This window comes from Myotis yumanensis, unplaced genomic scaffold (assembly GCF_028538775.1).
Source record: "Myotis yumanensis isolate MYYU_CA2020_CCGP unplaced genomic scaffold, mMyoYum1.0.hap1 SCAF_9, whole genome shotgun sequence".
NCBI classification, from domain to species: Eukaryota; Metazoa; Chordata; class Mammalia; order Chiroptera; family Vespertilionidae; genus Myotis; species Myotis yumanensis.
Genome location: NW_027223760.1, coordinates 59015521 through 59087609, shown reverse-complemented (window position 1 = coordinate 59087609; position 72089 = coordinate 59015521). Strand labels below are relative to the sequence as shown.

The following is a 72089-nucleotide window of genomic DNA, read 5'->3' as shown; positions in this document are numbered from 1 at the left end:
TTACTGCCTCCACTGTCCCCTAATCCTAGGAAATCCAGTCTTCCCCAACCTCTCTTTCAACCCTTCCAAGAGCCCTCCAGTTCTTTCCCTCTACCAGAACAAAACCTCCTGCTCTCTACTAGAGCAAAGGAAGTCTCATGATCAATTTGCTCTCTTGAAAAACGAAAGAGAAATTGCCTCCTATTCTTTCATGAAAAGACTAAGAAGCAACAAGGCAAGATCATTTCTCAGTCTATTTAAACATGAACATCTGTACTGGCTTTATACTCTTAACTGTTCCTTCCTGAGGTGCAGTATTGCAGTATTTCCTGAGCTTCCTGCCCGTCTTCAATTCGTTGCACATAGAGAAAATAATGGGTAATGTCTGGCCCATTGGGGAAAATTAGGGACATCTATGAGGTTTTATTTTTAAAAAATCATTACAGTTTCATTATACAGCATAATTATTTTTAAAAATATATAAAGTACTAGAAAAATATTACCTTTTGAACTTGTATAATATTTCCAAATATAATCTAACGAAATTTTTTATGGAAAATAAGATTATATTAAGTTTATTTTTCCATGAAATGGATACATAATCCCCAATTAAAACTTTGCTAAAATGATATTTCAAATTCTTGACAAGAAACTATATTTGGATCAGCAGTTTATAATAATTTTATATCATTACTATAAATCATCATAAGTGATTACATTTGAAATGTAAAAATTCCAACAGCTCTTTCTTTTCTGTAATTTGCAATTTTGTACTTTTAAAGTTTATAGTAATAAAAATAAGATAAACTTTCTTATAGTAATGTGAATGCTTTTCACATTCAAGTGAATTTTTTTTGATATAGTCTTTTCTAATAACCATCAGGAATCTCAAAACTGCTTGCAACTGGCTTACAGGGCTCTTAAAAGGGCACAAAACCCACAAAAAGCGCTTTCCAATAAACATGAAGACACTGTTACTAAAGCTGCACCCTCCAAAAGTTTCCACCTGGCCACTTATTTCCCTTCCCCTGACTCTGTCACCTTGTACTGCTCCAGTGACCCTTAGGCACCTGAAACAAGGTTTCCTTCATGTTTTCCATGGAGTATGTTTGCACCTGCCACTGAAGTAGATGCCCAAATGATAGAGTACCACATTGGCAAGTACTGGAGGACACTGAACACATGGCTGCCTTTGCGATTGCAGATTGCAGATTCATCTAACAGCAAGAAGTATCCAGCAGTGGGCAGGGGGAGGTGATGAGGGTAAGGAGGAAGGGCCACATCCACCCAACACCACACCCCACCAGCCACTCTAAAGACTCAGAAGACAAATATTTCCTGGCACCTGTGAGAACACGTTTACCATGCTGCAAAGTGGTGGGACACCAGGAGTCACTCCTCCTAATCGTCTCCTCTTCAGTTCCTTGGCCTGGTTTCAGTTTCTCAATCCAGCACTGCAAAATAAGCCTGCAGCTCAATGCTCTACTTTTTTTTTTTAACTCAGATTTCTCTCTTGCATGCAATTGTCAAATTGTTCTTCTCACCGCCTCCAACATTACCCCTCTCGTCCACGCCTTCATTTATAATTAATTGCAATAGACTCCTATTGCTTCTATCTTCACCCCGTCCTTCAGTGGTTTATATTTGGAGTCAGCAGATTGGAAAACTTATTAAAATGTAAAGGATATCATGCCACTTCCATTCTCAAAAACCTTTAACCTATTCACCTAGAATTAAATTTAAAATATTCCCATGGTCAAGAAGCCTTACTTAATCTAGTCCCTGGCTATCTCTGCACCCTCATTTCCAACCACTCTCCCCCTAACTCACTAAGCTCTAGCCATTCTAGAAACATGCAGTGCTCATCTCTGCCCTTCGTCAGCTATGCGTTCTCTTCAGTTCTTCCTCAGGTTCACACACTCACCTCATTCAGGTCTCTCTGATTGTGTGTCGCCTGCCAGACACTGTGTAAAATACCCATTTATCACATCCTTCCCATACCTTGATTTAATTTACTCCACTATCTAAAATTTCATCATATAATTATTTGTTGATTTTATTATTGATGAATCCCTCACAGATGTAAACTGTTTTAAAGAAAATATTCTTTATTATTTATGGGGTGTCTCCAGTGGCTAGAATAGTGTCTTGTACATAGTAAACACTCCATAAATATTAGCTGTTATTAATTTTTAATAGTATCTTATAAATCAGTATTACCCTGTCCCCCTGCTCAGAAAGTGTTCCAGAGTCTGAAACGATACATAGAACCCCAAGTCAAGGTCTGGTGTGTGGGCGAAGGAAAACTAATTAGAAGAAGAAAAGTTAATTTAATCAAACTTTTTAAACATTATGTTATATCTCTCTTCCTAATCCAAGCCCCTCAAAATAAAGTTTGACCAACTTCTTTTCAGACAATGCAACAGTCCAATAAATAAACCCAAAAGTTTTTGTTGCTATTGGCTACATAGAGTTCTGAATGAAGAACCATTCCTAAGTTATCAAAAACTTTAATATGAGAGCAAAACATTGATTGGCTGCCTCCTGCACACCCCCTACTGGGGACTGAGCCTGCAACCCGGACATGTGCCCTGACCTGGAATCGAACCAGCAACCTTTCAGAGCAGAAAACAATGCTCAACCGAGAGCCACACCAGCTAGGGCAAGAACTTCTGATGTTTTTATATTTATTCCCAGCAGTTGGCATTCATGCTAAGAGAATATAGTGTTGGCTGAGCAGAAAGGGTTTCCTTAGAAATCACAGAAACTTTATGCTTATTCAACCCCGGTGGCATTTTATTTGCTCTAGTTATAACCTATCACTGGAGGGATAAATCCTTCCATATTATTGGATTTTCAATGTTTCCTTCATTCCTAAAGGGCAGAAGAATTCATTTTTTTGAAGCTTAAAGATTTCTTATTTTAAAAGTCATTTTAAAACTTGTGATTTATTCCCCTGGCTTCTTCAACTGGGGATAGTCAACATAATACAACTTTAATTTCCAAACATTATCATTATTAAATTAAATTTTAATATAATAGTAGTCTCTGGAGGTATTGAGATTCACAGGCATTTTCCTATGAATACTAATGATCATTTTAAAATAAATATTTGTCAGTCCAATGTGAGAATTAATGACCAATTTCACATTTTGCTATTGAGTCTGAACACCTTTTAACATGTTAGCTAGCCACTTCTAATACTTTGTTTGGGTACGAAAATTGCTTATTCATACAGGGTGACCTTTTCAATCAAGTTGTTTTCTTTTTGGTTTGAAATAGCTATTTATATATGAATAAAGCAACTTTGTCATCTTGTCATAAGTGCTTTATATTTTTCCTCTTTCATTTTATTTTTAAGTGGATCAGTGAGAGTAGTAAGGAGAAGAATCACTATGCTGATTTGATTTTGTTAATAAAATATAAGCAGTTGAATAAGTTGAAGTAGATAAAATCTTGGAAAAATAACACCATATCTTGGTTTTTCATCAATTGTTTTACCTTTTTATGTATTTGTTTGACAGATATTTATTAAGTATTTGTTCAGTGAGTTTATAAGTTAGTGTCGACTCAAAACAGGGAAAACAGCTTTGACACAGTGAGTCACCGAATCCCTAGATCATGGAAGACAAGCGCCTGGCCACATAGTTTAGTTTTAAGGTAGCTGAATTGGATAGAAAATCTCTTGAAACCAAAATTCTGACTATAACTATAAATTCCCCAGCTGAGGGAAAATAAAAAGACAAAAACCATTGAGTCGTCTGCCTGCCCAGGAATGACTTCGGTATTTTGAGGGAAATATGAAAAGCTGAAAGGTGGGGCAGGGACATGATGAAAAACCCTGGAGTGGCAGGAGTCTAAAATAGAGACAGAAATGCAAGAGGCATAAATGAGCAGAGGCTTGTTAAAAATGCCAAAGATGGTAAAAGTGACAAGTTTTAGAAATGTTCAGAACAAAAAGAATGAGGCCAGAATAGGCCCACTGCTTGAGGGCATATGACGTAATTTTGGAAAGAATAGCTAATGCATCAGATGACAGAAAAGGGGTTCAAAATGATCTCTACAGGAAAGAATGAAGGGTCAAACCCAGCAAGATGAAATTAGTGATCAATAAATCAACCTGCCCTTAGGTTAAACAAAAATCAGCTGTTTCCTGCAACTTTACTCTATTTGTTCATTGTTTCTAATCATTTTTTGTAGGAGTCTTTAGGGTTTTCTATATAGAAAATCATCTCATCTGCAAAAAAGTGACACTTTTACTTCTCCTTCCAAATTGGTATCTACCCGAAAAACTCAAAAACATTTATTGGCAGCGATATATGCACCCCTATGTTCATTGCAGCATTATCCATGGTGACCAAGACAGGGAGACAACTAGTGTCCTTTGATAGATATGGCACACATATACTATGGAATACTACTTAGCCATAAGAAAAGATGAAATGCTGCCATTTGTAAAAGCTTAGATGGACCTTGAGAATATTATTCTAAACGAAATAAGTCAGTCAGGAAAAGCTAAGAACCATATGATTTCACTCATATGTAAGAAACTCATAGAAACAGACAACGGTATGGTGGTTACCAGAGGGAAGGAGGTGGAGGGGTGGTAATGAGTAAAGGGGGGCAAATATATGGTGACAGAAGACGGTTTGACTTTGGGTGGTGGGCACACAGTGCAATATACAGATCATGCACATTGAAATGTGCACTTGTAACCTACATGGTCCTATTAACCAATGTCACCCCAATAAATTTAATACAGGGGAAAAATAATCTGTACAAGTACAAGATTGGGGAGCCAGGAAAAATACTCTGGGTTTTCATTGAAAATTCAGCATGAATCGGTGGTTCAGAGTGTGGCCAAAAATGGTCACATCACTACAAGGCACATTTATAAAAACATGTACTTACAGAGGAATTATCCTCCAGTACTTGGTTCTGCTCAGAACAAAGCAGTTGTACTTGACAGTTGTGTTTTTACTTTAGAGCAGTGGTTCTCAACCTTCATAATGCTGCGAACCTTTAATTCAGTTCCTCATGTTGTGGTGACCCCCAACCATAAAATTATTTTTGTTGCTACTTCATAACTGTAATTTTGCTACTGTTATGAATCGTAATGTAAATATCTGATATGCAGGATGTATTTTCATTGTTACAAATTGAACTTAATTAAAGCATAGTGATTAATCACAAAAACAATATGTAATTATATATGTTTTTTTCGATGGTCTTAGGCGACACCTGTGAAAGGGTCGTTCGACCCCCAAAGGGGTCGCAACCCACAGGTTGAGAACCAATGCTTTAGAGAAACAGGGACAAATTAAAACTCACTAGTATCAATGACCTGGACCTGTTGATATGCTCTCTAAGGGGCTGGGAAATTTCTCCTGTCACGTCAGCCTCTACAGAAGGCATGGAAATTATAAAATATTTGAATGACTATGATGATAAAAATAGTTTTTACTTGTTCTCTATTGTTCCAGAAGATAGAACTGAGTGTAGTGGATAGGATTTATAAAAATGTAGGTGTTTGTTTAATGTAGTGTGTTTCTGGTTACTGGAAGAGTTGAGAAAGAGGTCAGGAATGTTGAACTTTAAATATAAATATAGGATGAAATCTAACAAGAGGCATTCTGATGGCCCTATCATTTTTACCATTCTATGCTAATCTACTTTTCAGATTTGTTAATATAACCTAATAGCTTTCTGTCGTTGATTTCTTTGTCGCTGAAATAATTTTGTAAAAGTTTGCTCAGTTAGTTAATACATAACAAAATAATTATTAAATAACTTAGCACTCATTTTTAAAAGTATTCAAGAGAGTATCAGAAATCAGAAATGGTGTGAAACTGTGTCTTTCTGGCAAGAATTTAGGCACAACACTGCATTTCACTGACCCTCAATAGCCAGTCAGCAGATTCTTTTTAACATAGAAAGCAAGTCTCCGTAGGCATTATTATCCCTGGTTAGTAGGGTTGATTATTTCTTCCATACCTTTGCCAATTTTTTCTCTATTTGGTCTATAAGTTGGGTATTAAACATCTCCAAGTATGATTATGAAATTTGCCAGTTCTCTTTTAAATTCTATCACTAGTAATTTTTGCCTCAAGTTTTGACATAGTTGTTGGGAGCTTCCACATTTATGATTGTTATGTCTTTGTATTAATTAGTCCATTGGTCTGTAACATATCATGCCAAAACTTTAATAGCTTGAGACAGCACTTATTATCTCTCTGTTTCTGGGGGTCAAAAACGCAAGTGCAGCTTAAGTGGATCTTCTCTTGTAGTCAGATGTCGGCTAGATTGGCAGTCATCTCAAGGCATGCCTGGTCAAAGACCTACTTCCAAACTCACTTATGTGATGATTGGCAGGATTCAGTTCCTCATCCTGTTGTTGGACAGAGGGTGTCAAGTCCTCATCAACTATTAGTCTGAGGCTGCCCTCAGTTCCTTGTCTTGTGGGCCTTACAACATATCAACATGCTTTCTTAAAACACACAATCAGAGGCGGCAATAGAGAGGAGCTTAAGATGGTAGTCAGTCTTTTGTAACTTAATCAGAGAGGTGATATCCATCGCTTATACCAAAGTCAAGGGGAGGATGTTATTCAAGAATTTGAATACCAGGAGGTAGGAATCATTGTGGTCAGAAGCTAACTACCACAATCTATTTGTTGAATTAACCCTTTTATCCTTTTATGTCCATTTCTTTCTGTTTTGAAGTATATTTTATCCTTTATTAATGTAGCCACTGTTTGCATAAAATACTATTTCCTTCCATTTTTTTATTCTATCTGCATTTTTATGTAAAATGTATATCTTGTATTCAGTATATAGTTGTTAGACTTTATAAGTTACTTGAAGAAAAATTCATACTTAAGGGATCTGTTTTATAGCATTTGAAGGTACGATACAGAGTTGTCTTTACTCCAGATGTGGTTTAGCCCCACTACTTGTGTATGCCCTACCTGTGTTCTCCACTGAAGGCTGAGTGTTCAACAAGGACTCTTAACTCTGTTTATTTAAGTACTAGAGGCCCGGTGCACAAAATTCGTGCATGGGGGGCGGGGTGCCACCTGGCCTGCACCCTCTCCAATCCAGGACCCCTCAGGGGATGTCCGACTGCCTCTCACAATCTGGGACTGCTGGCTCCTAACCACTCGCCTGCCTGCCTGCCTGATCACCCCTAATCCCTCTGCCTGCCTGCTTGCCTGCCTGATCGCCCCTAACTACCTCTGCCTGCCTGCCTGACTGCCCCTAACCACCTCTGCCTCACCCCGCACCTGGGACCTAGGATTCCCTCCTCCAGCCAGTCACAGGCACCTGGGACCTGGGCTTCCCTCCCTTTGGCTGGCCGTAGGCACCCAGGACCCAGGCCAGCTTCACCCAGGCCTACTGCAGCTGCAGGGGATCGTGGATGGGTGCTTCGCCCAGGCCACAGCTGCAGGCACCCGGGACCACGGGGCAGGTGACTTGTCCCTCTCCTGGGCCGCAGCTGCAGGCACTGGTGTCCGGGACCACAGGGCGGGCGGCTTTTCCCTCTCCCAGACTGCAGCTCCAGCCGCTGGCACCTGGGATTGAGGTGCAGGCGGCTTGTCCTTCTCCTGGGTCATAGCCTGGTTGGTCCCCATTCCTCTCTTGTGAGCTCATTTGTGCCTGGCTGGTTCCCATTCCTCTGTTGTGAGTTCATTTGTGCCTGGCTGGTCCCCATGCCTCTCTCCCCAGTGTTGAGTGTCTGAGCAGTTCTGGCATGAGGGTGTGAGGGTGTAAGGGTATGACAACCATTTGCATATTAACTCTTTATTATATAGCACTAGAGGCCCAGTGCATGAAAATCCATGCACTGGAGGGGGGGTCCATCAGCCCGGTCTGCCCCCTCTCACAGTCTGGGAACCTTCAGGGCGGGAGGCGACCCAGTGATCAGGGGAAGATGATGCCCCATCACACCTCTGCTGCTGCCACTGCCAACAGCACAAGCCTTGGCTGGCCCTGGTCACCTGAGCCTCAGGCGGCCCTGGGCGGCTGGGCAGCCACCATCCGAGGCTTGCCTACACCTTGGGCCAGCCCTGGGCAGCTGGGCAGCCACCATCTGAGGCTTGCCTGCACCTCAGGTTGGCCCTGGGCAGCTGAGGGGACTGTGGGTCTCCATAGGCAGACATGCGGAGCACCTGCTGCCCCAGCGGCAGGGAAGTGGGTGCTGCCATCTCGTGGCTGTGGGCACTGCCATCTTTGAGGGCAGGGCAGTCAATTAGCATATTCCCTCCTTATTGGCTGTGGGTGCCACCATCTTTGCAATGGTGTGAGGGTCAATTAGCATATTCCCTCTTTATTAGATAGGATTATATAGGACAGTGGTCGGCAAAGTGCGGCTCGTGAGCCACATGCGGCTCTTTGGCCTCTTGAGTGTGACTCTTCCACAAAATACCACGTGTGGGTGTGCATGTACAGTGCGATTGAAACTTCGTGGCCCATGCGCAGAAGTCGATATTTTGTGGAAGAGCCACACTCAAGGGGCCAAAGAGCTGCATGTGGCTCGCGAGCCGCAGTTTGCCGACCACTGATATAGGATACTAGTATCTACACTAATAAAAGACAAAGATGCTAATTGACCGTACCTTCGCTATGCCCATCAGCCAATCAGAAGAGTATGCAAATTAACCCAACAAAGATGGCTGTTAAATTTGCATACTGCAGGCGGGGCAGGACAGCGCCCAGGGATGTGGGGGGGGGGGGGGCAGCAGCACAATCCACTGCCTGCCCCGTCGCCATCCGGGCCTGCCATCTGCAACCCGGGGAGAGGGGGCAGGCACCGCGGGATCAGGCCTGCCATTTGCCACCCCAGAAGCGGACCTAAGCCAGAAGGTGGTTATCTCCCAAGGGGTCCCAGACTGTGAGAGGGCACAGGTCGGGCTGGGGGACACCCCCCCAGTGCACAAATTTTTGTGCACCAGGCCTCTAGTTGTATATAGTAGGAGAGTAAATCCAATCCCAATTACTCCAGAATGGCCAGGAGTAGAAATATCCACACTCTTTATTAAAGAACAGAAATAATTTTAAAATTATTTGATTTTTCTCCATGTTTAAAATTTATTAATAATAAAAATAGATATTTAGACATAAATGGAAAATTATAATGCCAAGTACTGTACTTTCTCTTATTTTCATAAGTACTGATATTATTATTAGATAATAACTTCTAAACTACATTATTACTATAAGACAAAAAAGGCAGAAGCTAAATTCAGATTTTGTTATCTCTGCTTCTTGATCTTTAATTAAGAAAAAAATCCTAAATATTTTGTTTTCTTTTTTCCCCCTTTTTGGTTGAATCACTTTATTAAAGCATAGATAAGTTTTTGGGTACAATCATTTTTAACCACAGTGACAATCCTATATAATAAGAGAGGAATATGCTAATTAGCCATTATACCCTGAGGCTTAACGACCAAGCTTGTCATGACCAGATCACAGATCAGCAGGAGGGTGGGCCAGTGAGGTACAAGTGGGCTGTGGAGAGCTACAGGAGTGGGCAGGGCAGCAAGCTATGGGGGGGAGGGGGGCTGAGGGAGCTACAGGAGGGCAGGGCAACAGGTGGAGAGCTACAGGAGGGCAGCAGCGACCTACTGGCACATGGATTCATACATAGGGCTACTAGTCTAATCTAATAAAAGAGAAACATGCGAATTGACCGTACCTTCGCTATGCCCAAGCCATGTCCACCAGCCAATCAGAGCGACTATATGCAAATTAACCCAACCAAGATGGAGGCTGGCAGCCACAGAGCTGGAGAAAACAGGAGGCTTGGTTGCCCCGGCATTGGAGGAAGCCAAGCTTCCCGCCTGCCCTGGCTGGCTGTAGCCTCTGCTCAAGGCAACAAAGTTTCAATTATAGAAGATAAATAAATCCCAGATACCTGCTTCCAGCTAGCCTCCACTGGGAGCTTGGGTGGCTGGGGGCTGTGGCCAGCCTGCAAACAGCCATCAGCCACTCACCCAGACTAGAAAGGCACCCCAGCAGGAACCCCCACCCTGAAGGGGCTGGGGCCAGCCTGAAAACAGCCATCAGCCCTTCACCCAGGCTGGCCACACCCTCATGAGGTGAGGGTCTCTGCTGGCGGGCTTGGCCAGCCTGAAAACAGCCATCAGCCCCTCACCAGACTGGCCAGGCACTCCAGCGGGGACCCCTTACCCTGAAGGGGGTGTGGCCAGTCTGAAAATGTCCCTCAGCCTCTCACCCAGGCTGGCCAGGCACCCAAGCGGGACCCCCACCTGATCCAGGACACCCTTCAGGGCAAACCAGCCAGCCCCCCACCCATGCACCAGGCCTCTATCCTATATAATAAAAGGGTAATATGCAAATTGACCCTAATAGCAGAAAGACTGGGAATGGCTGGTCACTATGACACACACTGACCACCAGGGGCAGACTCACAATGCAGGAGCTGCCCCCTGGTGGTCAGTGTGCTCCCACAGGGGGAGCTCTGCTCAGCCACAAGCCAGGCTGACGGCTGCCAGTACAGCGGTGGTGGTGGGAGCCTCTCCCACCTCCTCAGCAGTGCTAAGGATGTCCGACTGCCGCTTAGGCCTGCTTCCCGCTGGCAAGTGGACATACCCTGAGGGCTCCCGGGCTGCCAGAGGGATGTCTGACTGCCAGCTTAGGCCCAACCCCCTGGGGAACGGGCCTAAGCCAGCAGGTGGTCATCCCCCAAGGGGTCCCAGACTGTGAGAGGGCACAGGCTGGGCTTAGGGACCCCCCTGAGTGCACAAATTTTTGTGCACTGGGCCTCTAGTAGTATTATAATATTAAATATATTTGTAGCACTTATAAAGAGCTAAATGGTTTATAACAATTTTGTGATTTTTCTTTTCCTTAATCTTCAATACTACTTCGGTCATTCAGTCCAGTGCTTATGGTCACCATACAAATTTAGTTTATAATAGCTTGAACACTAATTCAGATTTCAAAATTAATCAGTTTCAAATGTTGACCTTCTCAGTCACTAATCCTATATTAGTGATTGAATTATTTCATCAATTTACTTCACTATATTAAGATAGGTGGTATTTGTTTATCAAATCTTAGATTTTCCTTTATTCATATGTTAAAATGTCTATAAATTTTATTTGGATAAAATGGGTACAGAAGGATCTCAGAATTCTTAAATACTTATTGACAGAATTTAGGTCCTTGAAGAGAGCAGTTGTGAAGGATTTTATTCTGGTTAACTGCTATGTTTAATAAGAATTACTTTGAAGTTATCCACACATTTGTATTCATTGTGTCATATATAAGCCAGCAGGTGGCAAACTTGAGATTTTTTGTACTATTGCTCTTGTTGAAGATGTATTAAACAATGTGTCAATGAATCTCAAGAATAGCTCTTTCAGTGCTATTGGCTTGCACCCTCTCCAATCCGGGGTGCAAGCATAAGAAAACTTAAAACCTCTAATTGTAGAGCCACTGGTATTTGGATAGCAATGTACTTATTTAGTTTTTTCTTGAGTTACTATTTTATCCTATAATTCTTTCTCCAACAAATAGTTTTGAGACATGTATGATGCCAGTTTGAACCTATTTTTGCTGTGATTTCCATCATTAAGAGCTAAATTTACTGCTGTTGCATTTACTATGAGAGGGGGAATCTTTACATCATTTAAGAGACCATGCAACATATACTTTGTCTCCCAGAGCAGGCAATGTCATATTCTTTTGAAAGTTTTAACAACATTGATCCTCATGTTTTTAAACACAAAACAGTAATTTCTTTTGTGGGTGATAGTTTTTTATTTTATCCCTACGAATATTTCCATTTTAGTGTCACTTATTGGTAGTAATACATGAAGATGAATTTAATTTCTTTCATGTACATTTGATTTTCAAAAGGTTTACATTTTGTACCAATAATAAAGGATCAATCAAGATTGATTATATTGAAGCATATGACTAGACTTTGGGGTATTTAAGTAAATATATTCCTTCTATCACATTCAGAGACAAAAATTCAACCATAATACATGATTTGCTCATTTCTTTCTCTCTGTGAAATTCATCTATTGTTAACACTACCTCTATGTTCTATACAAAATTCATTTCCCTTTATATGTTATACTAGAGGCCCGGTGCACAAAAATTTGTGCACTGGGGGGGGGGGGGGGGGAGGGGGGTCCCTCAGCCTGGCCTGTGCCCTCTCGCAGTCTGGGACCCCTCGGGAGATAATGACCTGCTGGCTTAGGCCTGCTCCCGGGTGGCAGAGGGCAGGCCCAATCCCTAGGTGCAGCGCCTGGTCGGGCTCAGAGCAGGGCCGATTGGGGAGTTGGGGCGCCGCCCCGTCATGCACAGAGCAGGGCGGATGGGGAGGTTGCGATGCCACCCCTAGTCACGTTCAGGGTAGGGCCGATTGGGGGGTTGGGGCACTGCCCCGTCACACTCAAGGCAGGGTCGATGGGGAGGTTGTGGCGCCACACCCTGCCACACAAAGAGCAGGGCCGATCAGGGGGTTGGGGCGCTGCCCCCTGTCACACACAGAGCAGGGCCCATCAGGGGTTTGGGGAGCTCCCCCCTGTCACACACAGAGCAGGGCCCATCAGGGGTTTGGGGAGCTCCCCCCTGTCACGCACAGAGCAGGGCCGATCAGGGGGTTGAGGAGCTCCCCCCTGTTACGCACAGAGCAGGGCCAATAGGGGAGTTGGGGCACCACCCCCTGTCACACACAGAGCAGGGTCCGTGGGGGGGGGGGCAGTTGGGGCGCCACCCCCTGTCACACACAGAGCAGGGCCGATCAGGAGGTTGGGGCGCCGCCACTGTCACACTCAGGGCAGGGCCGATGGGGAGGTATGGCTCTACGCCGTCTCACATAGAGCAGGGCCCGTGGGGGGGGGGGGGGGGTTGGGGCGCTGCCCCCTGTCACACAGAGCTGCAGGGCAATCAGGGGGTTGGGGCGCTGCCCCCTGTCACGCTGATCCCGGTGCCGGGAGGCCTCGCGGCTCCGCTGATCCCGCCCGGCAGGGTCACAGATCCGGGTCCCAGACCGCAGACAGCCTTGCCTGCTGCCGCCTGCCTTCAGTATGCAAATTAGCCGCCATCTTGTTGCTTCAGGGTGGGGGTCCCCACTGGGGTGCCTGGCCAGTCTGGGTGAGGGGCTGAGGGCCGTTTTCAGGCTGGCGGGCGACTGAAGCTCCAAACCTCTCCTTTTTTTCTTTTTTTTTTATTCTGGCATTTATTTACCTTCTATGGCTGTCACTGGAGCTGAGAGCCGGCTTTCTTTCTGAGGCTCCGCTGAAAGCAGGTTTCTGGCCTTTGTTTTCTGTATTCGAAACAATGTTGCGACTCCAGCTCTGAGATCCCGGGTGACTGACAGGAGTTTTCTGGGGTTTTGTTTATCTTCTATAAATGTTACTATGTTTCCAACTGAAGCTCAGAGGCAGGTGGGGAACGTTGGAGTCCTCTGTCACTGAAGGAAGCAAGCCTCCCTGTTCGCATCAGCTGCCTGGCTGCCGGCCGCCATCTTGGCTGACAGTTACTTTGTATATACTCACTGATTAGCCAATGGGAAGGGTAGCGGTCGTACACCAATTACCATGTTTCTCTTTTATTAGTGTAGATTTCTTTCTGTATGTCTGTGTTCTATTTTAATAATAAGTATAGCTTGTTATTCTCTTCCTAATGGGGAAGACAAAAAAAGAAGAAGAACAGCAATGACTTAAGACAAAGCAAAGTTAGGTAGTGAGATGCTTCATGATTTCCACATCTAAATTGAATCATTTAGATGACTTATATAAGATTTAAATAAAATAATATATGCTTCATTAAAGTCACAAACCACTTGAAGGATTCTAACAATTGACTGCTTGGTGGAATTAGTTGTTAAGAATCCACTAATTAGTCAACATCAATGTATTAGTTGTTCTCCAAATATCACAATAACTGAAGACACTTTAAGGCCTAGTAACATAATTCTTCCATCCTTTCTATTTTATTTGTAAGGGAAGAAAACTCAGTTTTTTAAATGTGGAATGTAAACATCACATAAGAAAAGTAAATTATAGTGTAAAATTGAATTACAATATGAAAGAAGCCCCGATGCATTCAAATTTAAGAGAACAGAAGCTCCTGCTTCTGCTATAGATGGTATATAACTCAGCTTTAGTGTTCTCATCACTGGGGCTTTTAAAAAAGAAGCTCTTAAAGAGAAAGGTGCCCGCACTGCGTTGGTCTGCATGTATTCAGAGGTTAAGTCACCCTGGTCTTGCTAATGTGTCTAAATCAATCCTCCTTTCTACTATTTCCTTCAATCCATTTCCCACTGGGGCACCCACTTTTTGAGAAAGATGATCCACACCCCAAAACACCTTCTCATTCCTCCATTGTCGTAGGTCTCCTTGATGAAATGCCATGTGATTTTCATGGGGGTAAAATCAGAGACATGAAAACAGGTTCCTGACCCAGCGATTTGCAGGCTTCTAGAGTTCCCTATGCATCAGACTATATCATAAAAATACCCAAGTGCAGGTGAGCCCCTGCCCATATGCTTCTCAGGAGGGCAGACAGTCAAACTGTTGTCTGTCATTTAGCCAGATATCTGTTTTTAGCAGCATCCTTTCCAATATAGTTAGTACTTAAATGTACACATGTCTCAAATTCCAATGAGCACACATGGTGCCCGCCCTGCTCCATCAGGGAACGCATCCTAGAAGCAGCAGCAGTGCTCATAGGGGACAGGGGCAGCAAGGGTCTGCGGGCCACATCCCCACCGAAGTGTGGCCGGGCCAATTGCATGTCCCTCACCCCCAGACAAGAAAGGTGACAGGGAGTGGATGCTCCTTGAGTCTAGCTCTTCCAGAGAGAGGAGCTCCATGGTGAGGGTCCTTGAGTCCTACTGAATTTAGGGGTCTGGCCTTTCTCCATCCCCTATGCTCTCTGTTTGTCCGCTGCACCCCCACCCTACCCTCTGTCAGCGTAGGCGCAGAAGGGTTTTACACTGAAGGAGCCCCATTGACGTATGCATCCCCTCCCATCCCATCTGGATAGAAGCCCAGAAGGGAGCGAGTGGGGGAGATGCGAGGTGGGGATCCCTCCTGTCGCTGAGTGTAGGGTCCCAGAATGAGACCAATTCAGGGCCGGTCAAGAGTATTGGTTCTAGACCCACCAAGAGACCAAGCGCTTCCCTCCTGCATCAACCCCTTCACTCCCAATGAGGTCACTGCGATGAAAGAGAAGCAGATCCAGAGCGAGGGGGAAGGAGAGGACGAGGAGGAGGGAGAAGCAGCCCAGACTGGGAAAGGCCATCAGACAAGGTCGCCTTTTCTGGCCGCACAGCCACTGCGAGGCACGTGGTGCTGAATCTCCTCCGCCTGCTCAGCCTGGGGAACCGGGGACTGGCAGGAGCACTTGGTGTTACCGCGAAAACAAAGGCGAGGAGAGGGGCGGGCGGGCAAGGGAGAGAGAGAGGCTCCGAGCAGTTTGGCTCTGCATCTCCGGGAAGCAAAGCTCATCTCCTTGGCCAGGAAGGGAAGGGGAGCCCGGCGTCTGGAGGCGAAGGAGGGAGCAGGCTTCCCTGCGGAGACCAGGACGCGGCAGAACTCTGGACAGCGCCTCGCCAGCGGCACTGGAAGCTCCCGGCTGCTCCTTTTTGGAAACCCTGAGACCTGTTTCCTCTCCCCTCCTGGACTCCGACCACAGCTCCTTTCTTCTGCAATCCCTGTCCGAACGGGCCCGGGAGTGGAGCAGCGGTCTTGCCTCTGGCCGGGTCAAGGAAGCGGGTCTCTGGTCCTGGAAATCCAGTCCTTGTGGATAGTGCTCGGCCGGTGAAGAAGGAAAAGTTTTGGGGTCTGGTAGGGGGAGGAAGGGGGAGGGAGTAGTGGAAGAAAGAAGGTGGATGGTCGGTTTCCCACGCTGAGCTGGAAGGAATGATGACCGAGGAAGGATGTGCACCAGCGGCCAGATTATTGGGAGCCTCTTGGTGCTCTCCGTGCTGGAGATAGGGCTGGGGGTGTCCAGCGTGGCCGTGGGGGCGGTCAGCTTCAGCCTGGCCCTCCGACAGCACAAGCCGCAGCTCGGAGACTCGTCCCCGGTATGGAGCGGGGTGTGTGTACGTTGAGCCATTTCACTCTCTTTACCTCCGTAAGGTGATGGTCAGTGTGCGTGCGTTAGTCGCCTCCTCCCCGGGGAAGGAAATCCTAAAGCTCCCGGGCTTGCATGTAGGTTCATGTTGGCGGGCTATGCCCCTTTACGTTGTCTTTTTATTTAGCCCAGCAATCGTTTTCTTTTTCCTTTCTTCTTCTTCTTTACCTTGGGCTCAAGACCAAATTAAATGCCTTTGTTTAAAGCTAGGGAGGGGGGCCTTGTCACCAGCTGAGTCTGCAGAAGACTGCCAGTAGTGCTGATTTGGGTCACACCTGTCAGGGCAGATTGTTTCGTTGACAAGGGGAATCAAAATGAAGGTGTTACATCATTGTTGTGTGCCAGGAACAGGCAAGGGTAGACTTTGTGCATTTATGTCTGAGTACACTAAAGGCAACACCAGTCTGACAAAAAGAGGAATGTGGTGTGAGTAAAAGGAGCATTTTATTCCCTCTCCCCCCGCCTCAAAGAAAAAGCACTTCTCTGAATTTTCCCATGCTAGCTTTCTGTACTTCATCTCTAACAACTCTCTTGCAAGTTCCAGGCAATAAGTTGAACAACAAATGGTGTGGCACTTAACAGCATTCTAATTGGAGAATAACTTAGCTCAAAGAGTGCCTAAGGCTCAGAGAAAATGTCATCATCTTCTCTAGGTCCGATGGCTGACCCAAAGTGCTGCTTGTTGTTTATTTACTTTGGGTGAGTCTCCAGGAGAGCTTTGGAGACCCATCCCTCCACCAAGAATCAATAAAGTAACTTAGCACTATTCCTAGTATGGGCCTAATTTTGAAAACCAACTTTTCTTCTCCTTTAATGTATAAAGCTGCTCTATTCTTTGGGGTCTCTCGCTCCATCTTACTTTAGATAATTTATGGGATGTTATTCTACCCCTGATAATCCATGGGCATAATTAACAATCATGGCTTAGTTACTTGTGCTTTAAGTTACTGAGAAAAAGATGATCATTTATGAGTTCAAATAAGTTTTTCCAAAGTAATTCATTTTTTTGAGGGAAATGCTAGCATTCTTAAAATTCTAGCATTCGTGAAGCATTCTGCTTTAGAAAATTTGTTTTAATATTGTAATTTTTCAAAGTGAAGTGAATGTTTTTAAATTGCAGGAGTTGAGAAGAATGGTGTTCAATCTAACGGTGAATTCTTCCAAGAATCCTTGGTCTAAATTCAATAATACCTTACTACCAACCTCTGAATAATTACCTTTTTCTTTATTATACAAGTTTATCAATGCATATTTTAAGTTTAAGTATGAAAGTCTAAAGGCAAATCTTAAATCTGACATTATGTCTTATATGTAGTAGTGATTATTTTGAGAGTTGTAGTTACTATAATTAACAGAAATAGTTATACTCTAAAACTTCTATCAGACAATTGTCAAAATGAAATGTAATGTCAACATTTAAAGCAAGAGGAAGAAAATGTGACCTTTTGATGGCTTATAAGGGAGAAGCCTCAACTACTTTCAAATCACTTCCCCTCTGACATGTAAGAGGTTGAGTGAACAGACTTAAGTTGTCTCTAAATAGTATTGAAGTATCCTGTTTGTATTTAAGAATTAAAAAATAGTTACACTTACTTGACATCATGTAAGAAAAATAACTAAATGATTTGTATCCCTCTTCCCAAACTATTTCCTATTACTCAGATGAGTTGATGTATGTGTATATACAGAAAATGAAAATTTGAATCAGATTAGTGAAAAGCAAATAAAACAGTTATATATATAGTCATTATCATAAAGAATTATTTCCATGCTAACTGGTTCTTTAGAGTAGCCAAAATTCACCTATAATCCTAGAACAATAGTTTTGAATTCTATTCTCTCATTCAGTAAAAAATTTTAAAAACTACGTGTGATTGAATGAATGGATTTGAAACTAAAATGCCCAAACAGTTGGTCACTTTTATGAACTCAAGTTAAAAAAGCAAATTTGTGAAGGAATAAATAGCAAGTTGTCATCATTGTTTATCAAACTATAGGCTTGCTAAATTGATTTTCTAAATTATTTTTCAGAGGTCATTTTTGATACAGTCTGAATTATCTCTTCATTCTGCCAATGATGAATTCATATAACCAACATTTATAGAGGGATCGCCGTGTGCAAGGCATTTTACTATATAACACAAAGACTATTGAGATGAATCAGAATACCTAGTAAAGGAAACATGATGGATAGATACATCACTAACTTTATCAGTGACACATTAGAGTTTGGCCTCAGAGAGATGCAGGGGCAGGTAAAGGGAAGAGAGATGGGGACGGCCAATGGAACATCCATGGGAGAATGATTATTTTTTCTCTTGATCTTACCACTTTACTGGGAATTACTGTATCACAGTGTTGAGTAATGTAGCACAGTGTGAAAGCTGGAGTCTACCTGGGTACAGATCCTGGATCTGCCATTTACTATCTGGTTGACTAGCCAAAGTTTCCTCAGACATTGTAAAATCGTGTTGTGAGGAGGCACAAATGAAATAAGGCTCTTAGTTTAAAGCACAGCATTAGTAAGCACTGAATAGATGTGAGCAGCTAATACTGGGTGCACAGACTGGCAGAGAAGAGCCTGAGGAAGGAGAACCTTTCAGGCAGCATGACTGAGGGCAAAAACCTGGGACGGGGTGGGTTATGTCCCAGGAAGAACAGGCTCCGCTATTTTTCTGGGTCGTAGGTTTGTGAGAGAGAGATAGGGTTGGGAAGAGTGGTTGGGGCCAGATCATGGGAGGTTGTTCGCCAGTTCATGGCAATGGATTTATTTCTTAGAATTAAAAATAATAATAATAATAATAATAATAATAATAGCAATTCTTACTTTCTAAAAAGACTCCAGGGGGATGCAAAGGAAAACTAGACAGAAACTTATGAATCCCTCTGGTATTTTATGAATTAAAAGGCTGTATTATTTATGAACACAGGATGATATTTTATAATAACCTGTCAGGATAACCATAGTCTATAATCAGAGTGTGTTTTGATTGGTGCCCTGAAATTTTTTTCACACATTAATATCATTATTACAAGACTTCTGACTTAAGTTTTAGAAGTCAATGAAAATAAAAACTGTACTATGAAAAGATTGCTTCTTATATAGAGAACTCAACATCATAAGCTTTTTGTCTAGGTCAAATGCACTAAAAATCCGGATACCTATTTTGATTATATGCCCCTAAAATGTTAAATAAATAAATAAAATATGGCTTAAAAATAAAATAGTACCTAGATAAAAGACTTAGTAAAATCAATGAAACTGATACTTATACAGACTATTTTTAGTCACTATTTTATAATCAGGCAAAGGGTGCGTCTGAGATCAGTTTAAAAGATGTGGGCATTTAGAAGGGAAAAAAATCATTTAAACTTAGAGAAAGAAAGCTATAAATGCCTTTGTAGTATGTTGCTTCTTCTTGATTCTTTTTTATAGCAGATATACAGTCACCTCATTAAAAGCATAAAAGAAGACATAACTGTTAGATAACAATGAACCATTGAGTAAACTGCTTTGGAAAAGAAGTTGTCATGTGAAATAGAATTGATGTGTAAGATATATTAGTGGGGCCTTGAATAGATAAGGCTATGTTTCCACGTTGCTGTGTGATAGATACTTTTCTCAGTCTCCAGGGCATTATCTATGATGGAAGTGGACTGTATTTACTAGTACACAGATTCATGGGTCCAAGAGAATTTTATTTTGTTGCTCTAGGTTGACATTTGGAAATCTAAAGATTCAGAGGGCAGTGCCCAGACTAACCTGTCAAGATTCTGAGTTGTAGTTGATATGTCCCATGGTAAATTCCATTGTGTATAGCTGATGATCATTCTAGAAACTAAGTCTATTAAGAGAACTTTCTAAACCCTGTTCACCCCACATATAACCATAGTCTTTTATGACATCCAAAATGTTTTATTTACGTCATATAAAGTTTGAGTCATATAAAGCTTTTTATTGCTTATTTTTCTGGAGCATACTTGCTTTGTGTATCATAACTTTATCTGCTTAATACATCTGATCATTTAGGTGAGTGAAATGTATAGCATAATCAAGGCACATACCTGTTGTGTGGATTCCCGATTCACCATGGCAACAACTCAACCAATTTTAAGATTGTGATAAAAGTCATCTACTGTACATTCTGATCCATACCATAGCAATACAGATGATGTGCCATATATGAATTATAGATGCTTCAAAGTCTTATTTTTAATATTTATTTTTTTATCTTTAATTTCTTTATTGGTTAAGGTATTACAAATGTGTCCTCATCCCCCCATTAACCCCCAAATCCCTCCACCCCCCACTCATGCTCTCATCCCCTTGTTGTTTGTGTCCATTGGTTTGGCTTATATGCATGCATACAAGTCCTTTAGTTGATCTCTTCCCCTTACCCCCACCCTCCCCTACTTTCCCTCTGGGGATTGATAGTCTGGGGATTAATATTTAAATCTGCCCAATTCGTTTAAGGGGAAAAACAACAACAATCAAGTGAAAGAAATCCCTCAGTTACTTCAAATGTACAAAATTTGAAGCTAGTGTGTCTCTGACCAGATAATGTATCATTATTTGCCAGAGTCAAAATATATATATAAAAGCACTATCCCATCTTAAGAAAAAAGTACAATTGTATTTATACCTTGTTTTAAATTAATTTTAACTATGCAAGTAATTAATAAATAAATTCTCATTTCAAAGGGTTAGAAAGAATTAAAACTGAAGTTATTTCTCCTATCGTATTATCTAAATTAGCCACACTTATAAATTTAGTGTGTAATCTCATAGATATTTCTCCATGCATAAATAGTATTGTTTGGACATATGGACCAATTTGATCAATTTTCTGGATATAATAAAGCCTATTTATAAACTCTGTAGAGCTCAGGTAAAGAATCTCTTTCCCATCTGTTATACACTCTTATTCTCAAGTGCTACTTGTCATCTACTGGGATTAGGTTAGGGAAATTAGATAATAGGCAATTAAATAAGTTAGCCAAGACAAACTACTGGGAAATGTGGTTATTATTTAAGGAACCTCAGTCAACTTCAGTCCTCTACTTGTTGACAATTTGTTTGATACAAACAATCTAAATAAAGCCAGTCTTTCATGTGGATGGTTTTGCGTAAAATGTTCAAGCTGGCTCTCTGCATTGACTTAATTATTAGTCAGATTATCCGTTATGTGCTTTGAATATGGCCAAGCAATTTCACTTTTTGTACATTTACTTCGCCCTGAGATAATACTTAATTTGATTGGTAGGTAAGGGCATAGCCCAAACATCCCAGCTCAAGTGCTTGTTTTGAAAATTCAGTAAAAACTAGAATATACCCACCAAAGGAGGAAAAAAAATCTAGGTTATGTTCAAATAATGTTGGGTCATTCAATTCTGAGGTGAACAAACTTTTATTTTACTCTGCAGCAAGCTAACCAATGGCTGATTCCACAAGGGATGAGGCTCCCTCCTCCCTCCTGTCTGGGTCCTGGGTACAGGTGAACCAAATTCAAGGCCCCAGCAGCAAGGTCTGGGTCAGTGCGCATCATAGCTACCAACCGGTTGTCCAGTCGTTCTGGTAGTTAGGTCGTAATGGTCGCTTGGTCTTTTATATATATATACTAGAAGCCCATTGCACAAAAATTTGCGCATAGGCCTTCCTTACCCTGGCTGCTGGCACCGGTTTTCCTCTGGCACCCAGGACCTTTGGTCTGGCCGCAGCAGAGAAGCCAAGCCTCGAGGCTAGGCTTTTCCCCTCCAGCCACAGTGAGGCTTGGCTTCTCTGATGAATCAAAGCCTCTTCAGTCTTCAGTCTTAAGTCTTCAGTCTTCATTCCGTGCCTGTGTATGCAAATAAACCACCATCTTTGTTGGGTTAATTTGCATAGTCGCTCTGATTGGCTGGTGGGCATAGCAGAGTGACACCAATTTGCATGTTTCATATATATATATATATATACTAGAGGCCCGGTGCACAAAAATTTGTGCACTCGGGGGGAGAGGGGGTCCTTCAGCCCGTCCTGTGCCCTCTCGCAGTCTGGGACCCCTCGGGAGATAACGACCTGCTGGCTTAGGCCTGCTCCTGGGTGGCAGAGGGCAGGCCCAATCCCTAGGTGCAGCCCCTGGTCGGGCTCAGAGCAGGGGCGATGGGGGAGTTGGGGCGCTGCCCCCTGTCATGCACAGAGCAGGGCGGATCGGGAGGTTGCGATGCCACCCCTAGTCACGCTCAGGGTACGGCCGATTGGGGGGTTGGGGCACCACCCCATGTCACACTCAAGGCAGGGTCGATGGGGAGGTTGTGGCACCACCCCGTCTTGCACAGAGCAGGGCTGATCAGGGGGTTGGGGTGCTGCCCCCTGTCATGCACAGAGCAGGGCCCATCAGGGGGTTTGGGGCTCCGTACCCTGTCACACACAGAGCAGGGCCGATCAGGGGGTTGAGGAGCTCCCTCCTGTCACACACAGAGCAGGGCCGATCAGGGGGTTGAGGAGCTCCCCCCTGTCACTCACAGAATAGGGCTGATAGGGGAGTTGGGGCACCGCCCCTGTCACACACAGAGCAGGACTGATCAGGGGGTTGGGACGCTGCCACTGTCACACTCAGGGCAGGGCCAATGGGGAGGTTATGGCTCTACCCCGTCACACACAGAGCAGGGCCCATGTAGGGGGGTGGTGCCGCACCCTGTCACACACAGAGCAGGGCCAATCAGGGGGTTAGGGTGCTGCACCCTGTCACACACAGAGCCACAGGGTGATCAGGGGATTGGGGAGCTCCCCCCTATCAGGCACAGAACACGGCTGATCAGGGGTTGGGGCGCCTTCCCCTGTCACGAACAGAGCAGGGCAGATAGGGAGGTTGTGGCCCCGCCCCTTGTCACACACAGAGCAGCAGGGCGATCAGGGGGTTTGGGCGCTGCCCTCTGTCATGCTGATCCCGGTGCCGGCAGGCATATTACCGTTTTACTATATAGAATAGAGACCTGGTGCACGGGTGGGGGCTGGCTGGTTTGCCCTGAAGGGTGTCCTGGATCAGGGTGGGGGTCCCCACTGGGGTGCCTGGCCAGTCTGGGTGAGGGGCTGAGGGCCGTTTTCAGGCTGGCGGGTGACTGAAGCTCCCAACCACTCCTTTTTTTCTTTTTTCTTTTTTCTTTTATTCTGGGCCAGCTTTAGCTCTGAGGCCTCGGCTGCTGAAAGCAGGTTTCTGGCCTTTGTTTACCTTCTGTATTTGATACAATGTTAGAGTCCAGCTGGCTGAAGCCTGGCTGACTAAAGCAGGTTTCTGGGGTTTTGTTTAGCTTCTATATTTGCAACATAGTTGCTTAGAGTTGCAGCTGAGAGGCCGGCAAGTCAGGCAGGGAACGTTGGAGTCCGCCATTACTGGAGCAAGCAAGCCGCCCTGTTCGCTTCAGGGCATGGCTGCCGGTCACCATCTTGGCTGGCAGTTAATTTGCATATCACCCTGATTAGCCAATGGGAAGGGTAGCAGATGTACGGCTAATTACCATGTTTCTCTTTTATTAGGTAGGATATATATATATATACACACACACACACACACACACACACACATAACTAAGTTCATAATTGTTCAAAATACTTCATTTTCTTAGTAATTTAGTCAAATTGCCAGATGGTCACTCTGCAGATAGATCTGTATTTCAACACACCAATAGACAATGCCAGAATAATCAGATGATAATTTATAAGATCTCTGATTGATCATCTTTCTGGGAGAAAGAGAGAGACAGGGAGAAGAAATTATGTGACTACTTTCATCTGTGATGTTTGAAACCACACAGTCCTCATGCATACAGATCTAATGTACAAACACTTTATTGAAATTGAATGATAGTTTGGATTCATACATCTCTCTCAGTGTCAATGTGGCACTGGGTAATTTATGTATCTTCACTAAGTCAAGGAGAGCAATACCAGCATGATTTCATGGGCTGCTGTGAAGTTGCAGTGAAGGTGAGGCAATGCTTACAAAGCTGGCAGGACCACGCTGGCACAGAGCGAGGGAGCATTAGCTGCTCTTTTTGTCTCCTGTCCTCATGTGATCCATGACTGTCTGGAACCCACAGCACACCAGTGGGGCACTGCTTCTCAACATTTCTCCAAGCCCCTGAATCAACTCTAGTTTGACTCATCCTTTTTTTTTTTTCATGTATAGTATTTGTCTAGTTAGCTTTTGATTTAATTCAGGTAAATATATTAGCAACTTCAAAAATGTACCAAAGTATCTACATCAGATAAAACTGAATGGACAAATAGCTGCTTTCTTTTGGAAGTGGAGAGGATGATAGAAACTCTATCATAAAAACATTCAGTAATTGGATAAATGAGCCAATATCTATGTTAAGCAACTCCAACTTGGGGATATCCTAACTACTATTTATGTCATAAAACAAAATCCTCAAAAAACATATAACACTGTGTACATCTTGTCATAATGTTAAAATAAATGTACAAATTAATACTTCTAATAACTATACCTAATATCTTAGAGGCTTGTATAGTTTTGCTTGAACTACCAATGTAGCTTTTGAAGTAGTGTCTACTATATGTTGTATTATTAACAGGTATATCAATGAAGTATCTACATTTCAATAATGGTTCTTATAATGTTAATTAGTGTCCATGATCTTTAGCTCTGGTATTAGACTCCTGAGAAGCAATTTTAAGTTCCATTTGTCCATTAAATATTGGACAAAATTATGTGGTCAAGGCTAAAAGAAAATATTAGTGATTAAGTATATCACCTTGGGAGACAGGGTGGCTTGAGCTATTTATCCTGTAGAAATAATAGCAGGCATGATTTATTAGTAGTTAACTATGATTCAGATGCTTTCATATACATTATTATTTCTAATCTTACCCACTTTGTGAAGAAACTAGTTTTTATGAAGTCTGGGTAAAAAAAAGAAATTATCTAGTGCCCACTGTTATTTAATCAGCTGAATTAGTATTTAAAGCCTAGCAGTCTTACTTCAAAATATGTACTTTTTCTGTTGCATTGTGTGGAAATTTTTTTTTTTTTTTTTTTTCGCTTAAAGTATTACAAAGGGTATTACATAAGTGTCCTTTTCCCCCCCCCCCCGCCCTTGACAAACCCCTACCTTCCCTTACCCCCCAGTGTCTTATGTCCATTAGTTATGCTTATATGCATGCATACAAGTCCTTCGGTTGATCTCTTACTCCCCTCCCTCCTGCCCCCCAACTCTCTCTGGCCTTCCCACTGCAGTTTGACAATCAGTTTGAGGCAGCTCTGCCTCTGTATCTATTATTGTTCAAAAGTTTGTAATGGTCTTTATTATCCATGAATGAGTGAGATCATGTGGTATTTTTCCTTCATTGACTGGCTTGTTTCACTTAGCATTATGCTCTCCAGTTCCATCCATGATGTTGCAAATGGTAGGAGTTCCTTCTTTTTAACAGCAGCATAGTATTCCATCGTGTAGATGTACCACAGTTTTCTAATCCATTCATCTACTGATGGGCACTTAGGCTGTTTCCAGATCTTAGCTATGGTGAATTGTGCTGCTATGAACATCTGGTTACATATATCCTTTCTGATTGGTGTTTCTGGTTTCTTGGGATATATTCCTAGTAGTGGGATCACAGGGTCAAATGGGAGTTCCATTTCCAATTTTTTGAGGAACCTCCATACTGCCTTCCATAGTGGCTGCACCAGTCTGCATTCCCACCAGCAGTGCACAAGTGTTCCTTTTTCTCCACATCCTCTCCAGCACTTGTCGTTTGTTGATTTGTTGATGATGGCCATTCTGACAGGTGTGAGATGGTACCTCATTGTTGTTTTGATTTGCATCTCTCGGATGATTAGTGACTTTGAGCATGTTTTCATATGCCTCTTGGCTTTCTGAATGTCCTCTTTTGAAAGGTGTCTATTTAGATCCTTGGCCCATTTTTTGATTGGATTGTTTATCTTCTTTTTGTTAAGTTGTATGAGTTCCCTATAAATTTTGGAGATTAAGCCCTTATCAGATATGACGTTGGCAAATATGTTTTCCCAAGAGGTGGGTTTTCTTGTTGTTTTGTTGATGGTTTCTTTTGCTGTGCAGAAGCTTTTTATTTTGATGTAGTCCCATTTGTTCAGTTTCTCTTTAGTTTCAACTGCCCTAGGAGCTGTATCAGTGAAGAAATTGTTTTGGCATAAGTCTGAGATTTTGTTGCCTTTGTATTCTTCTAGACTTTTTATGGTTTCCTGTCGTACATTTAAGTCCTTTATCCATTTTGAGTTTATTCTTGTGTATGGTGTAAGTTGGTGGTCTAGTTTCATTTTCTTGCATATATCTATCCAATTTTCCCAACACCATTTATTGAAGAGACTATCTTGGCTCCATTGTATGTTCATGCCTCCTTTGTCAAAAATTAATTGAGCATATTGGTTCGGGCTAATTTCTGGACTCTCTATTCTATTCCACTGGTCTATATGTCTGTTCTTGTGCCAGTACCAGGCAGTTTTGAGAACAGTGGCTTTGTAATACAGTTTGATATCTGGCATTGAGATCCCACCTACTTTGTTCTTTCTCAGGATCGCTGCAGCTATTCGGGGTCTTTTTTTATTCCAGATGAATTTTTGGAGAGTTCGTTCTAGATCTTTGAAGAAGGCCATTGGTATTTTAATGGGAAGTGCGTTGAATGTATAGATTGCTTTGGGTAGTATGGACATTTTAATGATGTTGATTCTACCAATCCAAGAACATGGTATGTTCTTCCATCTGTTTATGTCTTCCTCTATCTCTTTTTTCAACGTCCTGTAGTTTTCTGAGTAGAGGTCTTTAACCTCTTTAGTTAAGTTTATTCCTAGGTATCTTAATTTTTTTGGTGCGATGGTAAATGGGATTGTTTTTCTAATCTCTCTTTCTGAAAGTTCACTATTGGTGTATAGAAATGCCTCAGATTTCTTGGGGTTAATTTTGTATCCTGCTACATTGCCAAATTCATGTATTAAGTCTAGTAGCTTTTTGATGGAGTCTCTAGGGTTTTGTATGTATAATATCATGTCATCTGCAAATAAGGACAGTTTTACTTCCTCTTTTCCAATTTGGATGCCTTTTATTTCTTCTTCTTGCCTAATTGCAATGGCTAATACTTCCAGTACTATGTTGAACAGGAGTGGTGAGAGTGGGCATCCCTGTCTTGTTCCTGTTCTTAGGGGAAATGGTGTTAGTTTTTGTCCATTGAGTATGATGTTGGCTGTGGGCTTGTCATATATGGCTTTTATTATGTTGAGGTATGATCCTTCTATTCCCACCTTTCTGAGAGTTTTTATCAAAAATGGGTGTTGGATTTTGTCGAATGCTTTTTCTGCATCAATTGATATGGCCATGTGGTTTTTTTCTTTCAATTTGTTTATGTGATGTATCACATTTATTGATTTACGGATGTTGTACCATCCTTGCATCTCTGGGATAAATCCTACTTGGTCATGGTGTATGATCCTTCTGATGTACTGCTGGATCCGATTTGCTAAGATTTTGTTGAGGATTTTGGCATCTATGTTCATGAGGGATATTGGCCTGTAATTCTCTTTCATTGTGATGTCTTTACCTGGTTTTGGTATTAGGGTGATGCTGGCTTTATAGAATGAGCTTGGAAGTGTTCCTTCCTCTTGAATTTTTTGTAGTAGTCTGAGGAGGGTAGGTTTTAGTTCTTCCTTGAATGTTTGGTAGAACTCCCCTGTGAAGCCGTCTGGCCCTGGGCTTTTGTTTGCTGGAAGCTTTCTGATGACTGCTTCAATTTCTTCCATAGTTATTGGCCTATTGAGGTTTTTAGATTCTTCCTGATTGAGTTTTGGAATGTTGTATTTTTCTAGGAATTTGTCCATTTCCTCCAGGTTGTCTAATTTGTTGGAGTAGAGTTGCCCGTAGTATTGTTTAACAATCATTTGTATTTCTGTGGGGTCTGTTGTTATTTCGCCTCTATCATTTCTGATTTGGTTTATTTGGGACCTTTCTCTTTGCTTCTTGGTGAGCCTGGCGAGGGGTTTGTCAATCTTGTTTATCCTTTCAAAGAACCAGCTCTTGGTTTCATTGATTTTCTGTATTGTTTTTTTGGTCTCTATGTCATTGATTTCTGCTCTAATCTTTATTATCTCCTTCCTTCTGCTCACTCTGGGGTTTTCTTGTTGCTCTCTTTCTAATTCTTTGAGTTGTAGAGTTAGATGATTAACTACCATTTTTTCTTGTTTTTTGAGATAGGCCTGTAGAGCTATAAACTTTCCTCTCAGGACTGCTTTCATTGTGTCCCAGAGGTTTTGGATTGTTGTGTTTTCATTGTCATTAGTGTCCAGGATGTTTTTAATTTCTTCTTTGATGTCATCGGTAACCCAATCAATATTTAATAACATGCTATTCAGCTTCCAAGTGTTTGAGTATTTTGGGTTGTTTTTTTTGTAGTTTATTTCTAACATTATGCCATCGTGGTCTGAGAAGATGCTTTTTATGATCTCAATCTTCTTGAATTTGTGGAGACTTTGCTTGTGACCCAATATGTGGTCTATTTTTGAATATGTCCCATGAGCACCTGAGAGGAATGTATATTCCGCAGCTGTGGGGTGTAGAGTTCTGAAGATGTCAATTAAGTCCATCTGATCTAGTGAGTCATTTAGGATTGCTGTTTCTTTGCTGATTGTTTGTCTAGCGGATTTATCCAGTGATGTCAGTGGTGTATTAAAGTCCCCTACTATGATTGTGTTATTGTCGATATCTCCCCTGATATCTTCCAGAAGTTTTCTTATGTATGTGGGTGCTCCTGCATTGGGTGCATATATGTTTACCAGGGTTATATCTTCTTGTTGTATTGATCCCTTTAGTATTATGAAGTGGCCTTCCTTATCTCTGGTTATGGCCTTCACTTTGAGATGTATTTTGTCAGATATAAGTATTGCTACCCCAGCTTTCTTTTCCTTTCCATTTGCGTGAAAGATATTTTTCCATCCCTTCACTTTCAGTCTGTGTGAGTCCTTTCCAATGAGGTGGGTCTCTTGTAGACAGCAGATGTATGGGTCATGTTTTTTTATCCATTCAGCCACTCGATGTCTTTTATTTGGAGCATTTAGTCCATTTACATTTAAAGTTATTATTGAAAGGTACTTGTTTGTAGCCATTTCTTTTTTTGTGTGTGTGTGTGGCTGATTTCTTTCTGAGCTTGATATTTCTTCTTTTACACCAGTCCCTTTAGCATTTCTTGCATGGCTGGCTTGGTGGTGATAAACTCCCTTAGCCCTTTTTTGTCTGTGAAGCTTCTTATTTCCCCTTCAATTTTGAATGATAGCCTTGCTGGATAGAGTATTCTTGGATTCAGTCCTTTGCTTTGCATCACTTTGTAGATTTCCGTCCATTCTTTTCTGGCCTGATGTGTTTCTGTTGAGAAATCATTTGATAATCGAATGGGAGATCCCTTGTATGTTACTTTCCGCCTCTCTCTTGCAGCCTGTAAGATTCTCTCTTTATCCTGAACATTTGCCATGGTAATTATGATGTGTCTTGGTGTGGGTCTTTTCGGGTTCACCTTGTTTGGGACTCTCTGGGCTTGTGTGACTTTTTTCTTCCCCACCTCAGGGAAGTTTTCTGATATTATTTCTTCGAATAGGTTTTCTAATCCATGTTCATCTTTCTGTTGTTCTGGCACCCCTATTATTCGTATGTTGCTTCGTTTCATGTTGTCCCAAAGTTCCCTTAGGCTCTCCTCCTGTCTTTTAATTTTTTTCTCCATTTGCAGTACAGTTTGAGTGTGTTTTGCTTCCTTGTCTTCTAATTCACTGATTCGGTCCTCCGCTTCTCCCAGTCTACTGTTGATACTTTCAATGGTGTTTTTTATTGCAGCTATGTCGCTCTTCATTTCTTCTTGGGACTTACTTAAGTTGTTGATTTTTTCATCTGTTTCTTCTAGCTTCTTGCATACGTAGTTGAGTTTTTCATCTGTTTCTTCTTGCTTCTTGAACATCCGGTGCATGTACTCTAGGAACCTTATTCTGAATTCTTTTTCCGTCATGTTGCATATCTCTGTCTCACTTAGCTGCTTTTCTGGCGAGTCCTCCTTTTCTTTCCTTTGGGGGTTTCTTTGTCTACCCATGTTTGATCTCACTGACATTACTTGTTGTTGAATCGTTCAGTGGCTGGACCCTGGGTGGCAGTGGCTGCTCCCTGGGTGGCAGTGGCTCCTCGGTCTGTGGTTGCTCCTTGGGCGGTTGTGGTAGCAGCGGCTCCTCTGTTGATAGCAGAGCCTCTGATGGGTGCTGTTCACAGTTGTGGTGGCTCTTCTGGCTGGTGGAGGGTGGCTTCAGACGCAGCAACTGTTCCCCAGGCAGAGCGTGTGGTGATCAGGAGGCCGCTGTTGCTTGAATCTGTTGCGTTGATTTAGAGGCACAAAATACAACACAACAAGGCACAACGTACCAGGCACTGAACACTATTGTATTTACGATATTACTAACCCCAAATAAAGGTGGCCACCCGAGCTAAGAGAGTTGGGAGGTAAGGGGGAAAGAAGAGAAAAAGATAGAAGAGAAAAAAGCAAGAAAGAAAAAAAGGAGTGCAAAAATGAGATTGGAAAAGAGAGGGGAAAAAGAGGAGGAAAAAAAAGAAAAAAAAAAAAAAAAAAAAAGAAGAGAGAAAAGAGAGTGAAGTGTAAAAGGGGGAGAGACTATTTATGTGAGGAGGAAACTCCTATAGGACCGCCACTAATACCAACAAATTGCAGCAACAGATTCCTGGAGATGAATACAAACTACAAACAACCAATAATATCAAGCGACGCAAGGGGACAGAGAAGCGCAGAAATAACCGGGGGGGGGGGGGGGGGGGGGGCGGGGAGAGGGAGGGGCAGGAAAACAAAAAGAATAAGCAGTCTAACCTTACAAACAATCAAAAAAAGAAGAAGAAAAAAGAAAAAAAAAGAAAAACAATATACTCGTCAATCAGGCAAACAACGATAAAACAATAGAGAGAGAAAAGAAGAAGAAGAGAGAGAGGAAAAAAAAATGGATAGTGAAGGAAGATAAGGGAAAGGTGTGTAAGGGTTTAGAACAGGGGATTGGACGTAGGATATTTAAGCAGGGTTAAATTTTGACAGAGGGTAAAAAGAATAGGGAAGATCTAAAGCTGGAGTAGGGTAAGAGAAACAGGACAGCAAAAGGGAAAAAGTGGGGAAGATTGTTTAGCACAGAGGCAAATTGAGGTAGAGAAAAATGTTGCTAAAGGAACGATGAAAATAGAATGGAGAACATTAGTCCCAAAATAAAATAAAGACAAGATAAGATGACACTTTAAAAACTGGTAAAATGGTAGCGGTAATAATACTAGTTAAAAATAAAAATGTAGTAGCTGAAAGGGCAAAATCAGGTGATGGAGAAAAAGAAAAATGAAGAAAAAAAAAAAGAAAAAAAAAAAGAAAAATGTTTTCTTAGTTAAAAGGAGAAAAAGTAATTTAAAAAAATAAAAATAAAAATTAGCATTAATGCAGGTGCTTCAGATCTTCTACTCTTCTTATTGGCACGCCCGGAATTCAGGAGAATGTTGACTTTCTCTCTGATACACTGCTCCTCCTTGTTGCAAGCCACAGTCCTTATTGCCTTATCTGTATTTACAGAGGAGTCAGTTCGTGGCTCTGCCTCTGGGTGGCAGTGTGTCTGGGTTGACCTCAGAGGTTATAATTTCTCTCCGACCAGTTCTCTATTGTACCTGAACCAGCTCCGCCCAGAGGTGGTTCCCTCGGCGCCACTCCCAGCTCTGTTTCCCAGGCTCCCCAAAAACAATCTTCCCCTACAAGCTCTGCTAGTGACCCCAACTGGGCACTCACATGCACTGGGCTCAACAATCAAACTCACAGAAGTAAGAGGAAGTGTGCAAACTAGAGCCTGGGAAGCTGTTCGAACTCGCAGGGTTCCACCCTCCAGAACCGCGCGGAGTGTCTGCGCGCGCTCAAGCCCCTGGCATCAACAAGTAGCCGGTTATCAGGGAAACTCTGAGGCAGCCCTCATGCATCCAGTCCAACTATGGGCTCATTTATAGTGTTACCTTCTGGCAGCAGCCCTGCGGGAGCCCTCCCCCTTTGCGAGACACGCTGGCCTCTATAGGCACGGATTTTGGAGAGCGCGGATTTTGGCGGACGCAGATTTCCCCCTGCGCCTGTGCGCGAGTTCCTCGCTCCAACCTGAACTGCGAACCGCACTTTTGAGGTAAGTCTAACCTTTCCGTGGAGGGGTGCAGGTCTCCCCTTGGCTCTTGCAGTCGCGCTGTTTGCGAATCGTTGCCTCCGGGTCAGTAGCCGATCTCTGGATGCCGGTGAACGCTGCCTGAGATGGCGCGGTCTCGCCGCTGCGCTGGCGCCCAGAGGGAGGTTTCAGCCTCAATCTCTAACCATCCGCATTTTTTAGGAGTTTTCTGTCTTTCCTGGCTGCAGACTCTCTCTCAGCTGAACCTCCCCAGCTTGATCGGGCCGATTGTTACCCGTTTCAGCTGCTCGCCCCTATCTGGTCCGGGACAAAGCACCAACACGTCTGTCTAAGCCTCCGCCATTTTCTCTCTCCCCTTGTGTGGAAATTTTTAAGGAAAAGTCATTTGCTGAGGCCTGGAAAATGTAGCTATTATTCTCATTATTTCCTCCCACTCCTGACTATCTGAGTCAGGCAGAATGGCATAAAGGCCAGGTCTTGATCAGTGTTTGTATCCATTTTCCAGAAGAGAATGGCATAGTCAACTGATCAACAAACTCAAACCCCTGTTCTTAGAAGAGAGTGAGATATTCAACTAAATTGTTCCTACTTTTGAAGCTTAAGCTTTAGCTTTAAAAATAAGACTAACGTATACATCTCAACTAATTGTTAAATATTATGAGGGCAAGTCAGGAAGACACAAAACAACATATTTAAACATAGTTCATTCAAAATGAGAGGTTATCAGTGGCGGTCAAAGATGACTCCCACATGCAGGGAGAACTTTTTCCAGGCATTGGCGATAGGGAAGGTTTCCAGTGCGCAGAGGAGATAAGATGTACTAAGATTACTATCACCATGTGCAAGATCATGGAAGGGACAACAAAATAGTTTGTGGGAATTGAGGAGATGGGACTTGTTAGGGCAAAGCCATGTTTATATAAAAACTGGTGAGTAAAGTTCTACTTCATTTAAATAGAATGGGACCAGCTTTAAAAGTATCCAGAAAGCCCTAGCCGGTTTAGCTCAGTGGATAGAGTATCAGCCTGCAGACTGAAGCATCCAGAGTTCGAGTCCCATCAGGGGCATGTGCCTCGGTTTCAGGCTCCCGCCCTGGTTGGGGTGCGTGTGGGAGGCAACCAATATACGTGTCTCTCTCACATCGATGTTCTCTCTTTCTGTTTCTCCCCCTCCTTTCCACTCTCTCTAAAAACATCAATGGAAAAATATCCTCAGATGAGGATTAACAACAGCAACAAAAAAGTATGCTCTTGATTCTTGACTAAGCTTGGTGAGCTCTGCTGGGTAAAACTTGATAATCATGAGGGGAAGGCAGTTAAGCCAGACACTGCTGCTCAGTTTCAAGGCAAAACACCAGCCTTTGGTTCCAAGATGTGTATCCTGAATCAAAAGAACTACTTGAAGGAAATCTTGAAACTTGAGGGAAGCGTAAATCTACCATCATAACTCTAACTCCAACTTCAAGTGACTTCCTTGTTTGACAATGGATTTGTAAGATCATAAGTTCCTTTTGTTCAGTTACTCTTACAGCTGCCTGACATCTATATATATAAAAGCTTAAGCAACCATTATGACTGGGTGACTGGCCAGTAGCTATGATGTGCACTTACCACCAGTGGGCAGACGCTCAACGCAGGAGCTGCTCCCTGGTGGTCAGTGCACTCCCACAGCCAACCTCCCACGGCCGGCCAACCTCCCATAGTCCCTCCCCCCAGCTGGCCAACCTCCCACAGTTCCTCCCCAAGCCAGCTGGGTGGTCAGTGCACTCCACAGCCAACCTCCCGCGGTCCCTCCCCCAATCAGCCCCGATCAGGACTGTGCGAGACAAGCTCCAAATTCATGCATCGGACCTCTAGTATAAAAATAAGAAACGTTTATTTCACTGGAGGTGTCAGTATGACACAAAGAAATGAAAATAGGTTGTGGCGGTATGAAGACTTGGGTTCAAATTCTAGCTCTAGAATTTCATAGTTTTTTTAAGTTTGAGTTACATTATCTCACTGAGCAATCAGCTAACTCATCTGTAAGATAGCAATGCTACTCCGTATCTCACAGAGTTGTTCTAAAAATCAAGCATAATACTTATATGGGCTTTATATATGTTAGGTATTCAATAACTGCGAGTGGCCCACAACAATGGCTGCATGCTTTTGCCATACTTCTCCATTTTCTGGATGTGGTTTCTATTTATGAATTATAGACATTTTATTTGTATACATATCTGAAAGGAAGCTTATTGTGAGACCATTGATGAAACTGACCTTAGACTCAAGATTTGGTAACATTTAGGTCATGTACTCTCTCTTAGAAAATATGTACTTTTCATAACCAATTTGGGGAATTAGTAGTTAATTGCGATTTAGTGTTCCAGGGATATTTTCCAGGTCGATATTGGGATAAAGAAGAATAATTATTGTTTACTAAATAGAGATTTGTGCTTGATTTTCTCTTTATTTTTGGCTGGGCTGTTGGGTAGCTTAGTTCTCGCTCTAACTTGTTTCCTGCCAAGTATTTTCCTGCATGAATTACTCTGAGGAATTAAAATAATAGTGATAATTATGATGTCAATAATAACAGAAATGGCAGCTTATGTTAATGGTATACTACATTGCCTATGAATTTCATCTGCTTTCATTATACCATGTTATTTCAGCAGATGAGGTTCTCATTGAGGGATGAGAACCTAAAGGGTTTAGTATTTAGTGACGTAAGATCTGAAAGTGATATCGACAACAGGAGTAGGCTAAGAACCTAAACCACTGGAAGAAAACGTGTGTATGTGAGGGGGAGATGAAGAGATAGGCAATTCGTTGGAGGAAGTTCACAGTTGTCACTCATATGCAATATAAGCTGCCTTCAGGTTGCTAGTGCCCTGACTTGGGGGCGTGTTCACAATGTCGAGCCCCTCTGTCAACTGTAGCTCATTTCCATAACTGGCCTGCTTTCCGAAATGGCCAAGCATGTTGGATGGACATTCATTTGTGGTGTTGACAATTCCTGGGAAGAGCAGAAGCTCTGTCCTCTAGACCCCTGGAGTCCCTGGCCATTTTCAACTCTGGGAGGACCAGTCACAAGTCATATACTCATAGTTGGCATGTGCCCAAAGGTTATTTTTTTTCTATCCTCTTCACCAAATCCATCTTCCACATTGTAAACTTGGTTATATTTTCCACATGTATCAAGCTGCCAGAGTTATTTTTGAATGTTACCCAAATATATGACAAACCTAAGTTAATTTTACTCATATATGACATGAAGGAATCTTAAACATAAAAATATAAACAAAATCATGCAAACTGGGAAAACCTAATTTGTAAAGTTACCTTAAGTTATATAGAACTATTTTATATTGAACTGTAATTATGAAATATATCATACACAGGTCGTGAGTGTAATGTATATAAAATGTTTAAGTTACTTCAGTAAAGAGAATGTAATTGACAACATTATCTATACCTGGAGGCTCCATATTGGTTGCATCCTCCTTTACTGCCTTTCAAAGTAAATGTTTTTGTAAGTTTGAATTTTTAAATTTATTTAATTATTGTATTTGGCAATAATTAAAATAAAGTAACAAAAAATTGGGATTCAGGAGATAAACCCTTCCGATTCTGTTACTGCTATCTAGGAGACATTTATTTTGTTTTGTTTTAAGGACTAACATGAGCAATGACTATACCTAAGATTTATTTGGACAACTGACACTTAAACATACTTCAAATGCAAACTCCCACTGACCCAAATTCACAAGTTTAGTTGTAATTTTCCTTGCTACTGTTGGAGCAGACACAGCGCTCACAGCAAAGAACCTATTTAGTGAGCATACTCAAAATATTCAACAGATTATTTTTTTAAAAGAAAAACTATCGTAACCCAGAATTGAACTGGACACAATGCATCATGAATTAACTACAAGAAAGGTTGGGTTCCATGAACACTGAGGGGGACATGTGAAGGAAAGGCATTCTGAGGATCGGGGCTGATTTTCTCTGTGCAATGAAAGGTCTGGGTCTTGAGCCAGGGAAAAGGTGCTGAGATTTTTGAACTTGGATTCATTTAGAAGAAGAGCTTGGCATGCCAATCAGCTACATGCCATGCCCCTCTATCAACTGCAGCTCATTTCCATAACTGGCCTGCTTTCCGAAATAGCCAGGCATGTTTGACAATTGCTTCTAAAATACATTCTTGTGTGTTGCTGGCTTCATTCAGTTACTTTACAGTCTCTAAAAAGGTTTCTCTTAGTACCTGCTGTGACCCGTTTACCACTGTGGGGTTTTTATTTCCTTCTCTCCCTTGAGTACTTTTGGTTTAATTTCTTTGTTTGCGGTGGTTGCCTTTGAGCCCATGCTATCTGCTATAGCACCAAGATGGCTTGGTGGTAATGGAGGACTGCTTATCACACCAACTCATCTGTTGTACATATTATCCTCTTGGTATTTTATTTTTCTGTGAAGGTGATTATATTTGTGAGAAGTTGTGGCTCTATTGATAAACATGTACATTTACCCTTTTCCAGTTGAACTTTGGAAATTCTCAGAATTCTCTGGAGTGGCAGAAACATGGTATATGGATCTATGTGCCTTGCTTTACTTCAGTGTTCTTTTTGGGGGTAGAAAACAAGAAATTGTTCTAGTTTAAGAGGAAAAATGAACACTGCGTAATTAGCAGGGTTTTCTATGGACTAAGGAAAGAGAGAAATATAAATAGAAAAGTGACTTTTTAAAAAATTTATGTTAAAAAATTGATGAGAGTATTACGGATGCTCCTCATTTTCCCCCCACCCCCCCCGCAATAATCCCCTCCACCTGACCCCTGCCCCACCCCACTACACTATTGTCTGTGTCCTTGGGTTATGCATAGATGCATATGTGATCTTTAGTTAATGTCTACCCGTCAGTCCTCCCCTCTTCCCTCTGAGATTTGTCAGTCTGCTCTAGGCTTCCCTGTCTCTGGACCTATTTTGTTCATCAGTTTATTTTGTTCATTAGATTCCACAAATAAGTGAAATCATCTGATATTTGTCTTTCTCTGACTAGTTTAATTTCACTTAGCATAATACTCTCCAGGTCCTTCCATTCTGTCTCAAATGGCAAGAATTCCTTCTTTTTTAAAGCTACATAGTATTCCATTGTGAAAATGTACCACAGTTTGTTTGTTTTTTATCCATTCATGTACTGATGGGCACTTGGGCTACTTCCAGATCTTAGCTATTGTAAATAATGCTGTTATGAACATAGGGGTGCATATATCCTTTCTGATTGTTTTTTGGGGGATATATTCCTAGAAGTTGGATCACTGGGTCAAATGGCAGTTCCATTTTTAATTTTTTGCGGAAAATCCATACTGTCTTCCACAGTGGTTGTACCAGTTTGCATTCTCTCCAGCAGTGTACTTTGGTTCCTCTTTCTCTACATTCTTACCAGCACTGGTTGTTTGTTGATTTATTGATGGTAACCATTCTGACAGGTGTGAGGTGATACCTCATTGTCATTTTAATTTTCATCTCTCTGATGATTAGTGGTGTCGAGCATTTTTTTCATATATATGTCTCTTGGCCATCCGTATGTCCTCTTTGGAGAAGTGCCTACTTAGGAAAAAGTTACTTATTTTTAAAACAAACACTAGGCTAAAAAGACAGAAGAATTGGAGATAGGAGATCCAATTAGAAGAGAGCAGAGGCCACTGAGGAGAGCAATAAATATAACAAAGGCAGAACAAGTCCAAAGAGCTGAGTTGTGAGATAGTACAGCTCAGAGCCCAGGACTCCCAGGGCTAAGACTAAAGACATAATACATTCAACAAATATTATTCCTCAGAGCATATAATCTATGCTCTGGGTTAGATTTGGAGGATCTAGCAGTGAATACAATAATCGTGATCCCTGATCTTCTAAAGCAGTGGTTCTCAACCTTCCTAATGCCGCGACCCTTTAATACAGTTCCTCATATTGTGGTGACCCCCAATTTCATTGTTACAAATTGAACATAATTAAAGCATAGTGATTAATCACAAAAACAATATGTAATTATATATGTGTGTTTTCCGATGGTCTTAGGCGACCCCTGTGAAAGGGTCGTTCGACCCTCAAAGGGGTCTCGACCCACAGGTTGAGAACCCCTGTTCTAAAGCTTAATTTAAAAAAGAATATAAACAATGAACAAATAATGCACGAATTAATAAGTACAGGTTGTGATTTGTTAAACAAGAGAAATATAGGCTTATGAAGAATTTAACTGTATTAATAGTAAGAGAAACAGGGGAAGCATTGCTAAGAAAACGATACTTTCTGAAGGAGAATGAGGCATTACCTAGATGAAGAGAAGGAAGAGCATTGTTCTAAACCATCGGTTCTCAACCTGTGGGTCGCGACCCCTTTGGCAGTCGAATGACCCTTTCACAGGGGTCACCTAAGACCATCCTGCATATCAGATATTTACATTACGATTCATAACAGTAGCAACATTCCAGTTATGAAGTAGCAATGAAAATAATTTTATGGTTGGGTCACAACATGAGGAACTGTATTTAAAAGGCCAGAAGGTTGAGAACCACTGTAACCAAAGGGAAAAGCATGGGTAAAGACCCTGAGATAGAAAAAGCTTGGTGTGTTTGAGAGACTGAAAGAAGACTAGGGTGGCTAGAACATGGCAAGTAAGCAGGAAAATATAGAAGGCCCTAGTGGAGGTGGGGAGGCCCAAGGGAAACACTCAAATAGGACACATGCTACCATGCTTTCATTTTCCCCTTAATTATAATAGGAGCCACTTGGGGCTGCAGCTTAGAAAAACATTTTAGAGTCGGACAAGTTAAGAAGTCACAAGTCTAGTTACTACTAGGATGTAGGATACGATGGTTACATGGATAAGAGTGAAAGGATAAGATAAAAATAGAGAAAACACAGATATTTGAGACACAGTTGACAAGACTCTGTGTTTGATTAGATGCCATTGTAAAGTGGAAAGAATGAGTCTCAGATTTTGGGACCCAGCAACTGATAGGACCCCATGTACTCTTTTGAAAATTAGATGCTTAGAGAAGGTAAAACTCCTATGTGTGTGTGTGTGTGTGTGTGTGTGTGTGTGTGTTTGTGTGTGTGGAGTGGGGGTGGGGGTGACTGTACAAGGGGAGGAGATACCAAGGATCTATTTGTGATCTGTTAAGTTAAAGGTGTCTGTGAGATATCCAAATGGAGAGATGCTGTGGACTGTTAGATGGGTCCAGAGTTCAGAAGACAGGATTATGCTGGAAATAGGAACATGAGAGTAGTGTATAAATACATTAAATACATGTAAATGTATTTTTAATGTTTTTCTTGATATTTAGAGAGAGAGGGAAAGATAGAAGTGTCATCCATCAGCTACCTCTTGCAAGCCCCCCACTGAGGATTGAGCTCGCAACCTGGGCATGTGCCCTGACTGGGAATAAAACCAGTAACCTTTGGGTTCATGAGTCAGTGCTCAACCACTGAGCCACACCATCTAGGCCATGTAAATGTATTTAGAACCATGTGATTGATTGAACCACCCAAGACAAAGCCTTTCGTTGCTATAATATTTAAAAGTTTTGATGAGAATATAGATACTAAAGAGACTGGGAATTTTTGACCAGAGAAATACATTGAAGACCATGAGAGTATGGTGGTCAAGAAGCCCAAAGGAGAGGAATTCCATGTAAGATGAGGACTGAAAGGAGGAAGTCATGGCCTACCTTAGCATGAGTAGTTACAATAAAACAATGGGTGTGTAAGCAGCCTGAAGTCTGCTAAAGGGAGAATGGGAATAAGAACATGGAAATAGCTCAGTGTAGACGCCTCCTGGTGAAGGGAAGATGGGCCTGTGCAGAGAAATAGAGCACCAGATGTAAAAAGACTTGGAATCTAGAAAGGTTTTTACTTAAGGGAGATTTTGGAACACTTTGAACGCTGGTGAATAATGGAGTAGAAAGTGAAAATACAAAGAGAGAGGAACTCTGAGTAGGTGAAGTGTGATTGAATTTAGAGCTGAAGTGGAGGTTTCATGTTGATAAGTTTTATCTTTTTCTATTGTAATAAAAAGAGAGCAAGATGAATATGGTAAAGATGTGGAGTTTTTCACATTTCAGGGTGAGTGGTGAGAGGCCTTTCTGATGGCCCCTGTGTTTTCTGACTCATCAGAGATCTGATAGCAAGGGCAAAGAAGAGATAGAAGCCGGGTTTGAGGAGAATTTCATTAAAATGTTTCTTTCCCTGTTCGGTTGAGAATTATAATTTGCACAATAAATCTGGATCGTGACCTAGGAATAATTTATTCCGAATTCATCACTTCACAGATAAGCAAACTGGAGCCCAGAAACTAGCACAGCTGATACAGAACCTGGACGAGTCCAAGTCCTGGTCCAATACAATTTCCACAGATGCCTCAAAATATTACAGATCCTTAAAATAAGTGCTCAGCCAAAAGGAAAATGCAGTTATTTGGCTGCTGCCCCGAACTGAAGAAGGGTGATCTCGAATTACTGGCACCGCTAAACCATCACAGAGATATAATAAGCATTTTAACAGATTTGAGGGGTTTCCTTCCAGTTGGCGTTTCAAGGAAACAACTTTCTACAAAAATAGTCGTGTGTACTCCACGGTGCTTTTCCAAAGAAATTGAAGCTAATTTTTTAAAGTTTGCTAATGTTTCCAAACCCACAGAACTAGTGATCAATTTAGGTTTTGAAGGAAATTCAGGAAGGTTTAAAAAACAGATTCTTTTTTTTGGTGGGGGGGGGTATATTTTTTATTGTTGATAGTATTACAGCTGTTTCCCGTTAACCTCTCCTTTACTCCCCCTAACCAGCCCCCCAATCTTCACCACTTTATTGCCTGTGTCCATGGGCTATGCCTATCCTATATAATAAAAGCATAGTATGCAAATTGTCCCCTAGACCAGGAGGTCATCCGGGAGTTCAACCAGGGGGTGGCAGCAGGGGCAGGTGGCTGGGGGAAGGGAGGGAGTACCCGGCCGGCAGCCGGCAGCTGCTAGGGACCCTACCAGTGCATGAGTTTCATGCACTGGGCCTCTAGTAGGTATATAAGTCCTTCCCCCCAACCCCACATCAAAGTATGTCAGTCTGTTCCTTGCCTCCCTGCTTTGGATCTTATTGTATTGGTCAATTCATTTTGTTCATTAGATTCCACAAGTGAGATCATGTGATATTTGTACTTTGCTTGACTTTTTAAGAAATATATTTTTATTGATTTCAGAGAGGAAGGAAGAGGGAGAGAGAGATTGAAACATCAATGATGAGAATCATTGATTGGCTGCCTCCTGCATGCCCCCTACTGGGGATTGAGCCCACAACCCGAGCATGTGCCCTTGACTGGAATCGAACCTGGAACCCTTCAGTCTGCAGGCCAACACTCTATCCACTGAGCCAAACTGGCTAGGGCAGTGGTTGGAAAACCTCGGCTCACGATCCACATGCGGCTCTTTGGCCCCTTGAGTGTGGCTCTTCCCAAAATACCACGTGCGGGCGCGCATATACAGTGCAATTGAAATTTCGTGGCCCATACGCAGAAGTCAGTATTTTGTGGAAGAGCCACACTCAAGGGGCCAAAGAGCCGCATGTGGTTCGCTAGCCGCAGTTTGCCGACTACTGGGCTAGGGCCTTTGCTTGACTTTTTTTAAAACAGGATTTCAGTTGTCCTTTTGCAAGTACCAAAAGCATTTGGGAGAGAAGAGGTTTTTCCCCCACTTCTCCTACTAACCTGAACTTCATTCATTCATTTATCTGATTATCAACAAATATTCATTTGAACTTCTTATATATGCAAGGTCCTGTGTTAGTGCTAAAGTATTAAAGATTAAAAAAAAAATACCTTATGGAGTGACAAATATACAGTGAATAATTACCGTAAAATATGATCAGTGTTGCAACAGACATGAGTATCATATACTTTGTTAGGTTTTGACTAGGAATGTATAGCGAAGTTGAAAAGTGCTTCACAAAAAAAGTTAATATTTACACTGGATCTTGATGTTTAAGAAAGAATTTTCAAAATAGGAAAAAAAAAAGAATTTTCAAGTGGAATGAAAAAGTAAACATTTATTGGCAGCTGCCACGTCCCACAGCCAAAGCTAAGCTCTCTCACGTGGTTGCCTCTTTTAAATTCATAATCGTGTGGTATTTGAATTAATCTCCTCATTTGTATAAAAGGAATAAATATGTATTTAGTGTCACAGCGCTATGATATGTGTCAGGGGAGATACTAGAGAAATGTCTGAGTAGGAGGAAAACAGGGCCATGGAGATCAGTGATCAGAGAATGTCACAAACCCCATCCATCCAACTCCCTCCTTTTAAAGATCAAGCCCATGGACTGGCCTAATGTAAGTAAATGGCAAAGGCAGGCTGAATGGGAGCCTGGGGGTTCTGCTCTACAGAGAAGAACTTCTTTCTCAATCGTGTGTAGCCAGAGCCTTGTCAGCTGGCCTGTACAAGATTCCTTTCTGTGTTCTACTGTTTAGAGTCGAAATTATAATATTACTAACACTTTTATCACATAATCTCCCCTTTTTAAAAATTCTGCTGCTTTTCCCTCTCTTTTCATTGCTTTCCTACCTGGTGGTTCCTTTAGCAGGACTGATCTGAGTGAGATAGTGATGGTAAACTTTAAATGAAGCACTTCGCTAAGAATGTGAAGATAGATCATATGCTGGAATTTGACTCTAAGGTCTTTATAGCCGGTGGGGGAAGTGATCTTGCATATTAAGCACATAAATTCTCCTAAGTGCTTTACATCTGTTGTTTTCTCTAATATTTACAGCAATTCTATGAGGGATGTTGTACTCTCATGCACCTAATTAAAGAGAACACCATGATACCATAAATTGAGAATGTCCTCAAAGTAACACAGCTGGAAAATGATGGCGCCATGACTCAAACCCAGCCACTTGGACTCTAGATCCGCCTCTCTTAGTCACTAACGTAAAGAAAATAAAAACAAATAAATATAGAAGGTCACGTATGCCAATTCCATGGATGCACAAAGGAAAGGGAAGAGGGGGACAGATGGCTTCATGAGGATGCCTCTTTGGGGGCAAGCTCGGGAAAATGAAGTAGAGAGGGACTGATGGGAGGTGAGGAGAGGAAGGCATTTTAGGTGGGTGGAGGCATGATCCGCGGAAAGCTTGAGAATGGTAAAGAGAATGTCGGTTTCTGAGCACAGAATGTGTAGGAGGAAGAGAGCCCGGAGAGGTAGGCTTGGCCTGTGAGGAGCTTGAGTACTATGCTATGAAATTTGAATTATATATTTTTTAAAGAAATAGGTACTAAACATGTTTTAAAGGTTCTGCGGATAGGAGTAACATGAGCATTTTAGGAATAATTGCCTAGTCAGCAGTGCAAAGAGTTAAAGCCAGGGGGTTTTATGTGCATCTTTCATATTAAAATTTAGAATCAGAATGAAGGGTAACTCCAGTGGGAATGGGAATAAAAAGGGCAAATGTTTATGACCCAGCCATCTGGGCCCTGATTACAGGCCAAGAAGCATGTACAGACATTGAAAAGAATGAATGAAGGAAAAACCATGCTTAGAGTGAACTTAGAATGACAAAGGGGAATCTGAGGCCAGGGAGAATCTCTAAAATAATCCAGGGTCGCTGTGGATATAGAATTAATGGCCACCGTCATTGATTTGATGGGAATGCTATGGGAAGAGGGGCAGAATCCAAAGTGCCTCTGAGGTTTTGAGAGAATAGTAGTAAGAGTAATAAAAAGTCATGAGTAGAAGCAGATTTGAGAGTTATTTTCTGAGTATTTGGAACTGACAGTAATCCCTGTGGATCTATTCAGTGACGCTGAGCTTCTGGCTGCGAGCACACTGAATTGCAGCCTGATTGTAGGCTGAGCTAAAAATAGACGAAGCTTTCATGATGACCAACATCCTGTGTCATTCTCTGGTCTCTTGTAACATGAACCCACTTTGCACATGACATTTTGCTTTGAAATATCACATTCAGAGGCAAGTAATATCAGTACCACGTGAAAGGCTTCCCTTGTATCAAATAGAAATTAATACATTTGATCATTGCTTTCTAGAATGTAGTCCACTTATAAGCCTTAAAGTCTTCATCATTGCAGCTCAGCATAGCAGGGCCAGAAGAAGCTGGAGGGAATTATAATACCCAAATCCCTGGATACATATTGATTTGATGTCAAACAACCCACTTCCATGAAGGAGACAATGTAATCAAATATACGCATGGGTTGGCATAAGGCAAGATTCTATAAATAAGAAAAAAAAAGAAGGTATAAAATATATGTTTTAATTTTTCAGTAATTCAGACACTGGTCTGTATCTATCAGATGCTCAAAAATATTATACAGTTTTTATAATTATGAGTAACTCATTTATATATGCTCTATTGGGTATTTAGAAATCATAACAAGTTCAACATGAGCATTAGCTCAATCCTTCTGATAGCACTATAAGTATTAGGATACCTGTAGTGTATAATTTTATCGATGGGGAAGTTTAAGGATCTGCTTGAAGCCCCACTAATATGTTGCATAGCCGGATTTAAAGCCCATGCCTTCCTGACTCCAAAGTCTGTACTCTTTACAGTTAAGCTGTCCTCCATCCATTTCTTTTTGTAAAATTTATCTTTATTGTTGAAAGTACTACAGAAGCCCCTTCCTTTCCCCCTTGACCCCTTCTAGCCTGCACCTGTCCCCTGTCCCAGGCCTTGCCCACACTATTTTTGGTGTCTATTGGTTATGCATATATGCATATACAATCTTTGGTTAATCCCTTCCCACCCACCCACCCACTCACCCCGACTTCCTTCTGAGATTCCTCACTTTGTTCCACGCTTCTGTGTCTCTGGATCTATTTTGTTCATCAGTTTATTTTGTTCTTGAGATTACACATGTGAGTGAGATCATGTGATACTTGTCTCTCTCTGACTGGCTTATTTTGCTTAGCACAATACCCTCCAGGTCTCTCTATGCTGTCTCAAAGTGTAAGAGGTCCTTTTTTGTTTGTTTGTTTGTTTTGCTGCCACTGCTACATAGTATTCCATTGTGTAAATGTACCACAGCATTTTTACCTGCTCATCTGATGGGCACTTGGGCTGTTTCCAGATCTTAGCTATGATAAATAATGCTGCTATGAACATAGGGGTGCATATATACTTTCTGACTGGTGTTTAGGGTTTCTTAGGATATATTCCTAGAAGTAGGATCACTGGGTCAAATGGGAGTTCCATATTTAATTTTTTTAGGAAACTCCATACTGCTTTCCATAGTGGCTGCACCAGTCTGCATTCCCATCAGCAATGTACTAGGGTTTCCTTTTCTCCACTTTTTTGCCAGCACTTGTCATTTGTTGATTTGATGATAGCCATTCTGATAGGTGTGAGGTGATAACTCATTGTCGTTTTAATTTGCATCTTTCTGATGATTAGTAACTTTGAGCATTTTTTCATGTGTCTCTAGGCCATCCACTTTGGAGAAGTGTCTCTTTAGGCCCTTTGCCCATTTTTTAATTAGATTGTTTGTCTTCCTTTTATTCAGTTGTATGAGTTCATTATATATTTTGGATACTAACTCCTTATGAAATGTATCATTGGCAAATATGTTCTCCCATACAGTGGGCTCCCTTTTCATTTTGTTGATGGTTTCTTTTGCTGTGCAGAAGCTTTTTATTTTGATGTGGTCCCATTTGTTTATTTTCTCCTTTGTTTCCCTTGTCCTAGGAGATGTATCAGCAAACATATTGCTATGAGAGATGTCTGACATTTTGCTGCCTATGTTTTCTTCTAGGATTTTTATGATTTCATGGCTTACATTTGAGTCTTTTATCCATTTTGACTTTATTCTTGTGTATGGTGTAAAGTTGGTGGTCTAGTTTCATTTTTTTTGCATGTATCTCTCCAATTTTTCCAACGCCATTTATTGAAGAGACTGTCTTTAATATGTGCTCTTGTCTCCTTTGTCAAATATTAATTGAGCATAATGGTTTGGGTTGATTTCTGAGGTCTCTGTTCTGTTCCATTGATCTATATGCCTCTTCTTATACCAGTACCAGGCTGTTTTGATTACAGTGGCTTTGTAGTATAACTTGATATCTGATATTGTGATCCCTCCAACCTTGTTTTTCTTTCTCAAGATTGCTGTAGCTATTTGGAGTCTCTTTTGGTTCCATATAAATTTTTGGAGTATTTGTTCTAGATCTGTGAAATATGCTGTTGGTATTTTAATAGGGAGCCATTTCTCTTTTTTTAATATATTTTATTGATTTTTTTTTTTTTACAGAGAGAGGAAGGGAGAGGGACAGAGAGTTAGAAACATCGATGAGAGAGAAACATCGATCAGCTGCCTCCTGCACACTCCCCACTGGGGATGTGCCCGCAACCAAGGTACATGCCCTTGACCAGAATCGAATCCGGGACCCTTGAGTCTGCAGGCTAATGCTCTATCCACTGAGCCAAACTGGTTAGGGCGGGATTCATTTCTTTTAAATCCTGTCTATGAAGAGCAGTGCTGGCTCTATAACCCAGGACTTAGTGGACAGCACCCAGAGATTGACCTTTATTTAGGGTGAGAAGTGACCTGAAGCATAAACATGGCTCCTCTAAGGCTTCAGAGTAGCCAGCAGCTCTACCTGAAAAGCCAAGAGTCCCCTTCTTCCCATTGTAATCTCATCTGCTAGTCAATGCACAACCACCATGCTATCTGTCTGCTATATGTTTCCTTCCAGTATTTCTGTTTCCTCTTCATATGATTTATTAAGAAAAAACATGCCAACCTGCTTCTTCCTAGTTCTACCCTAAACCCCAAAATAACGATGATGTTGTTTTTCTCTATTCAGATGCCTCCTTATTTTTCCCCCAAGAAATGAGTGTAAAACTTAAAATTTTGTTGCACGTTTAACCATTTTCCTCACCTTGTTCTAAGTATTAGAGTTACTTCTCTCAGACACCTTTGAAAACAAAACATTATTCAAGGAAATGAGCTTTGGGAAACTGTAACCTTTAAAACAAATATTTAAAATAATATAATACACGATATTTCCTCCTTTGGAGATTCTGAAGCTGTATTTTGGGTGTAAATTTTGCAAGCCTCACTTTATTTCCGAGGGAATGACATTAATTTGATTGAGTCCTGTAAAGTATAGAACAATCTGTAAAGGAAGGGAATTGGATAATGGATGGTATTTGTTTATAAAGGTCTAAACATTGTAGATCTCATATATTTTAACCTCTGTTGCCCTATTTGGGAGTAGAAAGTGGCCTGGAATATCTAACAACAGAAGGCCACTGCTTAAAAATATCTATCAGCCAGCAGCAAATTTCCACTAGTTTAGGACACGTATTAATTCTACAAATATCCATAAAGAGGGTAAATATTATGGACTAGACATAGTGATCATTAGGGACCTCAATGATCTGGGAATTTGCCTAAAAGAAATATCTTGTTGAAAGAAAAAGTTCTGCCAATTTATTTATTTGCTTTCCAGACAGTTACTTTTTTCTTAAGGAGAAACACAACAGAACATTCGGGAGTGATCATGAAGATAGCCAAGAAACCAGGGCATGTTTGCCCCAGAGAAAAACACAGGTTAAGGTGTACTTGCCTTAAAATGTGGACAATGGGTAGATACAGAGATAAAGGCTTCCGGCTTAATAGAAGAAAGAACTTTCTGATGATCAGAGTTACTTAAAGATGAAAAGGACTGCCTTTCTTAATGAACAAGATTGATCCAAACTGCAGAATCTTGTCAAGTATATGCAAATAATATAGTGATGTTGGTCACATTATGAGTCACTGACATCCTAGCTTACGAAGTAGGAGAATTGTTTGTGAATGTTGTTTATTTGGAAGCAGGAACAGGGAGTAGGACAAAGGAAGGAAGATAAATGGAAGAGAGGAATCTGGAGGAGCAGTTAATGAATACAAAGCCAACTCCCCAAACCCCTTGACCTTCTCTTTCATTGGAAACAGAAGTTTCTAGGACATTTAGCACTGCCCTGGATGACTACCAAGGTTCTGACGTACACATAAACAAGAAAATGTTGTTTCCCCCACATGGATACTAATTTGTGTTTGTGTAGAACCCACCCAAGTGATATGTTGGAATTTAAGTGAATGCCCTTTGGGGATTCTGTGACTTAATTCAAATATATATTCACATGGTGGGAACTTAAAACCAGAGAGAGAAATATTTGATTAGTTCTTTCCATATTACACTTTATGTCCTTCTGTGTTTTTAAGAAGGGTTGTCTCTGCTGGCTTATTTTCCATCTTGTTCATGTTCATTAATTCCTCTAAAGGCTAAAGCCATAATCATTGGTTTATATAATGTAACCGGAACAAAGTTCTCGAAATAGTAAATGAAATATTCTGTTATTTTATATAGTTCACTATAGAGAATTGGGAAAATAAAAAAGAGCAAAAATAACATTAAAGTCAGCAATCACTCCACTACTCAGAGATAATCACTGTTTATGTTGTGATATATTGCCTTAGCTTTGTTAGTATCAAAATAATAATTTTTGCAATATAAAAAAGTACATAATATTTTGTATTCTGTTATGTTAAAATTAAAATGTGTTCATAAGTGTTATAGGCATTAAAATGTGTTTATAACATAAGTGTTATAAGCATTTTATCATAGCCTAACACATTCTAAGAAAACATGATTTTAAAGACTAAATTTTAGTTAGTTAGCCCAGTCTTCTTCTTCAGGATACTTCCATACAATCTATACCTCCTAAAAAAATATTTGCCTTTTCTCATTTTAGTAGACCTCTCCAACTTCCTACCTTACCTCAAAGCTAAACAAACTGTATTCTTTATCAAGATAAACTCATTTCTTCATGTCTCTGCATTAGAGAGTTGAGCATCCTTAGAATGTTGATATTCCCTTTTGAGCTTGAAAATTAGATGTCTTTCTTAACTGCTTCTTTCCTTTGACATGATAATACCATTATTAGAGAGTCAGCATGCGACAGCAGAGAGTGCACACGCTGTAGAGTCAGATGGATCTGAATTTAAATTCTGATTCTGCCATTTATGAACACCATCCAAGTATATATTGGACAAGATCATTTACTTTTCTCTGAACCTTAGTTCCTCTTCTGTAAAATGAACTGGTTTTATCGATTGAGACAACATTCTTGAAGTTCCTTGGTTATTATAAACCAATACTTATAAGTTAGTACTCAATGAGTATAAATTCTCTTCCGTTTATGCCTTGATAAGCTCACCTATCTCTTTTCCCCAAGATCTCTCATCACCATGTTTTGGTCAGCCACACAATCAACACCTCTAAAGCTATAAGGTTGAATGGCAGAAACTTTTCTATTGTAATTATGTATGGTCGTTATTCTAGAGAGAAAGCAGAGGACTTTAACTTAGGAGAGGCAGGAGGGCGTTATAAATATGCATGGGAGAGGAACTCATAGAAGTAAATGCGGTTCATTAAAAGGTTGATTAATTGAAGGGAGAAATCTTTTTAAAAATCTCTCCCAGCTGGAGGAGATAAAGACTGGTATTTTAGTGGTAAATTGAAAAACAATACTGTATATTAATTGGTAATTACTGCCACCAAGTGGTAGGAAAATGCTTCTTTAGAGACTGGAATCCATAGCCTTTGAGGGGAAAGTTCCCTTGTCACAATTTAGTGATTACATGGTGGACCCACCCTTATTCCATTTCTTCCCATTGCGTCATATCCGCCCAAGCTGTGATCTTCATTAAATGGAAAGCTGTCTTTGGTTTCTGTTACCACGCTGCCAAAATATCCTCCTGTCAAAAGAGAAATCTAAGGCTTATTTTGATCTTTGTCTCAGGAGCTTCCTCTAGTACAGAAAGGAAAAAGCAACGTGACTGCAATGAATGCTGAGAGACTTGGAGGTGAAACAATGATTGGAGAATCCTAATGTAGTTCAGTCTCTAGAGTTAGAAAGGCCAATGCTTGGGTACTTGGTCTGCCGCTTATCAGCTGCATGATGTGAAATGATTGGTCTCAGGATCCATTTTCTAAGTAGAATATGAGGATTAAATTAGATGATGTACATACAATGTTTAGCCCAGGGCCTGGTCTCTAGCAAGTGCTCAGTAAATGTTAGGCCATTCTTTTTTTTTAAATATAGTTTTATTAACTTCAGAGAGGAAGGGCTAGGGGGAGAGAGAGAAACATTGATGATGAGAATCATTCATCAGCTGCCTCCTGCACTCCCCCTACTGGGGGTCAAGCCCACAACTCAGGCATGTGCCCTGACTGGGAATTGAACTGTGATTTCCTGATTGGTAGGTTGATATTCAACCACTGAGCCACACCCACCAGGCTAGCCCATTCTTATTACCATGCCTATTACATACATTTACATTCCCTAAATCTAAATATTTATTGTTAATACAATAATTGTTAATATAATCCAACCCAACCCTAAAGAGGTAGAAGCTAAGAAGGTAAAATAAACGCAGCAGCAAACTTTGCCAACCGTGAGAGGGATATTATATGATTTCTCTAATTCCAAAGAGAGAAGAACTAAGGAGAGAAGACAGGAACAAAAAAAACCCCTCTACATTCTCAATCAGATCTGGCAGTAGTTACTTTCTACTGAGGTTCTGGGCAAGGCAATTACTAGTAAATTCCCTTTTAGTTCCCCTAACTCACACTGTGCTCTAAAGAATATGAATTAATTTTTTGGAAAGTCGCCTGCAAGATAAAACCCATATATGGATACCAACTATAATTTTATACACTAGGAACCATAAAGTGTCATCTATTATTAACCTTAAGTAAAAAGAAAGGTAAAAATAGCAAGGCTATTTTTGCAGTGATAGTAAACTGTTATCTGACATTCTATTTTCAGCAGCCTCAATTAAGCAGTACTTCCATACATTTATATATTGTCTTGACTAATTTATGGTCAGAAAAATAAATAGCCCAGGACACTGAGGAGCCTAAAATTAAAATGTCTTCTGTTTCATCAGAGATGGATTGCATAGAGTCACATGTTTGTCACTAAACTCCAGTTTAGTTCACAGGATCCTACTTCAGCCCCTTGCCAGAATTATACCAACCTGTCCTCTGTACCCCAAGAGGTGGTCATTCGGTCACTCCCTGAACACCTCCAAATGGACCTCATTAATTTTATGAGGCCCCCCAAGCTACTTTGTGGACAGGTCTATTCATTAGAAAAATTTTCCTGGGAACGAGTGAAAAATTCCCTCCATATAACTCATATGCATTATTCTTAGTTCTAGAATATAAACCCAAGAACAATAGTCAACATTCTAGACTACCCCCATGTCCCAGATAGTCCAAAGAACCCAACTTTTGGCACTATTACCTTCATCCTATGAATTGGTACATGCTATAACACAAAAGGTAACCTGTTCTGCATAGCTTATCTTTGACCAATCATGTGATCAAATGGACAGGGATTTTTATGTTCTCAGCACTTTAAAATCAATAAAAATAAAGAACCTTGAGGTACTCAATTTTTAAAACTCTGGATAGAGATCAGAGTGAAAAGCAAAGAGGTCACCATTTTCATTAAATCTACTCATGGAATACTCCAAAGGATGATTTCAGTCGGAAGCAGGTGATCCTAGAGGCGGCCTGTGGCCCTTCGTCTCCTCAGGTTTGATATCCTCTTGAAATCATCAGTACTGGGTCCTTCAGACAGGACGTGGTAAGAACACAGCCTGCATCTTGGGTGAGTTGTGCAGCAGGGAGGGGACCATCGCCCTGCATCTGACACGTTCTTTGTTCATTTTGCTGTCATACCCCTACCAAGCCTTTTTTTTTTTTTTTTTAATAATGTCAGCTTATCTTAGTTGTCTTGAGGAGATAAACAGAAAAGGATTTATTTAATGTTAGGCTTTATCCACAATGGAACTGGAGATACAGCCCATAACCTGAGGCTGAATAGGAGGAGAGTGACTGTGAGGAAAGACAGAACAGAATTTCAAGGGGAAAGTTAAAACTCAGGTGACAGGCACACTTGGATAGCTGTTCTTCTCTCCAGAAAGGTTTCTCTCGAAGCGTTTCCTTGGGAACATTTTATGTCTTCTCTATCAAAAGAATATTTTTGGTGAGATGTTTCTAATATACGGAGAGCTGTTGTGAAACAGGGTGTTAGCACAAAACAAGCAATAATTTGGGAACCCCAATCTCCGGCTCTCATTGAACTTATGCCACTGACGTGCTGTGTGATTTTTGGCACATTCCTATATCCGCAAAATGGAAATGTTAAAGAGGGTGTTTTTTTCCAGCCTTCCCAGAAATACTGAGAGGGATAACCCAAATAATAAGTGTTACAAACTATTGCAAAAGTAAACTGTGGAAATTTGAGAATTGATCTCAACAGAATACTTAAGAAGGTGTTTCCGTTTGGAAAAATAGCCCCGGACACCGAGGAGCCTAAAATTAAAATGTCTTCTGTTTCATCAGAGATAAATTGCAGAGAGTCACATTTTTACAGTAAATAAGAATCAAAAAAGGGACTGGATGGTGAAGGGAGAGGCCCATCTGCTAAGACCTCCTGTGCATATTCTTCCAGGAAGGCAAATATTCTTTGTGCTGGAGAGTGCAGCATTTCATACTTTCTTCAAGGACTGTATTTGAAGTGTATGTTTATGCTCCAAAATTCCTCTTTTTTTTTTTTGCCACGTTATTATTTCTTCCTGAAATCTTTGTGCGGTTTTCAGTAAAAGCACACCTTAACTCCAGGAAATAGGAAACCTGTCAGATTAAATCTTTTTGCTCCTTTAAGTGCCAGAACAGATGGTCTGGCTTTTTTGTGGGTAGACGTTATTTTTTATACACTGTAGTATCATCCCATAATACTACCAAATCATATACGTGACTATACAGCTACACTGGCATAACAAAGTTGCTGAGTAATGAATCAGGAGAAGCCTGGAAGGTGGGTTCCAATTGTTTATGATGGTCCTCTTTATCCAGAGAAAGCTGAAAGCCATCGTGTGAATAACACAAATCAATGAGGCTCAGAAACCACCATTCAGGGGTATTCTGAACAATTCAGAAACTAGGCATCTCCCCTGGATCCTTTATCAGGTTACGTTTATAAACCTTCCACACCACTATGGCACTTCAATTACAATGATTGCTTCCAAAACTTAGGCCTCAAAAACCTCTCTCCAGATTCATTTCCCGGAATGTGCTTGGTTTAACAGCCTGATTCATGTTCTTGTAAGATATTTTCAGATTATTAAGGCAATGAGAAATTTATGATCAGTTTCAATTTTTATAAGTTTTCCAATGACCTTTTTTGAGATTTGACTTACAAGTCTCTCTATTTGCCTTGTCAAGTTTTTAGGCAATCTACCTGAACCAGGTACGGGAAAGATGCAATGCATGTTTGCCCTTGTTTAAAACCAGTTTGAACTTAACTACTAGTAAATAGCTTTGTGGAGAGAAGGGACACTTTTCCCTTAGGAAATTTCAGGTGAGCTATAAATAATGCTCTGCAACTCTTTGGTTACCCCTGGTGTTTGGAAACACCTTATTCTGGTTTACTCTTTCTAACCTCTTGGTTTTCACAGTCCCTGTATGTGTACTGACAGGCTCTGGCATAAATATATTCAAAAAGAAAACTATAATGTTCTACCTGATCCAAAATATTTATTATAAGAACTGTTGGGGACAGAGGAAGCCTAGCTAAAGAATATAAATTATAATGCTGAATCACACCATGCAATTAAAGATTTTCTGTGTTTATTTTGCAAGACGCTAATCAACTGGTCCTGACTTTCTTACAAGATAGAGGGAGGCAGATAGAGAAAGAGAGGACTAAGAAACATTTGGGGAAGAAAACTTCCCGTTTGTTAACACCCTTTAGAAAAGCAATTCTCTCATTCCTTGGAGGCTCCATATGGAATACTGGTAGCCCCACCTTCACTTAAAAATCTTGGTGTTCTGGCCACCAAAAATGATTCACCCTCATGGGAACCAAAGGGGAAAAAAAAGCTTAAAGGATCTTTAAAGTCCAAATATACCCCCAGTGCTATGATGGGAAAATGAACCTGTCAAACATAAACCACGTAAAACTGGCCAGGCAAAGGCATAAAATGTCTACAATAGGATCCAGAAAAATTAACATCAACTTCCTCTCCTGTGGTTGATGGAAATATGTATGAACAAAACACTCTTACTTCTGCTAGGGTGCTTCTGTTACCTGGCTTAGTCCCTGGGGATGGAGAAATAAGTGTTCTCTAGGAGAGTTTAAACCCTCCAGGAAAGAGAAAACATCGGGTTCATCAGCTACGCCTGATGTTCAGGTCTGATATCAGATGTCCATTGCTGCTCCCGTGGTGGGTCCCACCTCCAGGCAGCTTATGGTGGGGCCAGCTCATTAAGCCAAACTAGAAAAGTCAGTCAGTCCTAGGCTTTCAAACAGGTTTGATTTGCCAGGTATAGTACTTAATGGCTTAAACCAAACAAAACAAAATCAAAAAACACACCCACAAAGTAACAAAGCAATTTTAAAAAATTTTTATTCTGACATTTTAACGCCCTAAAGCTTTTAGTGATTGGTTTTACATTATTTGATCTTGACTGAATAAAAAGTACCTGGATTTCTTCCAGGATCAAATTTCTGAGTGGGATTAGGATGTAATGCGTGCATCAAGGTTAAAGGGTGATTATAGGGGAGATGGAACTATAGTCACTAAGCACAGTTACTGCAGAACAGCCAATGCGAGGCAGTAGCATTCAGAGGAGAGTGCTGCTGAGACACTGCCCAGTTTCTAGTTTCAGGAAGTGGAAAAGGCTATTTTGTGTCTATTCTGAAGCCAATCCTGGTGTTCTCAGAGAAAATGAATCGACAGCTGGGAAATATACCCATAGGTTACTTTCCCAAGTCATCTTGTTTCACATAATTAAGAACACAAGCTAACATAATATTGTATATCAAGTATACCTCAGTAAAAATTTTAAAATTTTTTTTAAAAGATCATAACCTTTTCTAGTTTTGGAAGTGACTTCTCACCTTCAAAAAGAATGTTGCAATGATCACTCAGTGCCAAGGTAAGGTCTTTCTCAGTGATTTTTGTGTCAAAAGGTCTAATGCTGACATATAAAGAGTGTCTGAGGTTTGAGAAGGAAATTTTGAAACCCGTAAAGCTATGATTGTGACATTTAAAAGGTCAATACCACTCAAATTATTTTAAAATGCTACCATTGAGAAGAAAATTAGCTTAATCTGATCAACCATGAGTACTTCAGAAAAACAAAAAAAGAAGTTAATTGGATTTTATTCAGTGAAAAGACTAATTACAGCCAGTTATGTATCTTGAAATTGGCTAAATTTGATTAATTTCTTTCCCTCCCCACGTATATTGTAAACACATTCATCCATCCATCTACTAACTCATTCATTCAGTTTCAAATTCCATTATGTCATCTAGAAACTTTATTTCAACAGCACAGCTTTATCTGAGGAGCTGTGGCAAAGTTAGATATAAAAATAGAAGTTCTCTCACCATAACAGTACCAACTATGGCAAATGAAATAATACATTAAATTGTATTTCTGTGTAATGTGAGGTTCAGAAGTGTTTCTTTGCTCCAAAATTTATTTTCTTCATTGATTTGCCCCTCATGGAGTAAAATTTCCTTTTTCAATCCATTTGTTTTTTTCCAGAGAGTTGAGGGACTTAAAATGCTTTGGACAAGAAAAGCTTTATTTCTGCTACTATCATGAACATGTAGAACTACAAAATCTCTTCTGAATAAAGATGAAGTATGTTGGTCATGGAAGATGAAGCCACATCTACTTTAATACGTAGTGGTTTATGATTTGTCATATTTAACTCAGAATAAACCACATTCAGCTTTCAATCTCAATTCACCATGATAAGCTCTGTTTATTTCAGAAGGATGACCTCAATTCCTGTAAGCTACTCTATGGCACTTTTGGATTTGTGCCTGAAAGCTCTGCCCCTAGCAGGTTCCAAATTCAATTCCATTAAACATGCAAAACCAACCTGTGTAAAAGCAGACAAGGTGATGGCCTTACATGTTGAGATTGAAGAAAACTAAGCAGAGCTCCTAGACAGCCAAAATATGGCCAGCCAACCTCCTTTCCAAAGACACATTCTAAAAACAGATACCCAGCCAGTGCTGCTCAGTGGTTGAGCATTGACCTATGAACCAGGAGGACACGGTTCACTTCCCAGTCAGGGCACATGCCCGGGTTTGGGCTCGATCCCCGTGTGAGATGTGCAGGTGGCAGCAGAACAATTATTATCTCTCATTATTGATGTTTCTCTCTCCCTTTCCCTCTCCCTTCCTCTCTAAAATCCATAAAAATATATTTTAAAAAATAAATAAAAACATGTCGAGTAGGGAATTTTCATTCGTTTTTTTCTTTGTAAATACCCACAAGGAGTATGGAACTTTGAGTCATTCACCAATCTATACGTTTTCAGAATGTGTCCCGGACGACGGCAGCCTGTACTTTGGAGTCAAGGAGTTCTGCTGGTGTTTCTTCAATCTCAGCCCTAAGGCCATTATCTTGCCTGCCTATACACAAGGTTGGGAGTCATTCACTAGTAAGGATGAATAGTGACGGGCAATTGTTTCCTAATACCTCAAAAATAGTTTTGTCTTGAACAAATAGAAGGCTACTCATTGAATTTTTTTGAATAGTAACACTTATATATGGCTCAAACATAAGTTACCGAAAGTATTCGATGAAAATTTAGCCACCTTCATTCAGCTTCCAGCACTTCTCCAAACAAGGTAATCACAGCTCATTGTTTCTTATATTTTTCCAGAATTACTTTATACATGTAAGAGCAAATATGTATGCAAATTATATTTGCATTTTTACACATAAAGCCCACTTGCTACACATACAGTTCTACAGCTTATTTTTATCACTTAACCAGATAGTTTGGAGAACTTTCCAGATCAGTGTATAGAGAGTTTTCCCACATTTTTTAATAGATACAACGAAATCCATTGAATTTAATCAGTTGTCTATTGATTGACATTTGGGGTTGCTCCCCTTGCATGGTTGCTAACAACGCTAAAATAAATAATCCGACACAGATCATTTTGCAGACATGCAGCTATATCTTTTGGATAAATACCGAAAAACACAGTTGTTGGGTCACATGGAAAGTCTGTGTTTGGGTTTGTACGAAACTGCCACTCTCACTTCCAAAGTAACTGTGCCATTTTCCACTCCTAGGGGCAAAGAACAAAAATTCCTGTCGCTCTACACACCAGCAATTGATATCACCAGTTTGTTTGTTGCTGTTTTATTGTATTCTAGCCATTTAATAGGTGTGTGGTGCCGCTTCATTGTTGTTTAAATCCATAATTTTTCATGACAAATGATGTTGAATATTTTTTCTTCTATTTGACATTGGCAGATCTTCTTTAGTCAGGTCTGTTCAGACCCTTTGCCCATATTTTAATTTAATTGTTATTTCCTTGTCGTTGATCTTGTTTGATGTCAATCTATTACTTTCCAATACTTTTTACAATGATGATTATTTGTATATGTGACTTCTTATGCCTACTTTCTCAATTCCCAATATAAATTTAGTCAGATTCTTCCACATAATAGTGTGTCCTGCCCAATTCTAGTTCTCACTAACTAAAAATTTTGAAAAGATTAGGGGCCTAGGGGGAAACCCTGTTTACAATGATGAAAGAAGGGCACTGGGTAGAATAAGTTAAAAGATAATGAAATAAGGATCTCTATTTTTAAGATCCATTAGAGACCATACAGTTCTGACACTCTGACCTTATGTCATAAACAAGCACTTGATGTTTCTCCCTTGAAGAGCACTTTACGTAGCTTCGCGTTCGTTCATATCTGGCTGAGAGTAATTAAGGGGAACATTGATGCCTCAGCGGTGAGCTCTGAAGTGAGCAGTTCTGCTGAGAAAGCACTGGCGAGCACCCTGCATGCAGTGCTGACGTTAAGAACACACTGAAGGTTTTAAAATACTGGAGAGATTTAAAAATACTGATGCCTGAGTCCCAACCTGGAAATTCTGGTTTTTAATTGGTCCAGGTATCAGGAATTTTTAAAGCTAAAACACAGCCAAGAATCACTGTCATCATCAGGCAGGCTTTCCAACTTGATAAACTTTCCCCATTTTACACAGATAATTTATACTGGAATCCCTAGAGACATGAGAGCCCAAATGGAAGGAAGCCGATGGCAGAGAGGACGGCCTTAGATGTCTAGCCAGGGTGTCCTGTAAGAAAATCACAATCCCATCAGCACAGTATCCAAAAAAAAAGAAGAAGAAGAAAAGGAATTGCTCAGCACACTCGCATTTTGTGAACTAAACTACAAAATAACACTTTTAAAAGAGTCCAGTTGTCATTTTAACCGGTGACTGAAGTAGAATAAAAACATTCAAGAATTGGTGGTAGCAAAGTAAATCACCAAACTTTTAATCCAGACACAAGGAAAATGCACTATTGAACCAGAGATAGATTTCTCCCATATTGATTAGTCAACATTTAACATTTGTCTGCGTTTTCCTATTATTTTTTCTACACCTTTTTTCCCTTTATTGATTAAGGCATTACATATGTGTCCTTATCCCCTCAATACCTACCCGCCCCTCCCCCTCCCCCGACACACACACACTCCCCACTCATGCCTTCACCCCCACCCTGGTGTCTGTGTCCATTGGTTAGGCTTATATGTATGCATACAAGTCCTTTGGTTGATCTCTCCCCTTTCCCCTCCACCCTCTCCTGCCTTCCCTTGAGGTTTGACGGCCTGATTGATGCTTCTCTGCCTCTGGATCTGTTTTTGTTCATCAGTTTATGTTGTTCATTATATTCCACAAATGAGTGAGATCATGGGATATATATCTTTTTCTGACTGGCTTATTTTGCTTAGCATAATGCTTCTTTTTAAAAAATTTACTGGTTTTGATAAAATCATATAAAAATCTTTAAAGGTTATCAAAGAATTAAAGCTCATTTGAGATTCAGCTCATTATCTTGAGGGGGAAAATGTAAGCTCGTTTCTATTCACTAATGAGTGTATTTCTGTAGAAGTAAATTTCAGTGAAAATTATTTCATCTAAGGTGGGTAAACGTTATGTGGGGAACAAATTCAATAAGCTGTCTTAAAATAACTCAAAGTTTTCTTTGCTAATCTGAAAGCCCTTAGTAAGCTTACTATTTATTAATGAATGATAATTTTATTTACATGGTTTCCTCTCAATCAGAATTACACATAAATGTGCAATTTAAATGGCCCTATTTCTATCTAACTTAAACAATTTACCGTTTTTTGACAACTGTCATTGATAGGTAAATTGATGCAGTTAATTTTGCAAAGCAAATAGGTCAGCCATGCATTTTCTTACAAGAAATTAGATGCCATCAATATAATATTCCCCCCCTTATCCATGGTTTTGCTTTTTGCTCTTTCAGTTACCTGTGGAAAACTGTTGTATGAAAATATTAAATGGAAAATTTCAAAAGTAAAAAGATTATAAATTTAATCTACACCTCATTCTGAGTAAAGTGATGAAATAACATTAACTGTTATAACATAACTGTGATATCAAAGGTTTGGGTTCAACTAACCCTTCTTTTACTTAATAATGGCCCCAAAGCACCAGAGTAGTGATGCTGGCAATTCAGATATGCCAAAGAGAAGCTATAAAGTGCTTCCTTTAAGTGAAAAGGTGAGTATAGTACAATAAGATATTTTGAGAGTGAGAAAGAGACTTCATTTGCATAATTTTTACAGTATCCTATATAATAAAAGCCTGATATGCAAATTGTCCCCTCAACTGGGAGTTCAACGGGGAGTTTGACCAGGGGGTGAGGCCAGCTGGCCAACCACCTGCGGCCCCCCCCTGGCCAGCCCTGCCTGATTGGCCCCGATTGGGGCAGGCTGGCAGGACCCCACCAGTGCATGAATTCGTGCACTGGGCCTGTAGTATTATTATAATTGTTCTCTTTTATTATTAGTTATAAATTACTGCGCCTGATTTATAAGTGAAACTTTATTATGGGTATGTATGAATAGGACAAAATGAAGTGTATATATAGGGTTTGGAATCCTGTGGTTTCAGGCATCCACTGGCGGTCTTGGAATGTGTCCCCAGTGGATGGGGGGCTATTGTAGCCTCATCCCCTGTGTTCTTCTGACGTATCTCCAAGGACAGTATTTCTGGCAGAAGGAGGGGGTAGCCATTTTACCTGATATAGTTTGAGAGGTATAAAGAATGTCTCTGTAGAAAAACATGTCCCTGTCTGATGCCTTATCTTTTCATTAGTGCTAGATTCCCTACCTGTAGGATAGCCCATTGGTTTCTGATTGCTTAGTGGGAATGATTGTATCACACCTCCGCTCTCCCTGAGAAAGTGGGAAAGGACAAGAAGACAATGAATGGAAATAGGAGGAACAGACTCTAAGTTCATTTACTTCCTAATTTTGCCTGGTGGTAAAACTGATTCATGTTTTGCTTAGATCCCATAATTACCCATATCAACCTGGCAAAAACAAACTTTCATTAGCGCTTACACTTTTATCCCTTCCTATTCTGGAATGGAGGATGTTCCTTTTCAGCTTTAAATGGGTGCATAAATTTTTCCAGCTTCCCTGGAGCAAATGTCATGAGTGAACTACAAGCTAAAAACTAGGCGTTCTTTTACCTTTGGATGTGAAATGATTGTTGTTCTTTTCCTTTTCAGTTTCTTCTTTGTGGCATATGTGGAATATTGTGCGCCAAAAAAAAGTCTGGACTTATCGTAAGTTTCTGTCTTGTTTGCGTTGTGCATTGAAGTATTTGAAATGTCAGAACTCAGATATGGAAATGGTGAATAGTCAACTTTCATATGTTGAATGTGACTCATTTAGGGTAGAAAAAGGACTGACAAATAAATCCTGGCTTTTTTATTTTCAAAGAAAAACATCACGATTACTAGTGCCCAAGCCAGTTTGCCCAGTGGATAGAGCGTTGGCCTGCAGACCAAAGGGTCCCGGGTTCGATTCCTGTTGGGAGCACATAGTTCAGTTGCAGGCTCCTCCCCAGGCCCAGGCCCTGGTAGCGGCTTGTGCAGGAGGCAACCAATTGAGGTGTTTCTCTCACATCGCTATTTCTCTCTGTCTTTCCCTCTCTCTTCCACTCTATCTAGGGATCAATGGAAAAATATCGTTGGGTAAGGATTAAAAAAAAGACTATTACAGATTATGAGTAAAGAAAGAAAAAAGGAAAGAAAGAGAGAAAAAGAAAGGCTTTGATATACTCTTTAAATGCATGAATATGCAGTCTTTATGACTTCTGTGGATGACAGTATCCACTTTTCCAATTTATAGACTCCTAAACATTCGCATGAATCCTTCCATAAACTGAAAAAGACATAACTTGAGTTCATGGGAAATTTAACTGTTTAAATATGGAACTGGGCCTAAGCATTGCTGGCTTTGTTTGACTGTCAAGTTAATTTTACAAAGCAGCAAAACAGCTGTGTTGTTATAGCGACAGTTAATTCACAAAGATGTTTCTTTTATTTTTTTTATTACTGTGAATGCAAATGTAAGTGTTTTCAGATGCTTTATGGTGTATCCTGGGCTTCGGGGTATGGAACACGCTCCCAGTTAACTCCGATGTTGGCTGGAGGACAGCTTCTGCGTGCTCGAATGTGGCTTCCCTGCTGCCTTCCACGGCATTTTATGAGAGTTTGGAAAGAAGGAAAAGGCATGGTGTATTTTATTGAGAACAATAGGAAAATATACCTTTAAAATTTGGCGAAATGAATACTATACATGGACCCTAGGAAGTGATCTTTGAGCCTAAAAGGAGTTTCCAAGCGGAGACCAGTTATCTGAGGAGGGCAGGGAAGAGGCAGTAGTGCAACTCTTTTGTTTAACTCCTTTTCTAATCACATCTTTCTCTGTGAGAATATCTATTGTGACAAAAAGGTTGAAGGCCCCATTGCTTAGACATGTGGGACCTGAAGAGTGGTATTATGCTAAGTAAAATAAGCCAGTCAGAGAAAGACAAGTGTCACATGATCTCATTCATGTCAAGGAAGTCTTGTCTGAAACCACTGGTTGGACTAAATTCCCCTGCTCCCTACTCTGAACAAAATATACTGATGAACAAAATAGATCCATGGAACAGACTGTTGAATCTCAGAGGAAGGGGGGGGGTGGTGAGGGACAGGATGATACTAACCAAAGAATTTATATGCAAATGTGCATAAATTTGGGTATAGGTTTTACATTTTAATTCCTAAGTGAGAATACTCTATCTGCGCCTGTTAATAAAGTTTGGTGCCTTTAAAGAATTACTAAGAAAAACATCAGAAGAAATATCTTTTCCTCTAATAGATAATTGAATTTGCCATTTTTCTTAATTAACAGTAATGACTTCATAAAAAGGTAAAATTTAATATCTTTTCATGTTTTCTGAGAATGACTAAAGATGAAAATATATTATCAAGAAACTGAATTTCCTGAATATACTTTAAAATGAAATATAACTGATTGGTTCTACCTGAATTGGAAGCTATAGGTTCCCACTTGGGATGATTCAATTATTTGGTAATTGATACTCAGTATTACAATTAATCGCTATAAAATATTTTACTCATCCATCACTAGATTTTTAGCCTTGCTGATAAGTACCACGAGACAGACAATAAGGAATGCTGAATTAAGTTAGAAAAATAAAAGGAACTACTTGTAGATCTTTCTGCCTATCATGCTATTTTGCTGTGCTATTTCAAGCATCCATGGCCTTACCCTTTACTAGGAACTGCATGCACTTAGCTTAGATGGTCAAGGAAGTCTTGTCTGAAACCACCGGTTGGGCTAAATTGCCCTGCTCCCTACTCTGAGGGCAACCCATTCACCTCCATGTGGAAATGTTGGATCTTCTCCAAGACTGCAATGTACTCAAGGGGAATAACTATGAGCTGTTCTTTTTTATAATGCCAACTGCTACCTCACTCAAGACCTAACAGATGCTAGGTGCTCAATACGTGCTTGCCAGATTCAACTGTCAACAGCCAAAACACCTGATATTGTAGAATTAAATGCTCAAGTCAGTTGTATAGCTGTTTGCTCTGAGGATTTATGCCAAAGGAGGAGATCAGTAGAGTCATGGAAATGTTCTGAGAAATGGGACAGGATTTGGGCCTTTCATCTAAGAGTCCAAGGGAAAAAAGGCAAAGTTATTATCAGGAAATGAACATATTGTTGAGGTAGGAATGTACAAGCTCTATCGATGGATAAGAGAGGTGACAAGAATAGGCACTATGCCAGGAGAATATGGAAATAAGTTTAGATAATTAAATTAGCATCATACTGTAAGTTATCGTGAAAACCCTAGATACTTGTGCAAAATAAAATAAAATTATTAAAGCTATTAGAATATTCTATTAAATTTATTAAATAGTCACAAAACATTTGCTACACAGCAGGCATTATACTTAGTTCTACCAGAGACCTTGTGATATTTACTTTGAATAAAAAAAAAACCACTTTGATTCTATTAATAGAGACCCACATCAAGCCAATAGGAGGATCAAAAGCAAAACCACATACTGAGTTTCTCCAAAGCAGCCAGTCCAAGGGTGTTGTGGGAATACCTACTTTGTAGGCTTCACTGTGGTGCCACATAGTAACACAAGTTTTGTTAAGATGAAGGGTCAGTTCACGGGGAGTCCCTGAAGCTCCCATTGGGGAAATAAATACACACACAATAAAATTTTTATAAATGAAATAGTCAACTAAATTTCCTCAGATCACAAAACTAAAGAAGTATAACGATCTGAAGCCTGTGGAACTAATGGCAGTTCAATGAAAAGGTATTTAAATATTTTGGGGGCGAGGGGGTTTCACATAGTGAAACTGGATTTGGAATCAGAAAATATGGGCTCAGTCCCTGAGTAAGATTGTTACCTGCCTCTCTCAGAGGATTTCTGGATGGGTTCATTGAGGTATCTGTTCAAGTTCCTAGCCTAGTAGCACATAGTAGATATTAAATCGATATTAGTTAAATCTGAATCTACCTAGAAGACCAGTTCTGCTACTTCAGAGTTTTCATAAGATGTGTCCCTGGCTTCTGTATGGTCAGCGCTTAATTCTGGGAACACTGTGATCTATACCCTCTCCATTCAGTCCGATGACATAGAATCTCGGTGAAAGCACAGCTCCTGTCCTGTGGGAAGCACCAAAAACATCTTTATTGTAGTTCAACCGTCCTTTCTCAACGTTAACACTCCCTTCTTCTTACCAGATGATCCTCTTTTCCGCCTGCTGCATCTGTGGCCTCATCGGGGGCATCCTGAACTTTCAGTTCCTTCGGGCTGTGACAAGGAAGACCTCTTCCCTCTACCCCCTGCATCTGGCCTCCATGTCCCTTGCGTGCATTGGGATCGGGGGCTGCACCCTCTCTTCATGGCTCACTTGTCGCCTGGCCAGCTATGAACAGAGGAGGATGTTCTCGGAGAGGGAGCATTCCCTGCATCACTCCCATGAGATGGCTGAGAAAGTGAGTCTCGTACCTTTTCCTCTCGCAGCTGCTATGTGATGAAGACCGCAGGCAAATCTAGGTGAACCAACTGGTTGCTTTAGATGAGAAAGTGAGAAATTAGATTTTGTGAAATGTTGGTCCCATTGGATTAAGGATAGGAATTTATTACTTTTTTTCTCTGCAATTCTGGATACACTTATTTTCAACCTACTTTTGTAGCCTCTATACAAAAAACACAGCTCCTACAATATGATTTCATAAAATATTCAATGCCTAATAAATATGGATTTTTATGTGTTGTATTGAGGAAAAACACTAAATACACTCTCAACTCAATAACGCCAGTTTTAGAAAGCGGATGAATTCGCCTTTCTAGCCCACCCTTGTGCTTGTAAGGAGATGCATTTGATTATGTAAATTAGGTTTTCAAGCATAAAAGAGCCTTTTAATAAGGCGACAAAAAGCCTTGCCTATCAGTGCAGAAATTACAATTCACATAAAGCTTCACTTAATTCTCCTCTACACTTCATGCATATTTGGGTAGCTTTGCCTGTAATTTAAACAGTGGTCCTTGCATAATTGTTTCATGAAACCCATTCAAACAGGAAGTTACATTTACCACAGAAAAGAACAAATGATATAGTGAGCTGTCTGTGTTTCTACTATATTTGCATATATTTTAAAATGTACTTCCTGCTACTGGATTTATTAAGGAAAAGTCAAGTATCTGTGACATAACTCACTTAAGATAATGGCTACATCATATTTTACTTGATATCAGGGAAATAAAACTGCATGACCACAGAATAGAGGAAAGAATTGCAAGAATTAGTGCTGGGTATTTCTATATAATGTTATTTTGAAAAAAAGGTATTTCTTCTGTAGTTTTATGTGTTTCTATTTTGTTTACATCCTGATAAGCTGAATAAATGCTCTTAAATTGTTTCAAGAAAGCAGTTTTAAACAGATTTACATGTGTCCTTCAAAAAAGAGTTAATAGTAAGACTGGTCATGTACAGAAATGGGTTGTTCAAAGTAGATTATTATTATATACTTGTGGCCTGGTGCACAAAATTTGTGCGGGGGGGGGGGGGGGTGGGATGTGTCCCTCAGCCCAGCCTGCACCCTCTAGAGGGATGTCCGACTGCTGGTTTAGGCCCGATCCCACGGGGACCACTGGTTCCTAACTGCTCACCTGCCTGCCTGCCCAATCGCCCCTAACCACTCTGCCTGTGGGCCTGCTCACCCCCAACTGCCCCCCACCACCAGCCTTCTCACCCCCAACTGCTCTCCCCTGCCGGCCTCATGGCCCCCAACTGCCTTCCCTGGCGGGTCTCCCGGAAGATCTCCTGGTCTAATTAGCTTATTATCCTTTTATTAGTATAGATTTGGATAGTGGCTGTCTCCTGCTCTATTTTTTATGCTAGTGTGATGTAGTTTTTTGTGTATATGTGTGTGCAATATTTACTGTATAATTGTTATATTTATATTAGAGATTGAGGGCTATTGAAATAACCGACTTGCCCAGCTGCCCGGTGGTGCCCCCGACACCAGAGTTACCTACAAGGTACGCGAATTTCTAGGGAGTTGCCATGTTGTGATGTCACTGCCCAAAGTGCTGCCTCTTCCAGGAAGCCATGGTGTCAACAGATCAGCCTCGACTGATGCTGGATGTGGTGCCTCAAAGTACCGCTTTCATGAGAACGACTTTGAGGACCTGCCATAACCTACATGGCAGATTTTGCAGCTTGAAATTTGGTTGAGTATTTAAAATATTCAGCCTCCTCTAAGCATCCAAACACCTTGCTGCTTGGATGATTCCCGACTCCTTTATTCTCTGCTACATCATGATTCCGACTCAGTCTCATCCTTCACAGACCAGAGTTTTGTTTTTAATCGTAGATGTATCTGATAAAGACAAACTGCATCGGCCTCATGCCAACATTGCATGAGCAGAGAAGTCTGGCACGAAGACAGTAACCATTCTGTAGGGAAACTTTCTTCTTGTAAAATTATCTGCTGTGATGCATTTCAAATTTAGCTCCCTTATTTTGGATTGCTGAAAGCAGTCGCCATTCTTGGTTTGGTTAAACAATAGAATTGGAACTACAGAAGGTCACATAGATACCTTGGTCCAACTGCAGAAAGTATGTCCATTTGCAAATACTCCCATTTGGTGAGGCCCAAATTCTGAGTATAATCTTGTTAAGTTGGATGTGCCTACTTGCAAATAAGCTCAAGATACTCATCCAGTTAAAAACTGATTTTTACTGTTATATTTTTATCGATAATTTTATTGTATCTGTATTAGGATGAATTTAGTTAAGAAAATTCCTTTTTTTTGGTAATATTTCTAAAAACTGGATTTTTAAATCCTGCAATAAAAGATTATAATTAGATTAAATTTTTAAATAGTTTTGAAGCTACATTTTTAATGCAAAGTCATTTTAGGAGAAGATGGGAAATCTAAGGAACTTAGTTCTTACAAATTCATTAGGAAATTGTATTTTTGTTCTAGTAGGAAAAGCAGAAAATGGATGTATGAGTAAATTTCGTTAAAGATTGTTTTGTTTTGTAGGGATTAGTTCTACTTATCTTGCCACCAACACTGAGTTCTTGAATGAAGCCTCAAATCAGGTTTCTTATCTACTAACTTAACCACAGCTCAATAATCTCAGTGTATTTTTAGACCTACTTCCACCTCATATATCACTAACAGAGCCAGCCCCTCAATTAGCTGAACCATCACCAGACCATAGAGGCTAGCTGCTGGCTGGAGGGATGTTCTCCACTTCCTATCAGAGCCTTATCCTAAAGGGGTTTGAGTTTTTAGGCTTTTTTTTTTCTAGTAATTTCTTGCCATGTTACTGGGGGAGACATAATGGCTGCCCAGGAGCAAGATAACCAACCCCTAGAGCCTGGAAGGGGCCGGGCCGTGTCACATGCAAAGACAGGTCTTGATGTGAGAGGCAAGGTCTCCAATGCCTAGTGTCTCCTTTCCCACAATCTTCTTGGAAGAAACTCTATACCCATCCTCTAAAAGACAGCAAAGCTTTCAAAAGTAAGATTCAAACACCAGACCGATTCCTAACTTCAAGACCCTCATTTCTCCTCCTAAGCAACTTTCAAAACCACCCAATCCAAAAAAGCAAGCCTGTTCACTCTTTTACCTTCTGTATTGAATTTTCAAAGAAATAAAGACTAAAAATGAGGCATGGATGACTTGTCATTTTCAAATAAATATTTGGAAGAATTTCTAAAGTTTATAATAGCAAACGCTTTACTTCGTAATTGTTAATTCATCCAAACCGAAAGTCGATATAACTGTTAGGCTTGAAATCATTGAGAAGATAATTTCCATTTGAATTATTCTTTACCACGTTGTTGCAAATAGGCTTGTTCAAATGAGGGAAGATGTCGTCATCTACTTTTAGATAGTTTTGCCAAAATATTCTTTATAATCTGGTGCATTAGCCATTATAAATGTGAATGGGCCTCACACCTCCTCACTGCCTTTAATTGTGTAGGGAAGAGTTTAATGTTTAATAAAACACAAATCGAAAGCTTCTAAATGTTTCTCAAATTAACATATTTTCTATCACTGCAAATGGAACTTATTATGTTGAGTCATCTTTTATATTTAAATGTTATTGCCTTCCCATGTAGTTTTCCTTATTAATAATTGATCCCTAAAAACACATATTAAGAATTTTATTATTTTAACTGAATGAGTAACAGTGTTGTGAACATACTCTTTCCACTGTGATTTACAGTTACAAATAAGCTTCCATCCCCGCGTGGGCCTTTCTCAGTTCTTAGCAAAAAGGCCATGCACTTTTCTATAGAATGAAGGTAACCCTCGTTGGCCCTTTGTTGACATGCTCAGCAAAGGAGCCTGCGCTGGAGAAACGTGGGCCTATAATCATCTTCTTCTTTCTAGGCAGGCCTTTCCAAAACAGAGTTAAGGAACGAACGGGGAAACTCAGGGCTGGGGAGAGACTGAACTGTTCTTGAGGGCAGAAGACTTTGGTCTCAGAGGCTGTCACTTCAGCATTTTCATGTGCCCGAGATGCCATGAAATTTCATTTCCTCAAATGCAACACCAATATCAACCCTTGACCTTCCCCAAAACTCAGCAAGTTTTTCAATGGCTTGAAATGTCTGTTTTGCAAACCCATTAACCAAATCAATGTCTTACTCTGAAAGAGATGTTAATTAATTCGTGTTGTTTTCCTAACAGGAAATGACAGACAACATGAGCAATGGAGGACCACACCTGATATTTAACGGAAGAGTATAATTAATGTTTTAAAGAACTGAACATTTTTTAGGATTTTCACGAGGCAAGGAAATACCAAAGGACTAGGAGATGAAACTGAAACAGTTCTTGCATTTGCTGTTATCTCTCCCGAGCACCCACTACAATGATTCTTTCTCTATTTTGCCTCTCTTATGTCTTCAGCTTTTTTTATTTGGTGAAAACTTTCCAGAAATGTTCTAGGACAGTAATTTCAACACTTTCCAGATGGTTCTAAAAAAGACTTTTCAGGGGGGAAAAAAGAGGAAAAGATGAAACTGAAAGATTCCTCTTCTATACAAACATTATTTGACTAGCATGAGTGTTAGATTTGTTATCACCTATTTCGTATAAGTATTCAAAAAGTGCAAGTATCAAAAATAACAATAACTTGTTGATGTCTTTGTTTTGAAAGACGGTGGCTTCAAGAAAGCCATGATTCAAAACCTCAGCAATGCCTTGTTGTAAAAACATTGTAATTATTTTCAACTTGTGAATGAACTATATTTCATAATTTATTTGTAAATGACAAAGTAACGTAAACCATAAAAAAAGATTTTTTTAGAGAGAGAACACTAATCTGTATGATATTTTTGCATTTTTGCACAAGAGTGAAAAGTTGTAAATGAATAAATATTATTTAAGGCAAATAAACATGTATTGATCATACTGTGCAGATTGATCTGCATGTTCATGAATGAGCCTAAGAATAAAACAAACTATGTGTGTATGTGCGTATATACTGTATACTGTAAATATTGAAAATATATACAGCACATATGTATAGCATCATGAATGTAAGTAGGTAGTAGAAAAGAAATTGTGGTATTGTGGGGTGTTATCAAGATTCCATTCCCACAGAGATGGGAAAGCAATTGTTCAAGGCTTTTCTATACCCCAAAATCACATTTTAATTTCTACTTAATTTGTTCATTTTCATTCTTTTTATTATGTCTGCTGTAAAAATTATTGTGGTTGAGATTTATAGAGTTGAGTGATCTGAACAGTGTAATATAAAGATAAATTACTTAGTTATTTGGCTATTTTATTATTATTATGGTATTTATGTAATAACAATTATTAATACTGATTTATAAGCATAACTTTAAATTATGTACTTCCACATAATTACTGTTGATTATTCATGATATTTACATTTTAAACATTTTACAGCCCAATTAAATTATATGAAAGGATGGGAGAAGTATGCCCAAATGATGAAGTTACAATTAGCTTTGCTATAATTTAATTTAGTGTTTTGTTTACTTTATTATTCCAGAATAATACAGACAAACCTTTTTTAAGAACGCATATATCCAAAGAACCTGAAAGACTTCTCTGTAGAAGAAAATAAGAGGATAGGCTCACATTTACATAGCAAGATTCAATATTTCCATGATGAAATGTTAAAATAGCAACCTGAGACAATATGTATAGGCAAGAAAATAGCATGGTTTTTGAAAATATTTATGAGAACATAACCTCTGGCAGCAGATAAAGAACTCATTTTAAAATATACAACTCTCACTGTATTGCATACTTTTATTTTTCCCCAAAGCTAATAAATTTTCAACTGATTTTTTAATTACTTGCCTCCTGAACCCTAGGTAAATTAACACCTTGAATATCTAGTATGAGAACATATTATAAATTAAAAGCAAAATATGGGTTTTAATTGTGCTAAGAAAATAATAATTCCAGCTAATGGAAATCTGAGGGTCTTTTAGTTTTAGAGCAACATAATTATGACCTACCATATTTAAATCAGCTCATTTAAAATGTCTGGCTGTATCCAATCAAAAGAAATAACTGGACTATGGTTGTGCAGTGTAGTTTTTGAAGTCTCCCAACTCATTTGGATAACTTCATTATCCAGTAGATTATAGAAGTTGCCATTAAATGCAACCTCAGATAGTGAATCAACATTCGCACTGTTCTTTGGATGCCACAAGCAGGCATGATCTTTGTTTCTGGAAATCTAAACTATACAATGCAGATAGTTTGTGTGTATGTGGTCCTACTGAATTTATCCAAGGATGCAGTCTTGTACTGAAAGAATAATCACCAACTCTAACTTTAGGTTACATTTCTTCATAGACATGTTTGCACAATACGCAGTTATAATACATCAGTAAGATCTTTTCTTGCCTTTGAAATAATTTATGAAATCACACTTAAAGGACAAAAGTAGGCATCCCACTGCTTTGACATAGAGTTAAGAAGAAATACAATCATCACAATTTTCCAAATAGTCTACAGTGTATTTAACCAAGTAGAGCTATATCTTTAAATGTAAGTTATTTTAACCCAACATTTTCAGGGCTCAGTTTCTTAGAGTGATATATTTGGGATGTGTAGTAATTCTTTTTGAGATAGATAGGGGAAGTTAGGAAGACATTGTTGCAGTACTTGAAAATTTAATTTTCACAATACAATGAACTATGAACTAGAGTATTTTTAAGTGACTGCATTACAGCTTTACTATGAGCCTACCCTTGGGAAAAAGTAATGTGATCCTAAAATAGAAAAAGAATATGTGAAACTTGTGTGGTGGTGTAGAGACTAGCTGCAAAAGGTGCAGTTATCATAAGCATAGAAGATTAAAAGTGGACTCACCTTGAAATTTTTTAACCATATATGTGTGTGTATGTGTACACACCTACACACAAATATATACAATTGTTTAAAAATAGAATATGGTATGATGACTCTATTGATATGTCTATGTAATAAAAATGGCGTCTTTTGAAACTACATATGCTGTGGGCTTTCTTTTCATCACAATACAAAAAGTAATTTCCTACCCCTGGCTGGTTTATCTCAGTGGCTAAAGTGTTAGCCTGCTCACAGAAGGGTCCTGGGTTCAATTTCCAGTCAAGGGCACGTACCTGGGTTGCAGGTTTGTTCCCCACCCTGATCAGGGCAAGTGTGCAGGAGGCACCAATCAATGCGTCTCTCTCACATAGATGTTTCTTTCTCTCCCTCCCTCCTTCCCTTCCTCTCTCTCTCTCAAA

The 72089-nt window shown here is 40.3% G+C and overlaps 1 protein-coding gene across 5 annotated transcripts; it reads left to right on the top strand.

Moving 5' to 3' along the window:
- The first annotated feature begins 15366 nt into the window (after positions 1-15366).
- Positions 15367-70170, top strand: TMEM196 (transmembrane protein 196). Of its 5 annotated transcripts, none has more exons than XM_070425146.1 (5): positions 15367-16047; positions 60988-61044; positions 64542-64796; positions 66272-66345; positions 69019-70170. In XM_070425146.1, exons 1-5 carry the CDS (start codon positions 15901-15903, stop codon positions 69023-69025), a joined length of 540 nt encoding a protein of 179 aa, XP_070281247.1. In that variant the 5' UTR covers positions 15367-15900; the 3' UTR covers positions 69026-70170. The 5 variants fall into 5 exon arrangements, with proteins under 5 accessions (XP_070281247.1, XP_070281246.1, XP_070281250.1 ...); XM_070425145.1 differs by having other exon boundaries at positions 15367-16065; XM_070425150.1 differs by lacking the exon at positions 15367-16047 and adding an exon at positions 56753-56831.
- Positions 70171-72089: the final 1919 nt, after the last annotated feature.

Excerpts from the sequence above, each read along its gene's own strand:
- TMEM196 (XM_070425145.1), top strand. The coding sequence starts at position 15,901 with ATGTGCACCAGCGGCCAGATTATTGGGAGCCTCTTGGTGCTCTCCGTG. Across the intron at positions 16,066-60,987 it reads CGGTATGGAGCGGGGTGTGT|TTTCTTCTTTGTGGCATATG; the intron begins GTACGTTGAGCC and ends TTTCCTTTTCAG. Across the intron at positions 61,045-64,541 it reads AAAAAAAGTCTGGACTTATC|ATGATCCTCTTTTCCGCCTG; the intron begins GTAAGTTTCTGT and ends TCTTCTTACCAG.